This window comes from Helianthus annuus, chromosome 3 (assembly GCF_002127325.2).
Source record: "Helianthus annuus cultivar XRQ/B chromosome 3, HanXRQr2.0-SUNRISE, whole genome shotgun sequence".
In the NCBI taxonomy this organism is placed as follows: domain Eukaryota; kingdom Viridiplantae; phylum Streptophyta; class Magnoliopsida; order Asterales; family Asteraceae; genus Helianthus; species Helianthus annuus.
The window spans coordinates 12066634-12138722 of record NC_035435.2 but is presented as its reverse complement, the minus strand read 5'-3'; the positions used below and the strand labels follow the sequence as shown (position 1 = coordinate 12138722).

The 72089-nt window shown below is 38.8% G+C and overlaps 2 protein-coding genes, 2 long non-coding RNA genes and 1 other non-coding gene across 6 annotated transcripts; 3 read left to right on the top strand and 2 right to left on the bottom strand.

The window, feature by feature from the left end:
- Positions 1-6463: 6463 nt before the first annotated feature.
- Positions 6464-6569, bottom strand: LOC118490845. Its single transcript, XR_004890070.1, has one exon. It is a non-coding gene; the product is annotated as a small nucleolar RNA R71 (small nucleolar RNA).
- A 16816-nt stretch (positions 6570-23385) lies between these two features.
- Positions 23386-24723, bottom strand: LOC110931218. Its single transcript, XM_022174621.1, has one exon. The coding sequence runs from the start codon at positions 24721-24723 to the stop codon at positions 23386-23388; it is 1338 nt and encodes a 445-aa protein (XP_022030313.1).
- A 3279-nt stretch (positions 24724-28002) lies between these two features.
- On the top strand, positions 28003-29519 carry LOC110928643 (probable sugar phosphate/phosphate translocator At5g25400). Its single transcript, XM_022171667.2, has one exon. The coding sequence runs from the start codon at positions 28230-28232 to the stop codon at positions 29277-29279; it is 1050 nt and encodes a 349-aa protein (XP_022027359.1). The 5' UTR covers positions 28003-28229; the 3' UTR covers positions 29280-29519.
- A 5636-nt stretch (positions 29520-35155) lies between these two features.
- Positions 35156-37556, top strand: LOC110928644. 2 transcript variants are annotated; one of them, XR_002586525.2, is made up of 2 exons: positions 35156-35533; positions 36806-37556. It is a non-coding gene; the product is annotated as an uncharacterized LOC110928644 (long non-coding RNA). The 2 variants fall into 2 exon arrangements; XR_004888235.1 differs by having other exon boundaries at positions 36594-37556.
- Positions 37557-39148: 1592 nt separating this feature from the next.
- LOC110928645 lies at positions 39149-41463 on the top strand. Its single transcript, XR_002586526.2, has 3 exons — positions 39149-39293; positions 39824-39889; positions 41290-41463. It is a non-coding gene; the product is annotated as an uncharacterized LOC110928645 (long non-coding RNA).
- Positions 41464-72089: the final 30626 nt, after the last annotated feature.

The following is a 72089-nucleotide window of genomic DNA, read 5'->3' as shown; positions in this document are numbered from 1 at the left end:
AGAGTTAGAATATAATTAAATTGATAATAATGACAACAACGTAGAGAGTCTTGAGCATTTGAAATGTGATAGGATACATTGCTTTAATCACTTGTACACTAATGCGTCATCTCCTTGTACATTTTAATCCGCACAACAATACTGACCAAGACAACTATCGAAATGTCAACAAAAACGAGTAGGTCACCACAGTACCTTTGGATTTTTTAATATAGTTTATAAAATATGATAAGAATACGTAAAATAATTATATGTTTGTTTTGGAAAGGGATAAGTGTAACTAACTAGCCATAATTTTGTTAAAATAAAGGGATTCAAGTGTAATAATATAAGTGATTAAAATATAATAAATGTTTAAAAGACTAAGTTACCCTCATTTTAGGGGTGTTTTTATAAATAAAGAGGAAAAAAGTTCTTATTTTTTTAGTATCTTAAAATACCCATCTTTCATACATTATAATATAGTATAGATAATAATATATAAATATAAACTAGAATTACGACCCGCCGCAATGCGGCGGGGATTCTTTAGTTATAACTAAGTCGATTTAGGACGCGCACGTTATGTTGAACCTGTCAAACGTGAAAAAATAGACGATGTAAAAACGTTCACCCACACACGCACGTTGCGTCGTGTTAACTCGCAAAATTTAGAATGAAACGTAAAAACACTAAACCAAAGACGCACGTTACGATGTGTTAAGTCACAAAATTTTGAACGAAGCATAAAACGAAAAATTTGCGGAAAATGAAAACTATAAAGGACCAAAGTTGAAAGTAAAAAAATTGTGAAGATAGATTGCAAAAGATAAAAAGTTTTGTGTTAAAAGTAAAAAAAAACAAATAGTTTTGGGTTAAAAGTAATTTATGAAACACTTTTGGGTAAAAAGTAAAAAATCAATTTTTTTTTTGAAAAACCCTTAAAGCCAAGGTTACAACAACCATATGCATAATCGTTTTTTCTTTGAAAAACCCTCAAAGCCAAGATTACAACACATAAGTAAAAAAATCAAAGTGGTTAAATTGCAAAAGATGAAAACTTTTGAATTAGAAGTAAAAAATCAAATTAATCAAAGGGGTTAAATTGCCATATATTAAAACTTTAAACTTAAATTGTCAAATATTAAATCTTTAGGGTTAAAAAGGAAACAAAGATTAAAAATTTTAAACTTAAATTGTCAAAGAATAAAACTTTAGGGTAATTGTCAAAGATTAAAACTTTTGGGTTAAAAAAGAAACAATGATTAAAAGTTTATACTTAAATTGTCAAACATTAAAACTTTAGGGTTAAAAATGAAAATTTCCAATTTTTTTGAAAAAACTCCCATAGCTAGTATTACAACACATATATGCATAGTTATGTTGCTTTTTTATAGTGTATTAATTTCCTTATATGTGTTCATAAAATATGAATTAATTTATTTATGGATAATTTATAAAAATACACAATCTCCACAACTTATAAATAACTTATATATACTAGGTTAGAACCTCTTGTTTTACATGAGTTGAATAAATGCGATTTTATATTTTTTTAATGGCAAATGTTACCCTTACTATAAATCAATCACACGAATAAATCTACACCCGCCTAGGTTTGAACCTAAGGTCTCCATCTAAGAGACATAAGCCTCTACAAAGTATATATCTTAAAAAAACTTCGTTGATTACACGAATTGAAAATAATGTAACTTTATAAAAGAACCTTTATATAGTTGATTGATGTGGTTTATATAAATTACGTATGCGATCACGAATCCGCCGCAACACGCGGTTCCTAATGCTAGTATATATTTAAAATACAAATATATGTTTGTTGTATATATATAATTTTCTTAATTTAAGTAAGTTCTAATTTGAAATCAAATTAATTTATATTAAATCTTATGTTATTTATATGATTTGTATCCAGAATTATCCATATGCCGTTTCTTTTATATAATAGAGTAAACTGCTATTTTGGTTTCTGAGGTTTGGTCACTTTTGCAATTTTAGTTCAAAACTCAAATCTTTTGCATCTGGCTCCCTGTGGTTTCAGTTTTATTGCCATTTTGATCCAAAAGTGAAATCAGGTCATATTTATCTTATAAAATCCTGCTATTTTGTCCTTTTCCTCAGGGGCAAAATGATAACTTTTGCCTCTTGTGATTATAAAAAATATGTATATTGTATATGCATATTAGATATATAAAACTAATAAAAGTAATTTTCCACCTACCTACCATATTACCACAATTTCTCTCTCTACTCTCTCTCTCTAAAAACACTCACCACCACCCTCGTTTCTCTATCTACTCTATCTCTAAAAAACACCCACCACCACCTTTCACCACCATCACCATCTTAGACCACCATCACCATCTTAGACCACCATCACCACCCTCGTTTCTCTCTCTACTCCCTGAAGAAACAACGATTTGAAAGACCAGAATCAATCAGACCAGGGGTTTAGTCTCTGCATAAAAAGGTTAATCCTCTCACTTGATTCGGGGGTTTAACTGAGCTCCTTCTCCGGTAATCACTGCAAAACAGGAAGCCGTTAGACTCGCCACAGGGAGAATGGGGGTTCTCTCTGTGACCACCCTCCAGCGTGAGAATAAGTACAGTGATCTCGATGAAGAAGAAGAAGTAGTAAAAGTGAAGTGAGTTTAACTTATGAGATCATACCTGGAGTGACTTATTTATAGCTGGATTTGGGCGAGAAATTTGTTGACGGAGATAGTAACGGAAGGCATTTTCCGTAGGCGGTTATTCTCTTTTCCGTCGATCATTAACGTCACATTCAATCACACGGATCATGAGTGTGATCGACGGCTAGGGAGTTACCACGTGGAAAGTGGGTTTGGGTAGACCCTTCTCCAAGTTGATGCCATCATCGTGATTTAGATGAGTGTCCAGGATCAGGCCACGTCATCTTTCAGTTGTAACCGAATGCTTGTGCACGACGAGCATTAGAGAGTCTTCTAGAAGATCTACAGCTGTAAACCTTTATCTTTTTGCCACGTGTCTATTCCGTTGTAACAGAAAAGATGCTTGAACACAAGTCTTGATCTTAGGCGCGGAGAGTTGTTTAGGATTTTCTATCCTCCAGTAACTGTCCCTTGTGCAGGTTTGCGCAAGGGTGTTCAGTGGAGTGTTAATTTCTCCTTTCTTCCGGCGTGTGTTTATTGAATATCTTCTTTTATATCTTTTGGGAACATTGAGCAGCCACGCATGGTCTCGTTAAAGATGTTTTTAGAAGTGAGGCTTATGGAATGGTCCTATGTGCCTGCGCAAGGCTTTTTTGGATCCGTATTCCTTCATTGTTGAACTGTTCCTTCCCAAATCCTGCTATAGGACCGCTGCACGGCCGCGCAGGGTCTTGACGGGTGGTCCGTTGGACAACCTTTAAATGGTTTAAAAAGATTAAAATTCCATGCTTTACTTGGTTATTTGCTTGAACTTAGTAACTACGAGTGTTCGTGTGTTTTACAGGTAAATTGCTTAATTTGGTTAAATTGGAACCGTATGCTACGGTAGATATAAAAAGGCAGCAATCACATGTGAAGAAGCAGGCATCACATCATGTGGTTTTAGGGTTTTGACAACATAATCATCATCCTAAAATCAACATATCATCATCATCTCGTGAGTTGGGGTCTTGGAGTTGGTGAGAAAATACAAGACATCATGTGGGCTTGACTTTCATGAAAGATATATCAAATCATCAGCAATATCAATCATCATCATCAACATGGGCTGAACCTCTTGGACAAATAGTGGGGTTTTTAGAAGTCAACAAGCAACAACATTTTAACTGATCATCATTATAATTGAAGGCAGCAATTTTTGGATTGGGCCGCTAACAAGGAAGTGACAAACATCACAAAACATCACGTGATCTCTTGGCAGCCAACATCATCATCATTTACTTGAGGGTCTTGACTTTTGGATTGGAACACTACAACATTATCATCACACCGACATCAGCAGGTTGATAGACTCATCACGTGGACTTCTTATTTGGACAACTACACCCATTGGGCGGCAGATATCGAAGAACAAGAGTCAACAACTCAACATTATCATCACGGTACAACTTGGGCTGACACATTGGACTTTGGCAGCCATATCACGTGCAAAGCATAAAAATCAGGACGTTACCGTAAATTACGGCTCCACCGTAATTTACGGTGGACCTGAATTCCACCTGGAGACTGCCGTAAATCAGAAGACTTGCACCGTAAACAAAACAAGTCCACCGTAAATTACGGTAGGACCGTAATTTACGGTGGAGCCTGACGAGAAAAGTGTAACTGCCACTTAAATTAGTTTTGATGGGGTCTTTTCATTACTCCTCATCAGTGAACGGTTAGAGAACATCTTGGGGGCGAATTTTGGCTGTCTTGCTTGGTTTTGAACAATTGCTATCATTCGGTTTGTAATTTCGATTCGCATGAACATTGGATTTGCTACTATGATGATTCACCAAGCCATGTCCGGCTAAACTCTTCGGTGATCATCTTAGGTGAATGTTTCTATTAAACTTTGGTGTGTTTATTTCTGAATTTCTAGAATGATAACTTGCTTTGCTTGAATATCATGGTGTATGTTAATTGCTTGTAATTTGTCAATCGATATTGCAATTTCTAGTCTTAATCGTACGTTCTTGGTGCCGTTGGCAATCGAGATATCACGGGAAGGGTTAGGGTTGGTTATTGATTAATTGGTCATCGGGAAACAACCTCGCGTTATCTAATCCGAGTACTTTGTTCCCTTTTATCACAACAATTATCTATACACGAGTTATGTCTATGTAACTCTTTCTAGTTGGAATTACACACAATTGTTTAGAGAAACTGAATCCTAAGATGGTCATTGTTCTCTCCTAATTTGTTTTACAACCAACATTTGATTTGCAACTAGTTTTTAATTTAGTATTCTAAAACAACAATCCAAACTCTTGAATTTTAAATTCTGCAATTTTAGTTTAATAGTAGTTTAAGTACAAAGCTATACAACCGACATACCTTCCACATACTCCCTGAGTTCGATACCCTCTTACCACTATCTATAGTTGTTTTGGGGATTAAATTTGCGTGTACCACGACAAGCACGTCAAATTTTGGCGCCGTTGTCGGGGAGTAGTGCGCAACGTGTGTTAGTTTAATAGTTTTGTTTTGTTATTTTCGGGTTTACGCTGGTTGTGTTTTAGTGTGCAGGTACTTCAGGTGTATGCATACTAGGGGTTCTCACAGGTCATCACCGTTATCGTTTGATCCGGAAATTGAAAGAATGCTAAGACAAAACAGAGTTTTAGTACGAGAAAACAAGATCATTGGTTCACCCACTTCACCCATCACACCGAGAAACATCATGGCTGATTCTCAAATTCCACCTACAACGGGTCAAACGACCTCATCCTTTATACCTACTTCCACTCAACCATCACCAAACACCACATTACCCAATACCACCGCTGAATTCACACCATCCAATGTCACCCAACCAATTACCACTCAAGCTGAACCCGCCATCACCTACAACCCATCCACCACAATCCAACCATTATCCCACTTCTTTCCCCCAACTACGGGTCAATCATCATCCACTTTCACAATTGCACCAAATTCAACTATTGTGCATACTACTTCATCTTTTAGACCACAACAACAACAATCGGGTTTCCAGTATTCGACTCTTCCATTTGGGCAAACTTCGGGAATCCAAGGAGATGGTTATGATGAAGGGTTTGAAGAATTTGAGGGTTACGATGAGGATGGATATTTTTATGGAGGTTATGGTGATCAAGGGGAGTTTGGGTATGTTCAAAGTCAATCTCAAGGGATGGCAAGTGTTGGTGGAATGCCACAACAACAACTTATACCACAACACATTCGGCCGAGACCACAAGGGCCACCAATGCAACAACCTATTCCATTGCAACAAGTCCGGCCACAACATGTACAACAACAATTCCAAAGGCCACCTCAACGCCCACCGATGCGACAACAACAGTTTCAACAACCAATCGCACCACAAGGGCAAGTACCAAGGCCAAATGGTCCTATTATTCCAAGAGGTAGGTATGGTGTACCAAGGAGACACCTTAGAGAAAATGTGAGGGGCATCGAAGCACATTTTCGGCCGGTAATCACTCAAAACCCTTCACCGGTAGTCATTCCTCATAATGATCAAGGGCGAACATTTGAAGTAAGGACCAACTCTTTGCAAAGTTTACCAAAGTACAAGGGGTTGGCAACGGAGGAGCCTTACTTTCATTTAGAGGCTTATGACTCAATTTGCAACACTCTTGGGAGTCAAGGGTTTTCGGCCGATGATATCAAATTGGTATTATTCCAATTTTCTTTGGAAGATAAGGCGAAGAAGTGGTTTTACACGTTACCTTCGGCATCCATATATACATGGGGGGAGATGCAACAAACTTTCTTGGATGAGTTTTACACCGCCCAAAAGACCAACGATGCAAGAAAGGGGTTGAGAAGCTTCCAACAACAACATGGTGAGATGTTTCATGAGGCATTCGAGCGTTTCAATATGATGATTAAAAATTGCCCTCACCATGGAATTGAATTGTGGGAGTTGATGAATGCCTTTCACGAGGGGTTGAGTGCCGAAGATGCACGTGATTTGATGTCTATTACCGGTGGGACTTTTGGAACAAATTATGAGAACGATGATTGGGAGTTCTTGGAAAGCATGGCAACTACATCAAAGAGGAAAGCTCAAGCCTCAAGAAGAGCCCGACCGACCACTACCCGACCTCAAGTGCACGCCATAGATGATGGTAATGTTCAAACTACTAACCAAATTTATGATGTTTGTGCTTTGTGTAGTGAAATAGGTCATGCGGCTGAAAATTGCCAAGGGATGTTGGAAGGGCAATACGAAGATGTCCATACGGTTCAAGGCCAAGGTCAAGGAGGGGGTGGTAGAAATTACTACAATATGAATTCTAATACCTACCACCCCGGGTTGAGGAACCATCCAAATTTTCGGTATGGGAACCCTTCAAATCAAGCAAACCCGAATTTCCAAGGAAACCAAGGATTTCAAAGGCAATATCAAACGGGTCAAAGCTCTTCGGGTGGAAATGAGATGATGGTGATGTTGAAGGCGATGCAAATGGAGATGCAACGAATGAACCAACGTGATGAGGTTCGGATGCAAAAGGACAAGGTTCGTGACAAAGCATCCAATCGTTGACCACTCAAATGGGTCAACTTGCGAGTGACGTGGCGATTTTAAAGAAAGCAAAAGGCCAACTACCGAGTGATACAGTGCCAAATCCCAAGAACATAAAAGGCATTAACATCAATGTGGTAAGCACCGTTCCTAGTGCCGAATGTAATGAAAAATGTCTAACTTCTTCTTCGTGTCAAGTGAATGCAGGTTTGGAAAAAGATGCCGAAGTTGAGAATGATAAAGAGTGTGGAGCGCCAATCGTGCCTATCCGTGTGGGAAAATTAAAAATCCCTTACGCATTGTTGGACTACGGGGCAAGCATGAGTGTGCTACCGAGCGATTTATACGATATGTACGATTTTGGTCCGCTTGAAGATATAGACACCATGGTGAGCTTGGCGGATGGAAGTTGGAGGCGTCCACGGGGAATGGTTAGGAATGTTAAGATTCAGTTGGGAGAGTTTGAATACCCGGTGGATTTCTTAGTTTTGGACTATGCTTCTACCAATATGGCGTCACAGCAAAGGGTAATTTTAGGTCGACCGTTTCTATACACAGCAAATGCTCAAATTAATTGTAGAGACGAGATCATTACCATGACCGAAAAGAACTGTAGGTTGTATTTTGATGTTCAAACTAGAGGGATTAGTTATGAGTCCATTGAGAGAAAGGGTGGTGAGTCTAGTGACTGTATGAAAAATGTGCTACCACGAATGAGAAAAAAACACCCACCGGACCGTGAAGAAATATATATGGGTTGCGAGCAAGAGTGTATTTGATTACCCACCGAGTCAAAATGAGACGGATGCATTTTGCCCAATGACAAGCTACAGTGGGGGAGGTGATAGGAACCGATTCTTTGAGCCACCATAAATGGTGGTGGCACGGTCTGGCTGAAGACTCGAAACTTAGCGCTGCTCGGGAGGCAACCCGAGGTTTTTCACTGATCTTGTTATTTCTTTAGTTTTCTATGTTTCAGGGCCATGGCGACATTCAAGTGTGGGGAAGATGTACGGATATTTGAGTGAAGGTGGTGATAGGAAGTCGGATTATCTACAACATCTGTTGTGGCAAACTTCACCAGGTCAATGTACTCTTTCCTTAGTCTTGTTATGTTCTTTAGCTTTGAAATATTGTTAGTTTATTAGTTTGCTTTTGTTTATTAAAAAAAATATGAAAAAAAATATAAAATGAAAAGTACAAAAAGAAATTTGTGGTTTGAGTGGAGAAGTTTTTTTTGTTGATGTTGAATGAATCTTAGTGATCAAAGCCTTCTAAAACCATACATTGGGGTCAATGTATCCCAAGTGTGGGGATGGGGGGAATTTTTGGGAGTTTTAAAATTTTTGTAAATCCGAGCGAAAATTGTTAAAATTTGAAAGCTTGATATTGTACCATTTGACACACCGACACCCATTTCTAGTCTTTTCTTGGTGAGGATTTGAGCCACACATGATTGTTATTGATATTTCATTGTTTGAGTGGCGATGTGTGTTGTGTGTTAATAGAACTTGTGTGTGAATACTTGTTAAATCCTATAATTAGCATGCTTTTGAAAATGATAGGGGGACTTTTAGGAAGCCTCGTCTAGATGTGTGAGAGTGCGGGATTGGTGGGTTGGACCTCATACGTTACATATATGAGCTTGGTATTGTGAGGGGTGGGGGTTTAGTTCTTAGAAAGCCATGTTGAGCCTTAGACCATTCGATTGTGACCCGAGCCTACTTCCTACAAAAATTTTACCTTTTGAGATGACCCGGTTTAGGAGATTTACTATGTAGTATTGATGTTCTTGTATATATTGTTGAGTTTGATGTGTTATGAAAAAAAAAATTTGAAATAAAAAAAAAGAGAGAAAGAGAAAAAAATATTGTATTTAGTTGCAATAGTAGTTGAGAATGTTGAAGAAGTTGTGTATATATTTGATGGTTGCTTTGTTTAGTGATAGAAATAAAAACCGGGTCAAATCAATTAGCTCTTTCATATGTATTCCACAATTTTCCTATCTTTACACCTAGCCCCGTTGCAACCCGCAAGTCCCTTTGGTTTTTAAGCATGTTAGATATTTATTAGGAGGAAACTTGATTTGTATACAAGCTTATTGTCGCACACACACACACACGCATTGAGTGGTTTAGCATTATGCTAATAATTCTTGTAACCGAGAGATTTTGTGTGAGGGGTGTGTCTTGTGGTATGATTGAAAGTTAGTAAAAGGACGGCACATTTAGCTTGGTTTGCATGTTTGATCGCTTGTGGTTTTGAAATAGTTTTTGAATGGGTTGCTTGGGACAAGCAACGGGTAAGTGTGGGGATGTGACGGGTGGTCCGTTGGACAACCTTTAAATGGTTTAAAAAGATTAAAATTCCATGCTTTACTTGGTTATTTGCTTGAACTTAGTAACTACGAGTGTTCGTGTGTTTTACAGGTAAATCGCTTAATTCGGTTAAATTGGAACCGTATGCTACGGTAGATATAAAAAGGCAGCAAGCACATGTGAAGAAGCAGGCATCACATCATGTGGTTTTAGGGTTTTGACAACATAATCATCATCCTAAAATCAACATATCATCATCATCTCGTGAGTTGGGGTCTTGGAGTTGGTGAGAAAATACAAGACATCATGTGGGCTTGACTTTCATGAAAGATATATCAAATCATCAGCAATATCAATCATCATCATCAACATGGGCTGAACCTCTTGGACAAATAGTGGGGTTTTTAGAAGTCAACAAGCAACAACATTTTAACTGATCATCATCATAATTGAAGGCAGCAATTTTTGGATTGGGCCGCTAACAAGGAAGTGACAAACATCACAAAACATCACGTGATCTCTTGGCAGCCAACATCATCATCATTTACTTGAGGGTCTTGACTTTTGGATTGGAACACTACAACATTATCATCACACCGACATCAGCAGGTTGATAGACTCATCACGTGGACTTCTTATTTGGACAACTACACCCATTGGGCGGCAGATATCGAAGAACAAGAGTCAACAACTCAACATTATCATCACGGTACAACTTGGGCTGACACATTGGACTTTGGCAGCCATATCACGTGCAAAGCATAAAAATCAGGACGTTACCGTAAATTACGGCTCCACCGTAATTTACGGTGGACCTGAATTCCACCTGGAGACTGCCGTAAATCAGAAGACTTGCACCGTAAACAAAACAAGTCCACCGTAAATTACGGTAGGACCGTAATTTACGGTGGAGCCTGACGAGAAAAGTGTAACTGCCACTTAAATTAGTTTTGATGGGGTCTTTTCATTACTCCTCATCATTGAACGGTTAGAGAACATCTTGGGGGCGAATTTTGGCTGTCTTGCTTGGTTTTGAACAATTGCTATCATTCGGTTTGTAATTTCGATTCGCATGAACATTGGATTTGCTACTATGATGATTCACCAAGCCATGTCCGGCTAAACTCTTCGGTGATCATCTTAGGTGAATGTTTCTATTAAACTTTGGTGTGTTTATTTCTGAATTTCTAGAATGATAACTTGCTTTGCTTGAATATCATGGTGTATGTTAATTGCTTGTAATTTGTCAATCGATATTGCAATTTCTAGTCTTAATCGTACGTTCTTGGTGCCGTTGGCAATCGAGATATCACGGGAAGGGTTAGGGTTGGTTATTGATTAATTGGTCATCGGGAAACAACCTCGCGTTATCTAATCCGAGTACTTTGTTCCCTTTTATCACAACAATTATCTATACACGAGTTATGTCTATGTAACTCTTTCTAGTTGGAATTACACACAATTGTTTAGAGAAACTGAATCCTAAGATGGTCATTGTTCTCTCCTAATTTGTTTTACAACCAACATTTGATTTGCAACTAGTTTTTAATTTAGTATTCTAAAACAACAATCCAAACTCTTGAATTTTAAATTCTGCAATTTTAATTTAATAGTAGTTTAAGTACAAAGCTATACAACCGACATACCTTCCACATACTCCCTGAGTTCGATACCCTCTTACCACTATCTATAGTTGTTTTGGGGATTAAATTTGCGTGTACCACGACAAGCACGTCAGGTCTTTATTCAAGATGTTATGGGATAAGGTTGTGGTATGGTCCCATTCGCTTGCGCGAAGTTTTTGGGACCATACTCCTTTAAGTTCCCCCAATCCAGTGTTGCTTCTATGCAAGTAGGTGGAGCAGTAGACTATATAAAAATTAAACGTACGCTTTTTGCTTTAGGAAGTAGCAGTCTTGTTTGGCGCGAAGTATGGAAAATCTTGTGGAAGATATGTTCTATTTCTTCAAGTTGAGGTGCTCATGATTTCAAATTTTGAAAAATTTGACTTATGGCAGGTGAAAGGTACTGTGTTGCCTGTTGACGTGTGACGATTTTGGTGACAGGCTGTCACTTGTCAGTTATTCATTAAATGTGCGTCGTCAAACGTGGTCTGCACGCGCGCGTGAGGTTATTTTCTGTTCCCCACTCGCCCCTGATGCCTTGGTAACTGTGTTTTCCTGAAAAAGGGATGTTGCGGTTTTCGAGAGCATTAATGGCGATGGGTATATAAACCCCCTGAGTGCCTTCCTTTTCGTTACTTGCTCTTGAATTCCTTTCGTCTTCTCCAATTTTTATTTGAAAAAACATACAAATTTTTCCCTTTATGTCTACCAAAGAACATCTCGAAGACTCGTCTGAAGAAATGTCTGCCTCCCTACCACCGTTAAAGTGGTCCAAGGAGGTTTTTGACGGTCTCGTGAAGAACTTCAAATTTCCTGACAGTTGGGGTGTTCGATACCCAGATGACGGTCAAACGGCGGCCGATGCTCCGGCCACTTATATCACTTTATTCTGGGATTACTTTGCTGATGGCAACTTTTGTCTACCCGTTACAAGATTCTTGCTTGATGTTCTTGAGTATTACAAGTTTCATATTTCTCAACTACACCCCATCGGAATGGTCCAGATTCGACACTTCGAATTCCTTTGCCGGTCGATGCATATTGATCTGACCGTTAATCGTTTCCAGGTATTTTATCAATTCCACTGTTCACAAGGGTTTTATTCTTTTGCCCAACGATCGTCGGCAAAGAAGATCTTGCTGAACCCTCCAAAATCTTTTCACGAGTGGAAACCGAAATTTTTCTTTATTTAGCTGGGGTGATTCCCATGAAGATGACCTTTGGGGGTGCTGAAGACATTGTGGTTTGAATATGCAGACTCCAGAGTCGGAGATTTGGTACCAAGATTTGTAGGATATACCGTCCATTGAGCTTCCTCAGGGGGCTCTGGTTGCCGCTGGTATGAGTCTTCACTGGAAGATGAATCGTGAAGACAAGCCGGTGTATATGGAGGATGAAAGAAGTAAGATTTGGGATCTTCTTACCATTTTTTGTTTCTTTTTGTCACACCCCAACCGATGGTGGAAACATCAGGGCGCGGCACTGAGCGAAACAGATTGTCCAGGAGAATCCATGTCACACCCTGATATTTCCACATATTACCGGTGGGCGGCGTGGGCCCGGCGGGGAGTATCGTGACGTAGTTGATATCATCATTGTCAATACACACAATATAATAGCACAGCGGAAGGCTTGGTGAATAAACTATTACAAACCATAATGTCTGAGTGTCCGAATGAAAGAATATACAGACTTGGTTTTAATAAGATCCACAAGCGGATCATAAATAAAATACAAGAAAAACAAAAATAACAGACTTCGGGTATCTAGGGATTTGCAAGATCCTCTTATATGACACCTAGTAGCTCCAGCCTATTTACGAGAGGTACCTGTCAATCAGTCTTTAGAAAATATGTCAGTTTACACTGGTAAATACAATTAACTGACTCTTTTGAAAACTTTTATGAAAATTGATTTAAGTGCACAAGGCACAAATCATTTATAACTTGGTACAATTATTTAAAGATAATCTTGTATACAGATTTACATGTTTGTCATACAATTGGGGCCGGTTTGGAAGCCGGTCATGATTAACCGATTCACCACTTATAGAACCCACAAAGGAGTTATCCCCAACATGTGGGTTTATATTTTAGCATTTGCATCTGTCAGGTGTATGCCTACACCCCGTGCATAGGTCGTGGCCATTTTCAAATGAAATGAGCCGAGGATATCCAGGACACGGTCGTATTAACCCCCAATGTTTATATCATCAAACAAGACAGATTAAAACGGGTTATGTAAATTTATTAATCACAATCCAATTAAATGATTTCATACCCGACCAAGCGGTATTATTATAATACCGTATCCCAAGCCCGTATAAGGGAAAATAAGTTAAAAGTATTTACCTGAGCTAAATGTGAGAAGTAACTCAACCGTATATTCCTAAAGCTTTATGATAATACCTTCTACTGGATGCTAATTAATCTGTATAGAAGGTTTAATAACCTATTAGGATGCTAACGGGTCTTTAATTAAGTCAAAGACTTAGACCGACTAGCTAGAAAGAAAATTTACGGTTCTAAACGCTAGATTAAGCGGAGACCGGAATAGAATGTGGTTTAGACCCGACAAGCTTGGATACTTGTATAATATGGGTAAACTAAACACATTCTAGAATTTGAGGATTTAATGATAAGGTTAAACCCGTTTAGGCTATTTTGCGTAAACTAGTCACATAAACTGATCCGAACGCATAAACACGTAACGGGTAACCAAATGAATTATATACAGGTCTCAAATGTTATTATGCTTAAAATATGTTAATACATCAGTAGGATGTTAACATATATACTCAAAAAGTATTTAAAACCAATTTAAGTCCCGTAAGGGCATTTTGGTCATTTTAATAATTATAAAAGAGGTTTTTATAACAAACTGAGGTTCTGGTCTTTGGTAATTAGTAAAAATATTTATTTTATCTCATTACATCAATAAGATACTACATATATGTGTGGTTTACCATTTATGGCCAAACTATGCCCTGAAAGGGCATTTTGGTCATTTCACATATGCTTTTAAGGACATTTTTGGAAATCTGAGTTCATGACTTATACCTACTGTAATAATATTGAAATTTGTTTTAAAATTCAGTAGGTAACAAGTCTTAGGTGTTAAATATGGTTTTAAACCATACTATGCACCTAATTAGGGTAAAACTCGCTAAATGACGATAATCGAGATGTTTCTGTAAATCTGAGATTTTGATCAGTTTTAAATGCTCAAAATAATTTATTTAATGTATGAAATCAGTAGGAAAAGGTTTGGCATTCAAATCATTTGTTAATCTCATTTTATGCATGAAAAGGGTATTATCGTCATTTACCGAATTACACAAGAACTCTATGATTTAAACAGATTATAATCTGACCAAAAATCTTAAAAATCCTTAAAAATAATATCTTAACAGTAGGTAATGAGTTTTGGTTCAAAATCCAAGTTTAAACATGTCTTATGCAAGATATCGCAATTTAATTAATAAAAAGCTTCTAATTACGATATCGAGCATAACTTCTGTTTGAGACCAAGAACTGATGTCAAATTTTTGGGACAAGCTTATATATCAACAGCAAAGGTTTTTGTCATCTCACATTTCTAAAAATCTCATTTATATGTCAAAAGGGCATTTACGACATTTATAAGCATATTAACAAACAAGAGCATATAATTCAAACTACTAAGGACCAAGCAATATAACTCCAGAGGGTTATACTACTGAATAATATGATCCTAATGGAAGCTTAAAACATGGAAGAATTAAGCTTAAACGGGTCAGAACTAAAAGTCAAAGCAAAAGTCAAGCTTTTGCGACTTTCGGTTATAAACTGACCTTAGACTGATAATTGTCGGATTGGACCTGGTTAAACATTTTCTAATACTAATTCCCAAGTCATTAGAATGTTAAAATATAATTTACAACTTCTGTTTTATTAGTTTAAATCATTTTTAAAGTTTCTGTCCTGTTTGACTTTTTGACTTTATAGTTTGACTCGACAATTAACTAGTCAAACGAAATAATTAGGAGGTGCCCTTTTAAGGGTTAATCACCTACCTTAATATGGTTCCATAACCACTTTCATTTCGGTCAGTGGCTGGACCATTTATGATTAAACCGAAAGTCAAAGTCTAATTACGATATGTTTGACTTTTCGGTTTTTAAGCTAATAAAATGGACTAAGCAGTGACTAAAACACTTACATAAGGTCCTTGCTATCTTTTCTACACTTCTTAATCTTCTCCTAATGCTTGCTATCTCCAGAAATGAGTTTTGAAGTTGTTGCAACCAAATGAGCAAATGAACACTTAGACTTAGGAGCCTTTAAATAGCAAAATGGCATGCAAGGAGATCCAAGCAGGTGTTTTGGAGGCTTCTAGGATCACACCAGGTGTCCTAGTGGTATTCTAAAACCAACAAATAGCTCCTGGAATCGAAAAATTGGCTCCAAAGTCGGTGTAACAGGCTGCAACATGCAGCTGCCAGTTTTTTTGGATGCTGCCAGCTACCACGCGGCCTGCGTAAATGTTCACAATGGGCTACGCGGCCCATGTAAAGGGGTGGCACAAGTTTACAAACTTTCAACTATTGGCAGTTTCAGTCCCTGGACCTTTTAAAGCTTTATATCTTTCATTTTTGGCATATAAGGCCCTTGTAGTTAGTTTGTAGAGATTCAAGGGATTATAATCAAACTCCGTTAGGCCCGGTTTCGTTAATTGATTACCGAAAACATAAGTTTTGCCTCGTTGACACTTTAAACCCTAATTCTTGGGAATTTGCATAAACAATGTATAACGATCTCGAAACCTCGTGAAATTTATGTCACTTATTCTTGAGAGTATATTTGAATATTTCGAAGCATCGGGTTCGTTAAAAGGTCACTCAGAGATAAGAATTCACATGTTGGCACGTTTAACCCTTGTAGTTTATAATCTTTCGATTACTTTCATAAACGGCTTCTTATATCCAATTAATCTCTCGTTTAAGAATATATTCATCACGTATGGTCATTCAGAGGCTCAAGTTTGGCATGTTAACACTTTTAGTCCCTTTGCATACATATTTTCACTGTTTGTCGACTTTAGTCCTTTAAACTCAATCTTTCACATATTTAGAGTTTAGGACACGTGTCTATACATAATTGGACACGTTTTTACGTGGTGTTACAATCCATAACAACTAAAATTACCAGATATTTAACGTTACATCCCATACCATAACATATCAAATAAAAGCAGTTATTACAGACATATTGTTTCTCAAAGACAATAAACTGTTTCGACAACTCGGATTTTATTAAATTTGTTTCTAGACTCCCCTAGCTTGATTCCATAACATCCATCAAATAAAGCAAGCATCCTAAGCACCCGTCACATACGTTAAAATAAAGGTCAATACACTTAGTGTAAAGGTGAGCATACAAGTTTAATAGTATAATTGTAGCGAAAGCAATTTACGCATAACCAGCATGTAACACGTAGCAATGCGAAGCAAGTAGGTTATCGACAATGAAATATGCACAGACATGACTGCGAGTTGTAGAATGCGCAACAGATATCAGCATTGTGACACGTGAAGAAATACCCTTAACAACCCCTGTCCACGACAGGTGCTGAGTCCAAACTATAATACTATCGTTGCTAAGGTGTCAGGCAACAATCACTGTGTAAACATAACATACAAGCATTCATCGAATAACACGTATAATGATGTGTGTAAAATGCAACATATAAATCACATCAATTAAGGCATAAAACTAACCCTTTTTAAAGTACTAATGTTGGAAAAAGAGTGTTTTTGTCTTCCTTTTGTATTTTCAGGATGAAATGAGCTCAAATTCACAAAAGAAGCAAAAAGACAACTAATTCTAGCATAAATACAAGAAAAGGAATAAAAGTAGACTGCCCGAACCCTCAACGGTATCCTCCAAAGCAAAGAAGAGAAAACAGAAGCCTGAACACGCCCCGTGCTCAGCCAGCCGGGGCCGTGCCCTAGAAGCAGCAGAAAAGACAAACTTGTAGAAGCTTCCATTGCCCACCACGGGGCCGTGTCCAGTGAGCACGGGGGCGTGGTGAAAGTACAGCAGGCGCATTAATTGTAATTGCGAATTACAATTAATGAGGAGAGAGAGTGTCAGTCGGGCACGGGGGCGTGTCCAGCGGACAGGGGCCGTGCCCAGCCTTCTGTTCAGCCTATAAATAGGAGTGCTTGGTTTCATTCCATCTGATCCCTTGGCACACCACCTCTCTCACACTTCATCCACCACCCACCACCACCATAACACCATCATCCACCACCATCATCCATTGTCCATCGTAGAGTGTGTGAGTCGTCTCGGGATCCAAGATTGATAGTAAGAGTTCTTGACAATCAAGGCCATGTTTGCCTAAGTCTCTTACATCACTTGGTGAAGACAAGTGTTTAGTATAATACTTTTTATTTTTAATCTTTTGCACTTTTTATTTGGTTTTGTATTAATGACTTTAATAACTAGTTGCTTATGTTGAAGGTGATCTTTCCTTATCGTTTGTCCGTGGTGTCTTGGCATTATTTTACTGTCTATATAAAATAAAATATTTTCACCATTCATATCTCCACGGTCTATATGGAGGTATGTTGGCTACCTGGTCGGGGGTTAAGGGAACGGTTTGGTAAGGGTCTTGCCCTTGTTCAGCGTTTAGAGGTCCTGCTTGGGACCTGGGTCAAATTTAGTAGGATCTCCTTCAATGCCCATAGGTATTGGATGGCGGGGATCCAAACTCTTTGACCCCCTCATAAGTTAACTACTATTAATACTATAACCCGGCTATTTAGGACTGTATCCCTGCTGACTCAGACTACTTAGCCGAGGGTAACGTCACCGCCAAAAGCGGGGCCTACCATAATTTGCATTAATAACTTAATTCATTATCTTCCAATAATCCAACCCTTTAGGATTGTATCCTTGCTGACTCAAACTACTGGGTTGAGGGTAACGTCGCCTTCAAAAGAGGGGCCTACTACAATAACTAAGATAATCTCTTAAACAAGTGCAAAAGTGCGAAAATAATCAAAGGTTATACTAATACACGAGTCGGATCCAAGTGATTCATCTTGTCAATCTGTTTTTATTTTATTTTTATTTTTCAGCATTTAGTTAGTTTTTATTTTCTTAGTTAAAAAAAAACATTTTTCTCACTTTTTGATTTGATTAGACGTTGACGATAAACCGGTATTAAAAGCTCTTGTGTCCTTGGACGACCTCGGTATCTTACCAACAATATACTACGTCCACGATGGGTGCACTTGCCCATATGTGTGTTTAGTGTTAGTGAATATCGTGTTTTATAAATTTAAAACTTGGCTAAAGGTGTAAAAAGGGCTTAATTATACATGAAAAATATATTACACTACACACGCATCATATAACATGCGAAAGCGGTTAGCGTATAAAAAGTGTTTGCGTTGTGTGATCGATGTGAATTTATATAGGTAACGTATGTAACACCCAAAAGTGCGTTAAGCAAAAAGGGATCGAGTATAGTCACAGATCGTGTTTAGTAAATAAACACTTTCTTGGATTGAAGGGGGCACTGAGAGATTAGCCTGAACACAGTACGACAGTATAAGCGTTGAACGGTGCGTTAAACGACGTCGAGTGAAACAGATGACGGATAGTGATCCGATCGGATGACCGTCTAGACGGATGACCATTTGGTCGGAGGGTTGTCCGTTTGGGATGGATGTGTTTGTGTATTAACTTTGAAGTTTTCATTACAGCATTTTGTAAAATGAGAAGTGTTCCTACAATTCAGGTCATCCTGCCGGATGGTCTTCTGGACGAATGACCATTCGGTCTGATGGCCCTTCATTTGGAACTGATCTTCTTTGAAGTTTTGCAGAATGTTTAAGTGTTTAAAGTCACAAGTCACCTGGTCGGTTAGCACCGGATGGCTATTCGATTGGATGGCCATTCGACTGGGCGACTGTTTGAGTTGTAAAGTTTGTAAAATTAGCTAAGTTAAAAGATTTTATCGAGACGGTATGACAACGTGTTAAACAATAGAAAACCCCATCAGGCCCAACTCATCCGGTTGGACGGAACCACCCCGTTCGATCTGAACCAGCTGTTCATGACGATGTTCCATGCTCAACCCGTGAATCGGTTGTCTCTTTGATAGAAATCCATTCTCAGGCCGACACTTGAATAGAAGGCTTGACTGAGCTCGGATTCCATCGGTTTAGAGTGAAAATAATGAAGAAAGTTTGAAGAAAAGTTTGAATCACTTTGATTATGTTTAGTTTTAGGTGAAATCAGTGTTTAAACATTGTAGAAATCCTTTAGATCTGAGTTGTTCTTGATAGAATGAGGTCACCCTTCAATGTTCATAAGAACTCCATGATGACATCACCCTAGAACAGCCCGAATATGTAGATTTGATGGTGAAATGGTGAGATTTGATGGTGAAACTGATGAAGAAGTGTGTATTGATCAAGAACGTATAAAATTTGAGATGAAAACTTACAAAAATCGCGAGAAATCGAGAGGAAAGTGGCTGAGAAGGCGAAGGGTCGGAGGAGAGCTGTTACATCATGAACAGTGATGTGACAGGTGAGTATTTATATGGGAAGGATGGGAAAGGCGGTAGGAGTGATTCAATTGGAGGGCCTTCCGATCGGATGGCCATCCGATCGGATGGTCATCCGGACGGATGACCATTCGATTGGATGGTCCTTCGATCGGATGGCTTGAGTGAGTTGGTTTCCGACTTTTCATTTCGTGTATTGAGCGTTGCGTTGTGTTGCGAGTAAGCGATGCGATAGTATTAAACAATAGTTACACAAATAACATAACTCCTAATAATCACAAAAGTAAACTTTAAATTTCGAGTTCGCGATGAGATTATGTTGCAATAGGGTTGCAATTGCGTTTGCGAACAACCACCACAAAACAATTATAAACATGCACAAGTAACACATAATAGCACGCACACGTAAAACAATATCCAGAACCTGTAATTCGAATTGTGATGTGATAGCGTTAAATAGAATAGCGTCTAATTACGTTTATTGCATTGTTACTCCACATAATACAACTAAAGTAGCATAAACTAAAGTATCGATTAACGAGTCGAAGAGTACAATCAATAATTAAGCAAGGAATGACAGATCGAATTAGCAATCTTTTCTTCCTTTGAATTTGACTTTGACTTCAAAAAGTCGGGTTGTTACACTTTTTGTAAATCATGTTAATCTTGCCACTGTTTTTTGCAGTTGTTGCATAGAAAAGGGAAAAAAGAATGATGGCCACTATCCCGAAGGGTGCTGATGAGGAACTTTGGTATCATCAGATAGTCAAGAATTTTGCGCTTCCAAGAGACGAGGATTTAGCGGCGCAATCTTCTGGTGGTGCTGGTACGTCTTAGATTTTTAATCAATATTGCAATATTACTCTTTGCTGTTTTTGCGCGTTGGGTAATATTGCAATATTTCTTTTTAAACAGGTGAGTTGACTAACTTGGGCATAGGCCCGGAGAAGAAGAAGCATGTACCGACTACTGTTGCCACGCCGAAGAAGAGTGATGCGCCAAGGGCGCTAATTGCAAAGGCAAAGATTGTAAGGGAAGGGAAGAAAGGTACGCGTCTCTTCCTTAAACCCCGGAGCAATTACGTAGTGGTATCTGATACGTTAGAAGGTCTTGCGCCTGTAGTTATTAAGAAACCCAAGCCAAAGGCTCATGATATTGCTAATATCCCTGCTTCTAACCCAGATGAACCCATAGACCTGGATTCGAGTCCGGAACCACTTGTGAGGACTAAAGCAGTGAAGAGGAAACAAGCTGAAGTTGAAGCTGCGGCGCAGCCTGCTAAGAAGGTGCTGAGAAGGAAAATTGGCAAGAAGGGCAATCTGGATGCCTTTGTTACAAAACTCTCTCCAGGTGAGTATCTTCTTTAGCTGTTGTTTCTTCATACTATATGTTAATACGACCCTTATTTTTGCAGAAAAGTCGATTCCTTCTGTTCGCGCGGAGTCATCATCTGTGTTTATTGATGATCTTCCGCCTTCGTCTCCTCGCGCATCTATTAGGGAACAGGTGGAAGGGACGAAGGCTGTTGAAATGGAAGCATATAAGGTTGCTGAAGTGAAAAAACCTGAAGAAGTTGAGAAACTTGTTGAGGTTGAGCTGGAAGCGGAGAAGATTGCGGAGACGGAGGCTGTGGATGTTGGTGTTACCCAGCCTAAGTTTCCTGAAGTACTGGCGCGTGAGCTTAAGAAAGGGAAATCCATCCAGGAAGACCCAGTAATAACTATTCCTTTCTCTACCACTACTTCTACGCCTGTACATGTTGAAAAGAGCCCGGCTGGTGATCAGGGTTTTTTTACTCATGCTGAGGAAGACTCTCCTATCCGCCTAGAGGAAACTCTGGGGGATTATTATTATAGGTCTTATTCTGAGAAGAGAGCTTCTGATATTCATTCGACAGTATGGAAGCTTAAACAAGGCGATACTTTTTCAGACTGGCAGGTTTGCCGTGATTGGTTACAAGGTGTTTTCCTTTATTCGGAGGTTAAATTTCAAGAAGAGCGTTCTCACGATCAAACGTATCATGCTTATCTTGAAGAAACAGTCAGCTTAACTTCTACCACCCACCGCATAGTGCACGAATGGCTCAGTATGCATAAAGAATGGGTTGCTTTTGAAGCATCCAAGAAAGAAGTTTCTGAAGAGAAGGCATGAGTTGCCTGCTAAGGGCTAAGTTGGAGGCTGATCAAGCCACGTTTGAGAGCGAGCAGAAAACTAAAGAATAAGAGTGGTCTGCTGCGGGGTGGAAAAGAAAAGCGGAAGCTGAAGCCGCTCTTCTTTCAGAAGAGCGTAAACGTTGGAGAGACATTTGTGAGAAGGACAATAATGAAAAAATGGGTCTTCGTAATGGCATCAACAATCTCAAGGCAGAGATTGAGAAGCTGAAGAAGGAGAAGGCGGAAGCTGAAGCAGCCCGCGATGAGGCCTGTTCTCATCGAGAGAGGAGCGAGCAGAGAGAGGTACAAACTTGCGCCACTATTGCCCTTAAAAATAAGGAGATAGACGAACTCAGCTCTTTATTATCTGACTAGGAACAAAGTAAGGCGGAGCTCGAATCTGCCAAAAAAAGATTTGCAGCTTGAGCGAGTTGAGAAAGCTGAGACTTTCCGCCGCCTGACTGAAACTGAAGAGAAGTTAGAAAACTCTGAGACTGCTTGGGTGACGGCAGAGAGTCTGGTTGAACCGTTGAAAGATGACATGCTATGGATGAAGCATCGTGGGATTATAAGTGTAAGTGTGTCAGTTCCCTGCAATATTTTGATATGTTTGTATGTCTTCTTATTTGTTGTATTGCGCAAGTTGCAAATTCTGTCCTCAACTCCACTGATTTGGATCAAACGGTTGTTCATCTGTTGGTTACGGCGCGCAATGACGGATACGCCTAAGGGTATACAGAATGCACCCAGCATGTTAACAATGCATTAAGGGTTAATTGGGATACCAGCAGATCTGCCACACATGGAGTTGATACCGGAGCTGCTCATGCAGCTGCCAAGACTGAATACAACAACTTACGCCTTCCTATGATGGACCTGGTTACCGCTGCGCTTCAGGCTGATGATTTAGTGGTGCAATTGAAGGAGGTGTTTCCCGATGAAGGGGATGATGATGAAGGCCTAGAGTAGGTTCTTTGTACTTTTTCTAGTGATTGAAAATTTGTAGTTTAAATAGGCTTGGGATGTGGATCCCTTTTAATTGTTTGTTGATGCGCTGTTGCGCAGGTAACTTTGTTGATGCACTGTTGTGCATGTAAATTTGTGTTAATGCGCTTGCTGCGCAATTAACTTTTGAATATATAGTATGTTTGAATTACAATGTTTTGCATTAGTACAATTACTTTGTTTTAGGTAAGGCGAATAAATATGGTATAAAGCTCATGTTGTGAACGTAGGGCTAGACCTTGCGCGGTACCTGTGACCGCGGACCGTTCATGAGTTTGTATTATGTTACCATAATGTTTTTGCGCTTACTAAAAGGAGTTGCATGCATTTGCAATAAACATAATGTAACAAACTTTGTATTGATTTGGATAGGGCGTAGAGGCCATGAGTTACAAAGTTGTTTTAGGATAAATAATGAGACTTAATTTACTGCGCATGCAAATAGTCCTTGTGTCATATGTTGGTAAGTTGAAGAACTTTGCCAAATATGAAGGAAAACTATGGTTGCATGCGCGCTGATCTGTCTTGGGCTTCTTAAGCTTGTTTAGCTTTTTTGTTACTCGGCCCTTCGTCCCCGCGCGTGATCTGCTTGATCTCCTTGTGCACATTTTGAACTAGATGGGTAAGTTCTCCACTCTTCAGTGCTTTTTCTATTTCCATGCGGAGACTAATGCAGTTGTTTTTGGTGTGGCCATTGTCTTTATGGTACTCGCAGTAAAGGTTTGGGTCTTGTCCTCTTTTGTTTTTCATCAGCAGGGGTGTTTTGAATTGGTAATCTTCAGTGCTAAGCACTTTCGCCGGCGTCTTGGTAAGAGGCGTCCACTGCCTTTCGCGGTTCTCCTGTTTAGCCTCTTTTTGTGCTGTTATCTTGTTAATTGTCGTTCGAGCGTCATCTGAGGAGTATGTGCCTAAAGCTGAGTCCTTCCAGTTTTTCTTGAATTTTTTACCACTGTTCCCACTCATGTCCTGCAGGCGGTTTTGTGGTAGTGGTGGCCTGTTGGAGCTTAGGTTGCGCTCTGTTTGAGCATAGACTTTGGCAGCGGCGATCAATTTTTCCCAACTTTTTGGCAGATCTTCAGTCTCTGACAAGACTTTTATCATATCATCACACCTTACCGCGTATTTGAATTGCGCGCGGATTAGGTGCTCATGTACATCGCCGATGTCCAATACTTCTTTTTTGTACCTTGTTATGAAATCTTCCAAGCTTTTATCGTCCCTTATCCAGATGTTCATGACATCTGCTGAGTCTCTAATGGATCTGCGTTGTTGACTGAAATGGACCAGAAACTTCTCCCTCAAGTCTACCCAGGATGTTAACTTTTCCACGGGTAGATTGTTAAACCATAGGCGTGCTGCGCCTGTCAAAGTTTGGACAAACAAATGGCACCACATGGGTAGTGTCAATCCTCCGACTAATCCTGCGCTAGTGAACACACGCAGGTGATCATCAGGATCTGATAATCCGTTAAACTTCCCAACATTTGAAGGTAGTTTTGCCCGCTCAAGGGGAGCTAGTGCGATTTCTTTGACAAACTTTGAGTTTTCAGCAGCTTCTGCTGGTCGGTAAATCAGATTGTAATCGTACTCCGCTTCTGGGTTGTAAACTACGCAGATTTTTGGCTTGTAATTTGCATGATCTCTCTTTAATCGACTGAAAACGCTCGTGTTGTCGTCTTCATGATACATCCTGTCATACTCATCGGTTTGGGTGTCCCGCTTCTGGTACGAACGCAGGCCCAACCGTGAATGAACTGACTGACGTTTGTGAGAATACTGTTCATCACGGTGATCGCGTCTCCTGGATTCAGAGTGAGTGGATTTATACTTGGTGGTAGATCTGGAATAAACTTCCGTATCATCTACTGACATGTGTGACGGTGCATCGTAGTGCAACACTCGAGGTGCCGAGGGGGCTCGCACCTAAGGTGAAGACCTACGTGATTGTGTTGCAGGTTGAGTGACTTGTGCACAAAGCTGTGCGTGAACTGCATTTATTGCACCTTGAGATTTCAGGTACCATGAGATCGGAGTTTCACCAAGAGGTAAATTTGAGCTTATCGGGATTTCAGGTTGTGCTCCTGGTGTAATAGGATTATTCGGATGATTAACATTGTGCTGGACATCGTTATCATCGGATGCTTCTTCCATAATCCCCTCGACACGAAGATCATGGGCAAAATTCTCCGGCCGAGGGCCTGATGGATGATTCACGGAGCTTCTGTCATAGAAAACAGAAGAGGAAAGAAGAATCAAACGAGAAGATGAAATAGAAATTGAAAAATCGGTGGGCGCCAATGAAGAAACAATGGTTTGAAAGACCGGAATCAATCAGACCGGGGGTTTAGTCTCTGCATAAAAAGGTTAATCCTCTCGCTTGATTCGAGGGTTTAACTGAGCTCCTTCTCTGGTGATCACTTCAAAACAGGAAGCCGTCAGACTCGCCACGTGGAGAATGGGGGTTCTCTCCGTGACCACCCTCCGGCGTGAGAATAAGTACAGTGATCTCGATAAAGAAGAAGAAGTAGTAAAAGTGAAGTGAGTGTAACTTATGAGATCATACCTGGAATGACTTATTTATAGCTGGATTTGGGCGGGAAATTTGTTGACGGAGATAGTAACGGAAGGCATTTTCCTTAGGCGGTTATTCTCTTTTCCATCGATCATTAACGTCACATTCAATCACATGGATCATGAGTGTGATCGACGGCTAGGGAGCCACGTGGAAAGTGGGTTTGGGTAGACCCTTCTCCAAGTTGATGCCATCATAGTGATTTAGATGAGTGTCATGGATCAGGCCACGTCATCTTTCAGTTGTAAACGAATGGTTGTGCACGACGAGCATTAGAGAGTCTTCTAGAAGATCTACAACTGTAAACCTTTATCTTTTTGCCATGTGTCTATTCCGTTGTAACAGAAAAGATGCTTGAACACAAGTCTTGATCTTAGGCGCGCGGAGTTGTTTAGGATTTTCTATCCTCCAGTAACTGTCCCTTGTGCAGGGCTGCGCAAGGGTGTTCAATGGAGTGTTAATTTCTCCTTTCTTCCGGCGTGTGTTTATTGAATATCTTCTTTTATAACTTTTGGGAACATTGCGCAGCCGCGCATGGTCTCGTTAAAGATGTTTTTAGAAGTGAGGCTTATGGAATGGTCCTATGTGCCTGCGCAAGGCTTTCTTGGATCCGTATTCCTTCATTGTTGAACTGTTCCTTCCCAAATCCTGCTTTAGGACCGCTGCGCGGCCGCGCAGGGTCTTTATTCAAGATGTTATGGGATAAGGTTGTGGTATGGTCCCATGTGCTTGCGCGAAGTTTTTGGGACCATACCCCTTCACTCTCCCTCTAAAAACACTCGTCACTACCTCGGAGGTGTGGCTGGAGCTCGGAGTTGTGGCTGTATATGGACCAAGCCACTTTCTACACACTTTGTACCCCCTCCCATTCCGTTCACATGTGTACTCGCCGAAGTTGTAGTGGTGGATGTTGACGGAGACGAAGACATGGTGCTCGCCGGAGTTGGCCGGAGAACTCTCCACTTCCGGCGACCATCTCTTACCTCCAAACACTCTTCTTCAAATTTCCTGCAACTTTTCTTCTCAATCAAAAATGGCCGCCAACAATGGAGGTTTAATCGTAAGCTTCGGCGAGATGCTAATCAACTTCGTCCCCATCGTCTCCACTTCCGACGACCAACTCTCACCTCCAAACCCTAGCGCCGATATGTTGTTGACGCCGGAGGAATTGAACCTTGAGATTATACGACCTGTATGTATTTCTTATAGTTGGGTTTTGAACTTTGAGGAAGAGTGAATGGTGGAGTTGGGTCCTACTGGTTATAAAAATAGTAACTAGTTTATAATAATAACAGTAAAAGAAAGTTTAAAAAAATGGAAAACAAAAAGTATATATAAAATGCAGAGCCGACCCTGAAGTAGGGCGGGGAGGACAACCGAACATGGCCCGTGATTTCATAGGGCACGTAATTTTTAAAAAAATATGATATTATATATGTAATTTTTTTTAATAGGGTATAACCAAAAAAATATTAACTTAGGCCCACTTAAAAAAAATCCTATTGTTTAAGCTATTTAGCCCATTAGGTTAGTAAGCCCAATACCCAAATATTTTCTAAAAACTAATAAAAAAAATTCTGGGCGGCAACTTTCATCCGGGGCTGGGTAATTGAAACGTCAAACGTCACACAGGAACATGCCTTCGATTTCGAATCTTCGAGACTTCGATCATCATCGTTCTATAATTTGTAGGTGTTGTTCTGCAGGCCTTCGATCATCATCATTCATTCATTCTGCAATCGAGATCATAGACAGAGACAAAGCACTGCAGTCTGCAACCCTTCGATCATCAGCAGGCCTTCGACTCGATTTCACAGGTAAACAACTAAAAATCAATTGTCGAATTCAGTTTATTTATGATTTAGGATTGATTTACGATTTCAGTTATTATGTCGAATTCAGTTAACTTATGTCGAAATCACTTAACTTATGATTTAGGATTGATTTTTGATTTCAGTTATTATGTCGAATTCATTTATTCAGTTAACTTATGTCGATTTCAGTTCATTTATGTTGTCGAACATTATTTAGGCGTTTTTTCGAGCTCGAACAGAGTACGTTTAAATTTTTTATTTAGTTAAGACCTAAGGGCACGTTTTTTCAAGCTCGAACAGGGTACATGAATTCTCAGGGCCGACCCTGATAAAATGACCATTTTGCCCCTGAGGAAAACGACAAAATAACATAATTTTATAAGATAAATAAGACCTGATTTTACTTTTTGACCAAAATGACAATAAAACTAAAACCACAGAGGACCAGATGCAAAAGATTTATTTTTAGACTAAACTGACAAAAGTGACCAAACTTATGAACCAAAATTGCAGTTTACTCATATAAATAACAAACTTTTCTATATAAAAGTGTTTAATTTAATCAATTTTCAATTTAATTTATATAATTGATACGATTTCTTGTATTATCACAACAATAAACTTTCAGAATATTTAAGACCCCATCGATATTAATAAAATTTAAAATACGTTACATTACACTATAATTAAATTATAACTTTTATATTTATTATTTATCTATATGTATATATCTATTCAATATTCAAAGTCATAACTTCTTTTCGTATTTAACACTCTCCCCTACTATCACACTTCCATATGGACTTCTTCTTCCATCTCAATAACAACACGCATTCAAAATCCCCAATTCTTCACTCATCCTCCAAACCCTAACCCTAATTCCCCAAATCTTCAAATCCTCAATCTCTACTACAAATCTCACAAATCCCAATCTAACCCACCAAATTCCCCCAAAACCCACCTCAGATCCGCCCCCAATTTCTCCAACAACAATGGGCAAAGGAGGCGCATTGAGCGAAGGTGTTCTCAAGAAAATCATATTATCCTACACATACGTCGCGATCTGGATCTTCTTAAGCTTTACAGTGATCGTGTACAACAAGTATATTCTAGATCGGAAGATGTACAACTGGCCGTACCCGATCTCTCTCACAATGATCCACATGGGGTTTTGTTCTTCACTTGCTTACGTCATCGTCAACGTGTTGAAGATGGTGGAACCTGTGCAGATGACCCGTGATGTGTATCTCAAATCGGTTGTTCCGATCGGTTTGCTTTACTCTTTAAGTTTATGGCTTTCGAATTCGGCTTATATTTATTTATCTGTTTCGTTTATTCAAATGCTTAAAGCTTTAATGCCTGTTGCGGTTTATTCGATTGGTGTTTTGTTTAAGAAAGAGGGGTTTAAGACACAGACGATGAGTAATATGCTGTCGATTTCGTTTGGGGTGGCGATTGCGGCCTACGGTGAGGCGCAGTTTAATACATTCGGTGTCGTGTTGCAATTGGGTGCGGTTTGTTTCGAAGCGACTAGATTGGTGTTGATTCAGATCTTGTTGACCTCTAAAGGGATTACGTTTAATCCGATCACGTCGCTTTACTATGTTGCGCCTTGTTGTTTGGCTTTCTTGTCGGTTCCGTGGATGATCGTGGAGTTTCCGAAGTTGAGGGAGACGTCAAGTTTCCATTTTGATTACTTTATATTCGGGACGAATTCGATTTGTGCGTTTGCGTTGAATCTTGCGGTGTTTTTGCTTGTGGGGAAGACGTCGGCTTTGACTATGAATGTGGCTGGGGTGGTTAAAGATTGGTTGTTGATTGCGTTTTCGTGGTCGGTGATTAAGGATACGGTCACACCTATAAATCTATTCGGGTATGTGATTGCTTTCTTGGGGGTCGGTTATTACAACCACGCAAAGTTGCAGGCGCTTAAGGCGAAAGAAGCGGAGAAGAAGGCTGCACAGGTTGATGATGAGTCCGGGAAGCTGTTGGAGGAACGAGAAGGTGAGAAATCGAGCCGGAAAAACGAGTCTGATAATTGATAAGATTATAAGAATCATGAGATATCTACTTAGGTATTAATTTATGTCGTTTCGTATGTTTTAGTGTCTTTACTTATATTTTCATGTTTATCATTTATCATATGGTGTTTATTGGGCTTTTGAGACTGTGAGACCGAGGATCTTGTCTACGTGACTATAAGGAAGAGTTATATTTTGATATATGCTACATTCGTGTTATTCGATCGTTTGTTCTTGTTAATGGTATTTAATAGTTTGGTATATTGTGTTTCTGTTTGATGGGCATCTAATTCTTGAAAATATCTGTTTGCAACTTATGCATTTAAGGGGGGGGGGGGGGGGGGGGTTTGGGATTATTTGTGAGTGAAATAATCTCTTTTTAACGATACAAACGCGTAAAAATTTATATATCTTGTCTTTTTAAGGTTTGGTTTGATACTGATTTTTATAATCTGTTTCTGTCTGATTCCAGTTTGTTTTTATATGAATCTCTTGGTGTTTATATTGTTGTTTTGGAAGAACCAAATTGATTATTTTGGTTCTAGTGATATTTTAATGAATGATACTTATCGCGGAGAATAAACATTACCTTGTGCGAAAACACGTGTTGCTCTGGCTGCGGCACCTTTGTAGTTTATAATTTTAGGTATCGCGTAGAGATGCCGAAATGCTGAATGAATATTGTTTACATCAATCTTTTCGATGAACATGGTACCTTGGTTTATAAAAGTGCGCCTTAAGCGCAAAGCGCATCTAGGCGCAAACCCCATCGCCTTGTGTGACATAAGGCGCACAATGTACAAGAAGCGCAGCTGAGGCGCGCCTTTTAGGGTGAAAATCGACCTAAGGCGCAGTTGAGGTGCACGCTTTTTGTACATGGGGTGTTTCTATGCTTCTGAGTGTCGTACAACAGGCTTTTTATGCTGAACATTTATGTTTTTTTTTTCATTTTAAAAAATATATATATAAAGCTTAATTATAGCTAAATCATAGGTATTGGATGCTAAACACTTATGGGATATTATATAAAATAAATTATATAATCACTTTGCGCTTTGCGCACGAAAAGCTCACCGCTTTTACGCTTCGCTTTTTAAAAATCAGTTTTAGATCTCATCGCTTTTGTGCGTTTCCCGCTTTTTTAAACCAAACATGGTACAAACAAGAACTCGTAATTTGCATTAGGGATTTAGAAGGTAAAAATAATAAAAAAGGTAGATAACTAACATAACCTGGAAATATTGTTTTTTTTTACAACCCGGGTCAGTTTTTTTGATCATTACGATGGGACATGGTCGGGCCCGGGCTCTGACACGCACTAGTTTTTTTGCGCAAGCTGGTTCAGAACCCGGGTCAGTCCTTTTGATCGTCAGGACTGGGACATGGTCCGGGCCAAGCTATGACCCGAGCTTAGTCTTTTTGCCCGAGCTCGGTTCAGGACCCGGGCCAGTCTTTCTGATCATTAAGACATGGCACGGGCTAGACTCTTAGACTATCCACTATGGTGACCAAATTGCACAAACGGTTGCCACATGGCAAATAAGACAAAATTGTAGGAAATTATTTTAATTAAATAATTGAAATTTATGAACAACTAGGTTGGTATGGCAACCATTGGTTGCAACCAACAACCAACATAATATTAATTCTTTATTCATTTTTCTATTATTTAATTCTATTTCTTTATAATATTTAATTCTTTTTTCTTTTTTTATTATTTAACTTCTATTTGTTTATATAATAAAATATTAGTTTAGGTTGGGTTGTGATAGTAAGTGAAAAATTGGATTGGGTTGGGTTATGTAGGTGTAAGAGAGAGAAATTAATATTGTAATATAAGATTGGGTTGGGTTGGGTTGTGATTAGAGATGGGCATAATCGGGTATTCATAAAACCCGGAACCGGTTCCAACCCGGAACCGGGTATGGATACAAGTGAGTGGAACCGGGTTCTCTGTTGAACCGGTTCCGGGTACAACCCGGGTACACGTCAATATATTTAGAACCGGCGTAACCGGTTTCGGGTACAATGGAACCGGGTACGGGTCCTGATGGAACCGGTTCCGGGTACAACCCGGGTACACTTCAATCATTCCGTTTGAAAGATATTCATTTCGTTTGAATATTAATCATTTCGTTTGAATAAAAAACGGCTGCATGTGATCATAAATGAAATACAATTAATCAGATCCACTAACATTGGAGGTCCAATTAGAGTAATTTGAGTCTTCGGCCCTTTTAAACAATACATGTGCATGTTCAACAATTGCATGTGAAATAATTAGGATTGTCAGTCTTTGAACGGCCCAATCATATTCCATTAGGAGTTGTAATAGTTGTCGGATTTTTTTGTAATACCCGGAACCGGTTCCGGGTAGGAACCGGGTTCCGGGTATGCACCGGGTACGGGTAGGAACCGGGTACGAACCGATTTTATTTATAAAATGTGGAACCGGGTCGGAACCTACGGGTTTTTTGAACCCGGAACCGGTTCTACTATTAGCCGGGTAGGAACCGGAACCGGGTACGGGTCGGGTCCACTGGAATCGGGTAGGAACCGGTTTTTATGCCCATCTCTAGTTGTGATAGTGGATAGTCTTATATGGACTAGTTTTTTTGTCAAGCTGGTTCAGGGCCCGCCCGTCTCAGTCTTTTTGATCATTAAGACTGGGACATGACTCGGGCTGGGCTTATGAACTTGTTTGTTTGCGTGAGTTGGATTCAGGACGGCTCTGATAAGCCGGGGCAGAGTCATTTGAGCTAGACTGAAGTATTGAATTGGGTTGGTACTTGGTAGTTATATATATACAAGGGGTTTGGTATTTTTGAGAGTTTTTAAGAGGAAATAATAATAAATAATAAGTGATGTATTCAGTATTCACATGATGTTGATGGTGATTTAGGAGTGGGCTCAGGTACTGTGTGCATTAAATAACCAAACATTAAACATACATAGTGACAGTATTCATCGTAAATCTGGGCCCAAATACGAATCCAACATCAATTAATATTTAACAGGACCAAAAGGTTTAATATTTACTTGGGCCCCATGACCCATCCACTGGACCACCACACAATACTATCAAAAAATGTTTGATTGGCAAACCAGGTGCAACTCAATTTAATTGAAACTAGTAAGGGGTGTTTGGTTTGTATAATGTTTTTTTTTTTCTTTGAAGAATTGGAATACATTCCATCAAGCTTTTATGAAAGGAACTGGAACTTTTAAAACATTAAAATGGCAAAACTTCTTGGTCTCTACCAAGAGTGTCCTTGGTGGCAGTTAGGTTCCTTGACCATAATTAGGGCTGTTTACGAGCCGATCCGAACCGAGCGGACCTTTGCTCGTGTTTGGCTCGTTTAAAACCGAGCGAAATCCGAATGAGCATATTCGAGCGTGTAGTTTTCTGAGCGAGAAGCGAGCAACGAGTAATTTGAAGGATGACACTAAGATTGAGGTCGGATCGTCTGAGGATGGGGCTCTGGTTGAGGCAGGTGAGGCAATGAATATACAACAAAGAACAATTGTCGCATTGTGGCATATGGTGAGAGTGAGAGACGATTGATGACTGACGATCGATGAGAGAAATATGTCAAATATTGTCGCTTCACGACTTAGAGTTTTAGTTTTAAATTTGGTGTTAAAATTTTATTGGTTTGATTAGGCTAGTACGGATAAATATAATTGTATATTTGAGTATAGTGGTCCAAATTTAATAGAGCGGTATGTATAAAATATGAATATACATGTAATTTGTGTGTGCATATATAATTATATATGTAATAAATTAATAAAAATTAATTCGAGCCGAGCGGACCTTTGCTCATGCTTGGCTCGTTCGCAATCCGACCCACACCGAGCGAGCATATTCCGAGCGTTTTCCGAACGATCGGCGAGCGAGCGATAAGCGACGAGCGATTTGAACATATATTTTGGGCCATTTTATCAACGAAACTCTACTAGACATATCAAGCCATTAAAGCTTTTAAATCCGAGTTATTTCATCAAGCTTAGTTATGATTACAATTTTCAAGCTATTGTCGAGCTCACATTAGGGGTTTACTCCCACTAGCATCACTTTGAAGGACATTGGTGGTGGCAATGAAGTTTAGAACTAGGCCTCTTTGGAGATCGTCAGTTCGAAACCGAGCCGAACCGGGTTTTACCGCAGTGGGCCTTCGGGCGGCGGGTTTTCTCCGGAACTGGTAGCTTGGTGGCTCGGGTATGCATCCAACTCTGACCGTTATGGAGGAGGGGATGCATTTGCTCGATTGAGGGCATCTCAGGATGCTTATCCGGTGATTTAGTTGGCCGTTAAAAAAAAAAAAAAAAAAAAAAACCTAGAACACTTATCTATACCACTACTCAAAGTCCTGGTTTCATCACACAAGGAGGACTCAATCATTTCATGATCATAAAGTGAGACAAAAATCATGCTTCTGATTTTGATTTGACATGATTAGCAATGAACAAGATTATTTTGATTAACACGAATTAGCAATTATCATATAAATTTTCATGGTTGCAAAAGTCGCTAGGCGCTCCCTAGTCGGTCGATCAGGGAGTTGATAGTACTCGATCTAGGCGGAGACTACTCGGAGAGTACTCGGACATGTTAAATTATAAAGAAATTACTTTTTGAATATTAAATATATGTCAAATAACATAAATTTACTAATATTTATAACAAAATACGTGAAAATGATATTCATTCTTTAATATATAGGCATAGAAATTAATTTTTATTATTATTTAAGTCAAACTAGGGCCGAGTTGATCTACGAGATCCGATTTTAGTCGAGGTTGACCGCGTTTGACCGACTCCGAGTAATTAGGCGGAGTCGAAGAAAGTCGCCTCGGCAGCCTACCTTGTAGCGACTACTCGGAAAGTACTCGGCCTTGGAAACCTTGTTTTACAACCATGTAAATTTTAGAGAATAAATTGATTCATATTTCTGTTGTTGATTTGACATGATTAGCAATCAACAAGATTATTTTGATTAACACAAATACGCAATTAACATGACAGTTCAACAACTAACAAAGTTAAAAGATTAACATATTAATAATTAGCAAAATTCTCATATCAGAGCAAATCTATACCTAACCAAATAGTAACTGGCTATGTCATAGTTTAAAAATGTTAATTAAAAAAAGCAATAGTAATTAAACATAACATATGGCTCTTATCGTACAATATGTACATGATCATCCCAGCTGTTCGATCTGGTGCGAATTCACTTTTGAACATACGATTTGTGCTAAAAAACTAACATGCGAAATTGCTTTATATACCAACATGCGAAATTGCTAAAAAAAACATGCGATTTCATCAAAAATACCAACATGCTTTTTTATAACATACATGCTTTTTTATAACATACGATTTCACAATATCCTACGAGCGTATGATAAGCCCTAATTATACATTACCCTTACACTATATATATATATAATTATTAGTTAGTAAGTTATCTAAGATAATCATTGGAACCCAACCATAATTGAGCAATGGAGACGATGGTGTGGAATGGAGGTCGGCGACGGGGACCTTGACGGTGGGTGGGGTTGCGTTTGGGTGGTTTGAAGAAAGTTACATGAATAGTCCTTTGGGTTAATAGTTCTTTAAAATAAAAGAGTAAAGTACAATTTTCGTCCCTGTGGTTTACTCTCAATCTCACGTTCAACCTCTATTTGCCAAAATCGATCATTCCGGTCCCTGTGGTTGTTAATTTGAATCAATAACGTCCCGCCTAACGGAAGGGGTTTGACCGGGGCAAACTTGTCTTTTAAGTAAGGTTTGAAGGGTATTCTTGTCTTTTCACTGTTATTATTTTTTACTATTATTATAAAACATGAAAACAACCCAACATTGTAGATCTCCCAAATCATATCATCTTCACCTTTAGAAACCCTAGTTCATATGAAAGTCCATCCGTTAACTCACTTTCTTTCTTCTCTCTTTCGTTTCAAACAACAGTGTTCCTTTTTCTACTCTTTTGTTTTTCTTGTATGAAAACCAAGACTGGTTGTGAGAATGTCGTGGTGGCGAGCGAGGGAGGTGTAGATCAGAGGTGATGGTGGTTGGTAACAGTTGGTTTGACCAAGATGTTAAAAGGCGATGGTTAGTGGTGGTTAATTACAGGTGTGTGTTGGTTGTTGAGAGGGTGGTTATGGCGTTTGAGTGTAAGTAGGTTGGTGAACGGAGGTCTGTTGTGCTTCGATGGAGTTGAAAACCATTTCAGTTACAGAAAAAATGTTGAAGAACCCTAAAGGTCTAGCTTTGATCTCACTCAATACCCACCACTAGGGGTGCAAACGAGCCGAGATACTCGCGAGCTACTCGAGCTCGGCTCGAAAAAAAGCTCGAACGAGCCGAGCCTAAAAACAAGCTCGTTTACTAAACGAGCCCGAGCCCGAGCTTCGCTTATCGAGCTCGAGCCGGCTCGCGAGCTTAATCGAGCTTTCTGTTTATATATTTTTTATTAATATATAAACATATATTTATATAATAATAATTGCCATTTATATAAGTATAAATAAATAACTAAACTATATGTATAACAATAATTATAATTAATATAAATTAATTAATAAATTCTAAATGAGTCGAGCCCGAGCCGAGCTCGAGCTTCAAAAATTACCTTTGAGCCGAGCTCGAGCTTCAGAAATAAAGCTCGAATCGAGCCAAACTCGAGCTCAAGCTTTCATATGTTAAACGAGCTCGAGTTCGAGCCTGGTCGAGCTCAAGCTTAGCTCGGCTCGTTTGCACCCCTACCCACCACATAAACACACAAACAAAACAAACAATATACTCATATGGTATCTAGGTGCTTGTATATGCAAATCTTGTTATTCGGTTAAAGAAACCCATTGTTCTTTTAAGAGCATTAACAATTGATTCTTTTTTCCATCTTTATAATTACACTAAAAAACACTACTCTTTCTCTCTTCGTCTCAATTAAATAATATTTTTTATACTTTTATCATTACCCTTTCTCTCTCCTCCACTTACAACTACTTTCAAAAAAATATTAAAAAATTATAGAGGTGAACAATATCTCTTCCAAATTTACTGGTGAACAGTAACTTTTTTTTTCTCTCACCTCCACTCACAACCATTTACAACCACTCTAAAAAAATATATAGGTTACACTCAGAGTAATATAGAGGATCCATTGTGAATGCTCTAATGACTTCAAATCATAAATCTTGGTGAAACAGATATGGGTTTTCTTCAAAACTTGTCTTTATGCAAGTTTCAACTTTTAAGATTATATAAGTTTGCAAGAGTCGGGCTTTTTATGGGTCTGAGATCTGAACTACTTCTTGTAGCTAAATGAGTTTGTATCCAAAACAAGAAATCCAAATTGTCGTTAGATGAAGCTGGTTGTGCGTACTTTTTGATTGGAGGGGGGGGGGGGGGGTTAGGAAGATCAAAATCAAATGAAACCCGAGTGTTAACGTGCGTATTTTGTATGAATTATTGTAGTTTAAGTGATAATGTGCTTGGAATATGTTAACTACGTGCGTTTGTAATGTTACAGATTAATTGCTTAAATCGGTAAAGTTAGATGTTTGGCGATGAAGCGGAACACCCGTGGATGATAATCAAGGTATATTACATTATTCGGTATTGATTTCGGGTTAGAAGATAGCTTGGAAGTGCTAGAAATGCAAAAGAATGAAGTCCAGGGGTGTATGTGTCATTCTATGAAAGTTGTGATTTTGAAGAATGTTGAGTTGGGAGTTGCGACGTAAGCTATGGATGATCTGTAGCCTACAGTTCTATCATAACGAAACATATCGGCAGCTACGTGTTGTAGGCTACGGCTGATCTGTAGCCTATGGTTTAGCCAGACATAAAGAAACAGCCAGCACGATCTGTAGCCTACGGATCAGACGTAGGCTACGACGGACTTGAAAAGGGCAGCGCGAAATTGACGTTTTTAAGGGTATTAAAAGGGTTCTCCAACCCTAACTCGTAGAGGAGAGCTTTTGGACGAATTTTTGGGGATACAAGACACCCTTGGGCATTAATATTCACCATCAATCACCATACTTTCCATCAAAACTAAGATCAAGATGATGAAATCAACCGTTTATCAATCCATCGAGATGAGCGGCTAATTCTCTATGGTTTCCTCCAGGTGGAGGATTCTTGTAAGTGAACTAGGCTATGTGTTTGAAACTTTGTTAAATCCGGTAATCTAAGTATTCGATGCTTGTTACCGGTTGATTTGATTAAGTTGAATTGTAAACAATTGATTTTGCTTTAAACCTAGTTTTGATTCTTTCAATTCCCGAGAGTTCTAGTAAGTGGGATATATTAGATAGGGATTGGGTTTGGTAATCTTCAATTGATAATCGTGTGATAACCTCTCGTTGTTAATTAATCAGAGTACTTAGTCCTCTTTTATCACAATTAGTTAAATCAGATTATACAATTATGTTTATGTAATGTAAACAATACAACACAAACCGAATTTACTTTGAATCTGAAATCCGGAGGAACCATTGTTGTCTCCCATTGTTTACAACTTCGTATTTTTCTTAGTAATTTGCTAGGTAATCAAATCTCAACCAAACATGATTTACCTTTTCTTCAATAGTTAATCAACACTGACATAACGATATTTTCCACAATCCTCCTCTGGTTCGATATCCGACTTATCCTATCTACGTAGTTTAGTTGGTTTTTGCTGTTCTTAACGACAGACATCAAAGGGGCCGGGAAGGGGGGGGGATGGTTAGGAAGATCAAGATCAAATGAAGTGGAAATCGTTTTTGTTTTGTAGTACCATCAGTTTTGTTGAATATCTTGTAGCTTTTTTTGTGTGGATTGTTGAAAAGAAGCAGGAATCATTAAACTTGAAGGGAAAAGTGGTCCCTTTTCATAAGGAATTTTGTTGTGGTTCGTGATTGTTTTTAACACTTTTGTTGTTTTAAGATCTGAAAATGAAGTTATATGCTGTTGGATTTTGTGGTAGGTAATAAGAAGAGGAAAAGTTTGGGGTTTGATGTTCAATGATGCGAGCTTTTTTTAATTAAGGTTGAAGATTTGTGAATAAAGTTTTTTTTTTAATTTTTTAAGGTAACATACAATAATTGAGGGTATTTTGGACATTTCACAGGTCAACTAATGGTTGATCAACGAATTATGTTAGGAGAGACGTTATTGATTCAAATTGACAACCATAGGGACATGAATGGTCGTTTTTGGCAAACAAGGACTAAACATGCGATTGGGAGTAAACTACAGGGACGGAAATTGTACTTTACTCAAAAGAAAATTACATAAATAGTGCTTTAAATTAAAGGAAAATTGGATTTAAATAATTCTAACTTTCTCAATTTGGCCGATAATAATCCCAACTCAGTTATTGACCGATAATAATCCGAGCCGGTTCACTTTTGGCCGATAATTACAAACTGATGTTTTATGGATTTTGATTAGAACGAGGATACGAGTCGATTTATATAAAACTTACCTCGAAATTATAACACCCCAAAAATGGGATTTGTATCAAACCACTTTAATATTAATGACGGGTAAAATACCGTTAGTGGGGAAAATTTACCCGGTAAATATTAGGATTTAAATAAATAAACCTAATATTAATTGAAAGGATGATAAATACCTTGAGAAAAACAAAGTATATAAAAGGGCCCGAGTTAACGGGACTTAAAATAAAACCGGTTATAACCCCCGGAACCCACTAAGTTAACTAGGAATAATTAACCTAGTTAGTTGTATGTTTAAAAATAGTAACGAAACATGATTAAATACACTTTTTTTTGTATAACTTGTGAATTAGAGGGACTAAAAGGGGCTATTATGAAAGTGATTTAATTAAAATAAAAATTAAAACAAAAACACACACATTTGTGTGTGTTTGGTCGACATATGCAGAGCAAAAAGGGGAAGCTCTCAAAAACCCTAAAACTCACAAATCACCAAGAATCAAAGAAGGATTTCAACAATAATCAGTGTTGAAGCTAATTTCGTGATCAATCACGTTAAGAGATCCCAAGGTATGTCGAAATTTAATGTTTGGTGATGTTGTAAGTTTATGGCAAACATTCATAACTTGATGTCTAGTATGCATGTTAGATATAATGGTAAAATTGAAACGAATACTAGTCTAGTAATGAACCCTAGATGTGAAATTGGTGATTTAGAGCCATAAACTTGTAATTGAAGGATTTAGCTTGTATGGGTATAAGTGGGTTTTGATGAAAAAGTTTGAGTTCATGAAATTTAAAGAATTAAATGAGCATTTGAACTCATAACAAACTGAAATGTGATGTTAAAATGCCCATGATGAACATACCTACTTGTTGAATTGAGAATTCGTGGTTAGGAATTTACTAAGATTTGATGTAACATAATAGGTTATAAATCATACCCACAAGGTGTTCGATTAATTGCCTAAGTGAGAACATAAAACTATAGAAGTATGATGAAACTTGAAAAGAATCATATGTAATGATTTTTGACAAAATTGGATGATAGCGATTCTTTAAAATGGCAATTTAACAATTAGCAGGGTTGTTCACTATAGGCGACTCGAGCGAGAAGGCGGGTGATAAAGTCGGGAGCGATACGCGGCTTAAAGGAAAGATCTAAGGTACGCGACTTGACGTCCCGTTACGTTTATGTAGACAAGCTTAGTTAAAATATGTTTAAGGGTGATATAGCGAAAATGGTTGAGTTCGTATGTCATTGAGGTGATGGAATTCACTCGACAACCAAACGGGTCAAAATAGATAGTTGAAATGTATGTAATATTGATATAGAGAAAATGGTTGTGTTGGTATGTCATTGAGGAGATGGAATTCACTCGACAACCAAATCTGTCAAATTAATAGTTAAAATAATAGTGATCAAAATAAAGACACCATTTGGTAAAAGTTAAAACGGGTCGAACAATTTAAGAAAATGTCTTTTAAGTAGTAAGAACTCACGACGCGAACCGGAATAGGTTCGAGGGGCATGATGGTATTAATATACCATCATACGTTAATAAATGGTCATGTCGACTAAACGGGTCAAATGGTGTGTTAATACCATTTGACAATAATAACTGACGACTACTTGTTGAGTTTTGTTGTTCACAGGAAATAACATATGCTTGCGTTGTTTTAGCTAGAAAATTTAAAGCAAAAAATATGTAAACGGGTCAGTGCTATGACCCGAGATAGGTACGCATATTTAGATTTATAGTTAATAGTGATATTTTGGTCAATTATTAGTGAAAGTCCTTCGTCGTAAATGAGGGACTAAAATTAACCAAAAAGCCCTTGATGGGTAAATTGGGCAAACGACCCATATGGGTTATTTAGGAATTTGCATGATGATTATGGAATATAGGTAGATATTTTAGATATGGAATTACGAAGTGTGAAAAGAAAAGAGCTAGTTGTAGACTAAATTGCTTAAATCCCCTAAACGGGTCAAAACGGATCTATGCGCATAGCTTGCGTACTAGTTGCATAATTCATAAGAATTATGAACCCGAGGTAAAGATTTTGTGTTAAATGAATTGGAGTATGTATTTTGATTAGTTAGAAACAAGTTAGTGGTTTTAAACTTAAACGGGTCAAAAGTCTTAGTAAATCAATTTCAAGCCGAGGGCTTGAAATCCTATATATTGAGAAGTTAGATATCAGGTTTTAACTCCATAAGATGGAGAATTAAGTTACAATCGTGTAGGAAAAAGAATCACGCGAATCAGATGAGTAGAACAAAAGTTATGAAGTTTTAAAGTTAGGATTTTGGTTTAAGTTTGAGCTGGTCAAGTGCAGTATCAATTTGAGAAACATTCTGTCGATTTGGGGTTCTCGCGTCACGCGACAGGTGGGGGTCACCACCATCGCGGCACGCGACCGAACATCAAAATCCCGTCGCGCGACGCGACGGGTATAAAACCTGCAAAATTTTGTTGTTTTGTTTATTTAGTTGAAAGGGACTTGATAAAACTTGTTATATTAATATCAAAACTAAAGTTTTTGTTGGCTTTGATTAAAGGTAAACTTTAGTAAGCTTACGGATGAAGATCAAGCTCGTTAAAGAACCGAACACAATCAAGATGCAACCTTCCGCACGTTGTATCGTTATCAGTTTTAAACGACGAACTCACCTACATTATGTTGTAATTATTTTTAAATTGTAAAAGTTTTAAATAAACCCGTATTTTCATAAGTATGTGTAATTGTTCATACACATTTTTAGTTTAAATTTACACGAAAACCGTTAATTATTGGTAAGGGTCTTACAGAAACGATGCTTCAAACAGCTTGATTTTCGTCGTTTGGGGCAGTATTTCGAGGTAAATTTTACATCACTAAAATCGTATCCTCGTTCTAATCAAAAGCCCTAAAACATCAGTTTGTAACTCGGAAAAAAACTTAACCCCATTAAGCTATATTTAACGTAGACTATTATTGGCCAAAAGGGAACTAGTTCGGATTATTATCGGCCAATAACTGAGTTGGGATTATTATCGGCCAAATTGAGAAAGTTAGGATTATTTAAATCTAATTTGCTTAAATTAAAATGACCAAATTGCCTTTACATGAAAGTCACATGGCTGAGTTAGCACTAAAAGCTAACTACCGTTAGTCTAAATGAAAAAAAACATGACAAAATCTATTACAAAAAGGAAACATAAAGGATGTTAGTATTTTTCGACATAAAGGCCGAAACCTACAAGTTCGTATTAACGTAATCGACGTTTTTTTTAATAATTTTGCCCTACTTTAAAGACTTCATTTACGGCAAAACCGACTACCTTCAAGACTTCATTTGGGGCATTTCAAGACTTCAATTAGTGCAGAAAACAATAATCTTCATGACTTCAACCAAGTGATCTTAAGATTTCATCAAGTGGTCTATAAACTAGGGCATAAACGGTTACCATAAAAATATATTGAAGGGGTAACTTTGTAGAAATGTAACTAAGTTTGCAAATTGTTCTAATTAAGTCACTCAAACATTCTTTTGTCTTTCTAAAGTTACTGAAGTTTCATTTACTGTAGGTTACCAGGTTACCATTAATGACGTGTAGGTTTTAAACACACTTAACAACTATTAGCTTACTTATTTACTGAAGAAACACTGACCTTATGGGTAAGCTCCGGCGAGGACTTCAACTCTTGGGCGATCCGAACAGGTGACTGCAAAACAGAACACTGTTAGGACTCGTTACAGGAATGGGGTTATTCCTGTAACCACCCTCCGGCGTGAGAATAAGTCTCGGTTTGGGAGAAAGTATGAATGTAAAGAGAGAGAGAGAGAGAGAGAGAGAGAGAGAGAGAGAGAGAGAGAGAGTAAACGAGAGCAAGATGATCATACCTTAGATGTCTACCTCTATTTATAGTTTATCATTAGGGTTTTCCTTAACTTAGGATGGGCTCTGATGAGTTAGAGATTTGCATGATCTTCCCAAAAGATTGGGGATTTGGTTACGTGGTTTATCCATGCAGAATAGAACATTCTAGAATAAACGTTTGTAACTAAATATTTGTAATAAAATAATAGGTGATGACCGGGTCAGGTTAGCCGATCCGGGTTATACCTCGTCATTTACATTTGTGACACAACACACAATTTTAGTTCCACCACTAGTCTTTTAGTATGGACTTCTGACCCCTGTACACATAAACCTGCATTCCCAGTTCTCACAGACACACACACCCAACAATACAAATTCATTAAGCTAACATATTTCAAGATTCAAAGATACTCTATTCTAATTTTATCCCTTAGGGCATACTAAAATCATGACTTTTCTACAAAAGATCACTAAACTGGGCATTTTCCCAACCTATGTAAAAAAAAAAAACCAAAACTATCGACTAATTAACATCAATAATACGATCTTTGCAATTTTGCAGTTTCATTATGCCTAAGTTTGTGAAGTCAATAGTGATAATGGTTAGATTGAATTAGTAACTCTGGAATAAAAAGAATACATTTGAATTAGTTATTAGATAGTAGCCCACAGGCCCATTAGGTTGTTAGGTGATGTGTGCAAAATGCAACATATAAATTACATCAAATGTGGCATAAAACTAACCCTTTTTTAGTACTAATGTTGGAAAAAGTGTGTTTTTGTCTTCTTTTTGTATTTTCAGGATTAAATGAGCTCAAATGAACAAAAGAAGCAAAAATGCAGCCAAATCTAACAAAAATACAAGAAAAGGAACAAGCGTGGCATGGCCGACCCCCTGACAGCATCTCCCCAAGCAAGAACAAGAGAACAGAAGGCTGAACACGCCCCGTGCTCAATGAGCACGGGCGCGTGCCCAAGTGTCTGCAGAAAAGACAAAGTTGTAGAAGGTTCTATCACCCAACACGGGGGCGTGTCCAGCGGACACGAGGCCGTGGTCAACTCTAAGATTCGCAAAATCTAGGAAAATCTTGATAGTACAGATACGCTTCTGCACACGGGGGTCGTGCCCAGCGGACACGGGGGCGTCGTCAACTAATGCAGACAAACTGCATTTAATGAAGAAAGAGAAGATGGATGGACACGGGGCCGTGTCCGGGCTTCTGTGCAGGCTATAAATAAGGGTGCTTGGCTCATTTGCAAACCATCCCTTGGCAAACCACCCCTCTCACACTTCACCCACCCACCACCACCATCACAACCCACATCCACCACCATCATCCATCATCCATCATAGAGTGTGTGTAGTAGTCTCGGGATCCAAGATTGATCGTAAGAGTTCTTGACAAACAAAGGCCATGTTTGCCTAAGTCTCTTATATCACTTGGTGAAGACAAGCATTTAGTGTAATACTTTTTATTTTTAATCTTTTCGCACTTTTTATTTGGTTATGTATTAATGACTTTAATAACTAGTTTCTTATGTTGAAGGTGAGTCTTCCTTATCATTTGTCTGTGGTGTCTTGGCATTATTTTACTGTCTATATAAAATAAAAGATTTACACCATTCATATCTCCACAGTCTATATGGAGGTATGTTGGCTACCTGGTCGGGGGTTAAGGGAATGGTTTGGTAAGAGTCTTGCCTTGTTCAGTGTATAGATCCTGCAAGAACCTGGGTCAAGCTTAGTAGACCCTCCTTCAATACCCACTGGTATTGGATGTTGGGGGTTCGAATTTCTTGATCCCCTCATATGTAAACGACTATTAAAACATTAACCCGGCTACTTAGAATTATAACCCTGCTGACTCAAACTACTTAGCCGAGGGTAACGTCACCTTCAAAAGAGGGGCCTACCATATTACGCATTAATAACTTAATTAGTTATCTTTCAATAATCCAACCCTTTAGGATTGTATCCTTGCTGACTCAAACTACTGGGTTGAGGGTAACGTCACCTTCAAAAGAGGGGCCTACTACTATAACTAAGATAATCTCTTAAAAATTGCAAAAGTGAGGAAATAATCAAAGGTTACACTAAAGGCGAGTCGGATCCAAGTGATTCATCTTGTCTATCTGTTTTTATTTTTATTTTTATTTTCAGCATTTTTAGTTTTTATTTTCTAGTTTAAAACCTTTTTCTAACTTTTGATTTGATTAGACGTTGAGGATAAACCGGTATTAAAAGCTCTTATGTCCTTGGATGAACTCGGTATCTTACCAACACTATACTACGCTCACGATGGGTGCACTTGCCCATATGTGTATTTGGTGTTAGTAAAATATCGTGTTTTATAAACTTAAAACTTGACTAAAGTGTAAAAAGGGCTAAAAATATACTTAAAAATCTATAACACCGCACGCACATCAAGTTTTTAGCGCCGTTGCCGGGGACACTAGGATTTTAAGAAAGTTAGGAATCAACGGCCTAATCGTTTTTTTTCTTATTTTTCTGTTTTTTTAGGATTTTTCTTAAATTTTCAGCTTTGCAGAACTCAGCACGGGCCGTGCCTGCTGAACACGCCCCGTGCCCAATCTTTGGTACTGGCAATCCTGTTTTAAGTCAGACAGTAGCTGAACACAGGGCCGTGCCCAATCAACACGCCCCGTGCCTAAGTATCAGTTACTGAAAACAGAACCGTAAGATCCCGACGGTTGGTAATTTCTGACACAAACATGAGTGATACTGATTTTTTTTACTATCGGCCCTCTTATGGTACGTGGTGTCATATATGTGGTGGCCCTCATAAAGAATTAGAATGTTATTTTTTGAATTATAAGCCCCATTATATAGACCCACTGTTTTCCTGTAGCCTTAAGAGGGGCGAAAGTAAAAATAATCCTTATCTCTCCCTCGAATGCTCTCAATCGAACCATCTAGGAGAAATGCTTCTTGATGAACTATTTCAGTTAGAAGATCTAATTCTTAATTGGATAAAAGAACTTGAGGTGGATTTCGGTAATTCATCTCAAGACGATACCCAAGAAGAATTGTTGGGATCGCATTCGAATAAACACAACTTCGTTGTTCCCGATATCACCTCTAACTCTAGCGAAGACTTGAGCGATAGTCGTCCCTGTGTCGATTGTGCCGTGAAGGACTCCCCATCGACTTCGTTTGGTGCATACATAGACCTGAGCGATTCGACATACACCTTCTTTAACGAGAGCCCGGGAAAGGGTTGGACTTGTCCACCTACATTTAGCATAGGAATCACCCTTACCGATAACCTCTTGCGTTCTCGTCTAAATCTAGAGCAATTAAGGTATCTCAGGAACTTCGCTGTTGTCCCGTCCAATAAGGAACCACCCAATCCGGATAAATTCCTTAAAAATAGACGAATCTCCATCGACAGCCTATAGACACGGGGCCGTGTCCAGGTCAGCACGCCCCCGTCCACCAAAAGATTCCCGTCTGATTTTCTGTTAGAATATGGACAAAATGTGTCAGGATCCTGTGTGCACACGGGGCCGTGTCCAGCCAACACGGGGCCGTGTGCAGCGTGCTGTCATTTTCTATAAAGGCAGCAAGATTTCTGCACATTTGGACCACTCCAAAGACAAAGATTTGATGGGATCTTCACACATACCATCCTAGGTATATTCTAAAGAAGGTTCTCAACAACCATCTTGTCTTTTCCACTTTTATCTATTGCCTTCTTCTTCAATTTTTCCTTCATACCTCCATTAGAGCTTGAAATCACCATGATTCCAAGCTTTATTGTGATGTTTGTTAGATTTTTATTCAAGAAATCTTGTTAAAAATAAGTTCTACAACAGTGTTTTAAGTTATTTCTGCTCAAAAATGTTTTAAAAATCATGAAAATAATTTGAAACTCCAAGATTCCTTGTTCCAAAAATCTGCAGACATATGAACACGGGGCCGTGCTCAATGAGCACGGGGCCGTGTCCGAGGTACTGTTCCAATGAAATTGAACTCTTTTCGGTCTGTTTTCTCAGAATGGCGAGCAGAACTAGCGGAATATCTTCATCGCACTCCAGGAACAGCCGACAAGGGAGAAGGTCATCAACGGTTGAAGACTCTCTTGTAAACTACGTTTACGCTTTAAGAGATGCCATTGATGAGATGACGGGAGTGGAAGAAGCATTGGTCGACCGTATCAATCATTTGATGGTAGGGCTAGAGGGATGTATTCGAGAGGTCAACCTTTTGCACCAAAGGTTGAACATTCTCGCTTCTCCTCCTTTGGTACCGATTATCACCCAAAGGGCATGGAATGTGGTACCGGAAGTCATCATACCGGCCGAATGGTACACCATACACTCGGAGCCCCCCCCGAGACATATTACAAGGAGTTCCGGTTGGTGTCACTCCCCCTCCGCAAGATGTTGAGGAAAACAAGCCCGCCTTCTTCCCCCCAAGTGAAATAGAAGAATGGCTTTAACAACATCTAGGGAATACCTCTCGATCCGGAGTTCTACAAAGCCTTTAAATACCGGAAAGCTATTTCCAGAATTTTGATTCCTATTGTAAAAGTAGAACTCCCTAGGATGATTTTATGTATCACTTGACCTATCTATCTTAGGGCTTTTAGTTTTTATTTTTTTCTGCTTTGTTTTTATTTTCTAGGACCCTATGTAATGTGTTAGTTTTAATGGAATGATGGTTTTAATTAAATTGGTGTTTGGATGATGTTGTCATGGGTAAAACACACTCGGGATGGTGAAGGATACTAAGGGAAACTTAAACCAGCACCCCATGCACAAAAACAGAGCCTCCCGATAGTTTTTCTTCGTTACAGCAAGTTCAGCACGGGCCGTGCCCACCCAACACGGCCCCGTGCTGAACAGTCTGCAGAAAATGCCCAGTTCAGGTAACTGGACCTGGGGCGTGCTCACTGAACACGCCCCCGTGCCCAGGCTTCTGTTTCTTTTAAATATTTTCTGTTACTGGCGACCTGAACACGGGGCCGTGCCCGGACACCACGGGCCCGTGTCCAGACGCCCAGTAACATTAAAATTTGTTTTTAACACACCTATTACACGTTTAATCAACCTAAAAACTTATTTTTGAGACAAATTGAGGACAATGTGTAATTTAAGTGTGGGGGGTGGGGGGATGCTAAAACCTTGAATTTTGCAAGTCCTAATTACAAGCCTTACACAAAACTCTATTGTAACCGCTAATCACCTCAAATTTTTTCAAAAATTTTCATTTTTTACTTGTCTTGGTTTAATTTGGGAATTACAAGTTTTAAAAAGGTTATTGTTTTTACACATTTACAACCGATATCGTCGTGATAAAAAGAATCAACATAAGAAAATTATGAAACGACATGACAAACCTAGTTAAAATTTGATTATATATACTTGATCACATAAAAACCCATTCCCACAAAAGTGAGTTTTGAGCCTTTATTGAGCATACAAATACACATCTTTAAATTAAATGCTCATTTTTCGTTTCTTGTGTGAATAGCCGCTTGGTTTCTTACAACTCTAGAACTTGCCACGACGATTCATTCCCGATCCTTACCAACTTAAACCAGAGTAAGTAAATGATGGAGGCATTAGGACTAACCCTTGTTATTTCTACACCATTATTTTTTTTACCACCTACCTAAAATCTCCCTAGTTAACCCCTTTGAGCGTAAACCTTTTCATTTCTTAACCCACAAAACAAACACCCTTTTACCCACCAAAACCCTTTTTCATTTTAAACCCTTTATTTTAGTAAAAAGCTCGGATTTTCATATGACTTTCCTTATCGAAAAAAAAAAATGATGATGAAGCCAAAAGAAATAAACAAACACGTTTATCAAAAAGAACTTTGTTTGAAGAATTGCTTCATCAAAATAAAAAGTCACAAAAATAAAAAGTCTTACGAAAACCGACGCTTTTTACGCCTTTCGCCCTTTTCTACTAACCACTAACCCAACCACCTACCTTTAACCCAAGCCTAACCCTTACCCAAACTCCTCTTGATATTTACAAAGGTGTATAGTTAAAAAGGATGATGATTGATTGCTTGCCAAGCATATGGTAGAAGTAAGTTCCATGCCGCTCTCAAGTTTTTCACAAAAAATACATCTTCGGCCGAGTGTTGAGTGATCTCCCGTGAGGTATGTGAACTTGTATATAAATGGAATTTTAAAGAGGCATGTTATGACCAAATAAATGATTTCTCTTATGTAACGTTTTAAATAAATCATGAACGAATAAGATTGTAAATAACATAAAAATAAAACCTAATAAAAATCTTGGAATCCCGACACTCTATGACAAGCCCAAAAACCTTCTCTTCTTCCCATTCCATTTGGGAGTGTAAGCCACATTATAAAGAGTTTTGCTTGAGGACAAGCAAAGATTCAAGTGTGGGGGTATTTGATGTGTGCAAAATGCAACATATAAATTACATCAAATGTGGCATAAAACTAACCCTTTTTTAGTACTAATGTTAGAAATGTGTGTTTTTGTCTTCCTTTTGTATTTTTAGGATTAAATGAGCTTAAATGAACAAAAGAATAAAAAATGCAGCCAAATCTAACAAAAATACAAGAAAAGGAACAAGCGTGGCATGCTCGACCTCCCGACAACATCTCCCCAAGCAAGAACAAGAGAACAGAAGGCTGAACACGCCCCGTGCTCAATGAGCACGGGGGTGTGCCCAAGTGTCTGCAGAAAAGACAAAGTTGTAGAAGCTTTCATCACCCACCACGGGGGCGTGTCCAGCGGACACGGGGCTGTGGTCAACTCTAAGATTCGCAGAATCTAGGAAAATCTTGATAGTACAGATACGCTTCTGCACACGGGGTCGTGCCCAGCGGACACGGGGGCGTGGTCAACTAATGCAGACAAACTGTATTTAATGAAGAAAGAGAAGATGGATGGACACGGGGCCGTGTCCGGGCTTCTGTGCAGGCTATAAATATGGGTGCTTGGCTCATTTGCAAACCATCCCTTGGCAAACCACCTCTCTCACACTTCACCCACCCACCACCACCATCACAACCCATAACCCACATCCACCACCATCATCCATCATCCATCATAGAGTGTGTGTAGTAGTCTCGGGATCCAAGATTGATCGTAAGAGTTCTTGACAATCAAAGGCCATGTTTGCCTAAGTCTCTTACATCACTTGGTGAAGACAATCATTTAGTGCAATACTTCTTATTTTTAATTTTTTCACACTTTTTATTTGGTTATGTATTAATGACTTTAATAACTAGTTTCTTATGTTGAAGGTGAGTCTTCCTTATCATTTGTCCGTGGTGTCTTGACATTATTTTACTGTCTATATAAAATAAAAGATTTACACCATTCATATCTCCACGTTCTATATGGAGGTATGTTGGCTACCTGGTCGGGGGTTAAGGGAATGGTTTGGTAAGAGTCTTGCCTTGTTCAGTGTATAGATCCTGCAAGGACCTGGGTCAAGCTTAGTAGAACCTCCTTCAATACCCACTGGTATTGGATGGCGGGGGTTCGAATTTCTTGATCCCCTCATATGTAAACTACTATTAAAACATTAACCCAGCTACTTAGGATTGTATCCCTGCTGACTCAAACTACTTAGCCGGGGGTAACATCACCTTCAAAAGAGGGGCCTACCACATTACGCATTAATAACTTAATTAATTATCTTTCAATAATCCAACCCTTTAGGATTTTATCCTTGCTGACTCAAATTACTGGGTTGAGGGTAACGTCACCTTCAAAAGAGGGGCCTACTACTATAACTAAGATAATCTCTTAAAAAGTGCAAAAGTGCGGAAATAATCAAAGGTTACACTAAAGGCGAGTCGGATCCAAGTGATTCATCTTGTCTATCTGTTTTTATTTTTAGCATTTTTAGTTTTTATTTTCTAGTTTAAAACCTTTTTCTAACTTTTGATTTGATTAGACGTTGAGGATAAACCGGTATTAAAAGCTCTTTTGTCCTTGGACGACCTCGGTATCTTACCAACACTATACTATGCTCACGATGGGTGCACTTGCCCATATGTGTGTTTGGTGTTAGTAAAATATCGTGTTTTATAAATTTAAAACTTGACTAAAGTGTAATAAGGGCTAAACATATACTTAAAAATCTATAACACCGCACGCACATCATTAGGGTTTTGTTATAATGTCTATATTTTGTAACTCAACCATTCAATAAAATTCATTCAGTATTTTACCACTTGACATGGTATCAGAGCTTTAGGTTTTTTTTACCTTTATGTCTCCTCTGCGCCACCACAAAAAAATACAAATCCTATCCGTCGCCACCGAGTGCAAACTCTAGATAGGGCGGCGTGCCGCCACTGCCGCCGCCCTGTCGCACCTTCGTTTTTCAGCTTCGTTTTTTATTTCCAGTTTCCGTTGAATAAAGCTTCATTATCGGTTGAAAACTCAAGCCACTTATTCGTTTCGCCAACCACCCAAAGCCGAAGTACCAGACACAAAACAACATATTCCTTTTTTTTCCTTGTGAAGTAGCTGTCGTGATTATTCAATAACAAAAGATTGGTAATTGTGTTTTTGACTATTATTTGTTGACGGCCAATAGCATTGAACGAGGAAAAAAATAAGAATATTTATTGGTTGTTGCTTGTTTGTTGACTGCCATCCACACACAAGAAGGAATTGATCTTGATTGTGTGATAACCATGTCATGTGGTGTGGTGTGGCGGAAACGGTATAGAGCCTAGGCTGGCTCTGATACCATGTAAGATTATAAAATACTGAATGATTTTATTGAATGGTTGAGTTACAATATATAGACATTATAACAAAACCCTAACAACCTAATGGGCCCGTGGGCTACTATCTAATATTAGTAACTCTGGAATAAAAAGAATGCGATGCTGATTGAGAGATATCGACAAGACGAGATGACGAGAGCGGGAAACCATTTTACGACGAATGTCAGGACCAGCAGGAGCACATAGGACATACCTTATTCCGGTCGGTGCTCTAAAGATATAAAATCTCTTCCATGAAAGAATAATAAATTCTAATTGAAGGTCGTTCATCTTGCACATGTTGAAAGGTTTAGGATTTTATCGACGATTGAAAGTGGAACAGAAACATCGATAATTGAAGGTTTGAAAGGGGTTTTATTGATGATAGATGATTAGGTATAAAATATGTTTTTGATTTTACAAAATACACATAATATAGATAAAAAAAGTTCACATAAGCATGAAAAGAAAATGAAAAATAAGAGGAAAAAACTTAATGATCTGGTAATTACACATTATTAAAACACTAAATTAAAGTTTAATTACTTAAAAGAGACAAAAAAAGTTTGAGTGACTTAATTGAAACATTTAACAAAGTTAGTTAAATTTCTGTGGCATTTTCCCTATATTGAAATATATTTATATGAACAAGAATTAGTTGAGCCAAAATATTCCAAGAATTTAGAAACAATAATAATCCAACCAAAAATATCTAAAAGAATTGTGATTTAAATTATAAATCTATACAAATGATATAAACACTTAACAATGACTAATTACCATAAACATCATCTTGAAAAATAAGTCTCACAATTAGAAATATATGATTGTGAAGGAACAAATTAGAGAAAAGAATTAGTTGTGTGGAACTCCTTAATCATGATTGTGAAGGAACAAATTATGAGGAAATAATTAGTTGTGTGGAACTCATTAATCTTTCATAAACATATTATGTCATGTTATAAATAATAGCATGATGGCACATGATAGTAACCATTTACTCTTTCATTATTCTTCATCAATTTATCTTTGACTACTAATTAGTATGTGGGTTTCAACTCAAATATAATCGTATATATTGTGAACATTAGCGGCTAATGTTCATGTTCACAATATATATGATTATATTTGAGTTGAAACCCACATACTAATGAGTAGTCAAAGATAAATTGATGGAGAATAATGAGGGAGTAAATGGCTAATGATTAGCCCCATAACATCCTTTTAGTGGAGAGAAATAATGCGTTTTGTCTAAGAAAGGTCATCCAACTTTATTTTAAGCTCAAACAAGTCCCTCAAGAGTCGATTGTTTACAAACAACATCCTTCAATTTTTATAACCAACAACTTTATCCTGAAACTTAAAACAATTCAAATTAGATTTATTTAATTCCAATTCTTACTGGCTGTGTTGATATTTCTTACACTTACCTTCAACGGTTGACGATTGTGAAGTATAGTAGGAGAAACGATTTCTACAATTCTTTAAGGTTATATGGTCTGGTCTATTAGTAGAGGGCCATCACCATCCTCTATCTCAGCGTCACGTTAGCATTTCTTTTCACCATCCTCCTCCTCCTCCACTATCCAAACGTCTGGTTCACTATCCCCCTTTTTTAATTCAATTCACTTAATTTTTAAACAAAAAATAAAATTAAACTTTTCACTAATATTAAAAAAATTGCATAATTTATAGAAAAAAATAACATAAATGAAAAAAGTTCAAAACCTACATAAATAAAATAAAAACTACATAATTTGAAAAAAAAGCTAAAACTAATTATCATCGGAATCAACATCGGGACCCGACGTGAGCGGAGTTCCAAATATGCTTAGGACTGTAAACGAACCAAATGAACACGAACAAGGCTATGTTCATGTTCGTTTGTTAAGGAGTTCTAGTTGTTTGTTAACTCTTCGCTAGCACATGACGAACAAAAGTTAATGTTCGTGTTCGTTTGTTAAGGAGTTTCAGTTGTTCACGAACAGTTTGTGAACACTAATCACGAACACAAATGGACATAAATGAGCACAAACAAACACAAACGGATGCAAACGAACACAAACTAACATTAAATTTGAAAATTAAGAAAAATAACACTATTATTCTTAAACACTGGACACAACAAAAGTAGTCAAGTACAACCATTAAATGATAATAAAAAATTGAAGACACAAGAAATCTACTACAAGAACCATATGATAAATTAAGTTTAACTTAAAACATAATTATCCAAAGGCCAATTGGATTTTAACACCTCAAACTTTGAAGAATTGGCCGATAACACCCGCAACTAACACTTTGATCTGTGACACCCCAAACTTTTAATTTTGTTTGTTATTTCACCACTCAGTTAAAAAATGAGTAACTGAGTTAGTCTTCCATCCTAGCTGGCATCCTACGTGGACTATTTTTGCAGATGTGGCACATTCATGGTATAAAACCCATGTTCTTCTTCGATTAACCCTGCACAAACAATTGGGAAACCCTAATTTGCTCATACGCATGAATCGATCCAAATCCAAACCCTAATTTGCTCATCACGAGATCAGAGCAAACCTTCAACTTATTGGCTGATCGACATGTCTACTTCTTCCAACTCTTCATCTAATACGAACCGAATCCCTAAAATATTCAAGGTGGACATGGATGGGAAGTTGTATTGTCATCACGAGATCAGAGCTGTTATTCGCGTAGCGGGAAGGAGAAGTGTTCGATGTGGTGCTGAATTTTACGGTTGCTCACAATGGCCGGTAAGTCCTGTGTATCCATGTGTGTTGAATTTAACTTGTTTTTGAACTGACGACATGATGTTGGTTTGTAGCGAGACGACTTCAAGTTCTTTATGTGGAAAAAAGATTTCGACAAATTATTCGAAGTTCATTCAACTTGTAGCTCAAGTGCAGTTACAAGAAGTGATGCTATGACCGGGAATGAATATAATTTGCAATTGCGGAACAACTTGCTATCTCAAGAGAATAATATGTTGAAACGGCAAATTTGTGCGAAAGAATTCATGTTGAAGCAACAATTTGTGTTTAGTTTGTTTGTTATCATTGGCATGTTGTTTTACGCTGTGTATCGAATTTAACTTGTTTTTGATTGTACGTTCTTTGAACACATGAATGAATGTAGTGAAGTTGGGCTTGGATGTCTTTATTTGAACACATGAATGAATGTACCATATGTGCAGACCATTAGACCATTTGCAGACCAAAACCCCTGTGACCACAAGAGACTTTGACTTTGAAAACTCTATGTGACTATTTGAAACAAGTAAACAACTACCAAAACAAGTAAATAACTACCATTGTGCAGACCATTTGAAACCACATGTGCAGACCAAAACAATACAGCACAGTTTGAAACAACATGTGCAGACCATTTGACCATTTGAAACCACATGTGCATACCAAAACAAGTGTGTAGAATATGCAGAATGACCATTCTACCCCTGTGACCATATATGCAGACCAAAACAATTGTGCAGAGTATGCAGAATGACCATTCTACCCCTGTGACCATATATGCAGACCAAAACAAGTGTGTAGAATATGCAGAATGACCATTCTACCCCTGTGACCATACATGTGCAAACACAAGTTAACTGCAGAATGAGTTTAACCAGTTTAACCATTCAAAAGATTTAGCACAGCAGTCATAAGTTTACATAGTCATTACACAACCAACAAAAGATTAACCATTCATAACAGATTAACTAACTGCAGCCTTCTCCGTTGGTCTTCCCCTTTTAGTTGGCCTTCCCCTATTACTTGCTTTTTTCCTTCCGATTTCTGCCGCATTTTGAGAATCTGTTAACAGTAAACAAATTTAGGAAACAATAATATAATCCATAAACTAACTGAATCTATTGAGTTCACCTTTAACTGTGCATTTTCTCTTGTTGTGACCTCTTTCTCCACAAATCCCACATGTCATTACGACCCCATGGTTAGTCAGTTTGCCTGGTTTCTTGGGATCCTCATGAGGGTCCCTCTTTCTGTTTTTCTTAGGCCTACCAGGTGCCTTTTTGATTGGAGGTGGATCCATTGGATAATCAACCTTGGGCCAAAACTTTTCACTAGGCAATGGTGGGATTGAGTACTCATAAGTTCTCATGTATGTTTCTTTGTGGTAACATGGGTCAACATAATCCTCAGCATTTTTATGCAAAAATCCAGCCACAGCACACACATGCTTACAAGGATACCCCCTTAATTGCCACTTTCTACATGTGCAGGTCTTATTTTCCAAGTCAACTGTAACATCATCAACATCTCTAACTTGAAAAACCTGATAAGATGAGGGGTATACCTCATACCTAAAGGCTGCATCTTTTGAGAAATCAAGTTTCTCCTGGATATTGGGGCAAATGAGCACATCTTTAGCTTCCATTTCAGTTCTTTTGAGGACTAACCTACTCATGATTTGAACCCTAATGTCCTCTAGCATGTATATAATATGCTTTGACCTTGCAGTTATGATATAACAATTAAATGTTTCTGCCATGTTGTTTACTATGACATCACATTTAGTGTGAGTTTTCAAGTAGCACCTGTTAAATGCTTTGGGATCCTGCTTTAAGATTGCCTCTACTGCATCAGGGTTTATGGCCCTCATTTCATCAATAGCTTGGAGGTAATCAGGTTCACAGTATGCTCTTGCAGCTTTCCAATACAACTCCTTGAGCTCCTCATCCTTAAAATTCTTGTGCCAATTTGCATAGATGTGCCTTGCACAGTTTCTATGCTCTGCTCTTGGCCAAATAAGTGCCACAACATTTAACAGACCCTGTAGATAAATGATTATTAACCTTAGACATTACAGCAGAAGATAATTGTTCATTGTAAAAATTGATAATGGCTACTACCTTTTGTTGATCTGAGATGAATGCCTATGCCTCACCACCATCACTTACACCCAAACACTTCCTAAGCTCTTCCATAAACCATTCCCAACTATCGTTATTTTCACCATCTACAACTGCCCATGCCAATGGATACATCTGATCATTAGCATCTCTGCCAACTGCAGTTAACAACATCCCTCCTAGGAAGGTCTTTAGAAAACAACCATCTAGACACAAGACCTTCCTACATCCAGCTAGAAATCCTCTTTTCACACCATCAAAACACACAAAGAGTCTGAAAAAAGTTTCACATGTGGCTGTGGGATCTAAGTTAATGAAACCTGGTGGTGCAGTAACAAGCACAAATGTTGATGTTGGGTTTACTTTTTTTAAAATCTCCATGTATGCACCAATTTTGCTATAATGATCCCTCATTGATCCATGAAGTTTCTTATGGGCACATGCTTTAGCCTTGTAGGCCAGCCACTTGGTGATTATTACTTTATACTTATGTTTCACAGCCAATATGATTTCCTTAGCCGACCAGTTGGGCTAGGATTTAAACACTTGCAGGAACTCATTAGCTATGAACATTGCAGTTAGCTGTCTATTCTTTACCATGTTCCTTTGGCAGGTATGTGTATTCTTCACTCTCTTTACCAAGTAACACTCTTTCCCTTTATGAAGTGAACAATGTATAAAGAATGAACGACCTTTAACACAATTGACAACAATATGACCACATGAAGTCTTTTCACTCTTTGCAAGGTACAAGTTCCTACCATTATCTACTGAGTACTGCCTCACTGCCTCTTTAAAGGCCTCCCTTGATGCAAACCTTATTCCCACCTTCCAAATAAATTTCTTCCAATTTGTATGTTCACCTACAGATGGGTCTGCTTCCTTGTACTTCTTGCCCCTGATATCATCATCCTCACTATCACCAGGTGTTAAAATGTCCCCGTCAGATTCCTCATAACTACTGTTTCCATATACCCTTGCATCTTCAGTTTCATGCAAATTACCCTCTGTTTCATGCAAATTACCCTCTGTTTGTCTTTCATGTACTACCTCATCAAGCACTTTTTTTTGGCTTCCAAATGTATCTTGGTTGCCTCTCTAACTGCATGTTGTGACTGTATCCACTCAACATCCTCTCTGTCTGACTCTAACCAAGTACATCATCCGTAGCTTCCTCTTCATCACTGGTCTCAACTAGTTCATCATAATCTTCATCATCAGAATTTGACTCTTCATCTTCCACACTGAACTCACTATCTTCACTGTCCTCGTCTGCTTGCTTACCTATTGAGTTAGAGCTGCATCCAGGGGAAACCCTAGAAGATTGGGCTTTTAGTTTACTGGATTGGCTTCAGGTTTACTGGGCTGGGTAACAGGGTTACTGGTCTGGGTATCAGGTTTAATTGGCCTAGAACTGGAGTGGGCTTCAGATGCACTCAATTGACGTTCTTGAACAAATATTTCCATAAATGTTTCACTCCAATTAAAAACCTTCTTAACCAACTCCAACACATCTCTATCATCACGAAAATGCCTAATTTCACCATCATCCGCATCCAACCCATACATATGAAAGTTCCTTGATTTATAGCATTTCGTTTCCAATGCATAATCTGCTAGCTCAAAGTATGAAATGTGGTCTACATCAACTTTAATTAACCTAGATTCACCCCCAACATACTGTGGTAGACCAAAACCTAACTCAATGTAACCACCATACCAAAGCATAACATCAATCGTTTCCCCCATTGCATAATCTACTAGTTCATGTGAAATCGTACCTTGATCGGTGTTTAAACTTGATGGATTGTTGATTTTGAGAAGCTAGGTCACGTCACCCTTGATCGTTCCCTCCAAAACGAACAGAACAACAATGCCAGCTACCCTCAGGATTTTGTGTCACACCCCGACCACGTGGGACAACCAAACGTGGCGGAAACGTCGGGGAGTGTTGTAACAGAATTAATTGTTTCACAACCATGGCATACAAAGTTACGCTTTATTTATCAACAAGAGTGTGACATTGTCTTAAACATGAAAACCAAAAGTACATAACATAGTTAATCTAAGTCTATCTTCATTTTTATGTCTCTAAGACACAGGTCCGCCCTAGTGTCGTGATCATCATCCTAAGCGATAGCTCCTGAAAAACACATGTGAAAATAGGTACGTCAGCATAAAAATGCCTGTGAGATACATAGGTTTTGCGAAAATAGGATTCATGACTTGAGTTTAAAGAAAACGTTTAATAACAGTCAGTCATGAACCTTGTAAATTGTTTTGTTTTGTAAATCATTTGAAAAACGATAAGATCAGATGATATGTATACGTAAAAAAGTAATACATGGTTAAATAAATAACCAAGTAAAATGAGTTGGGTAAAAGAAATTGTTTGTAAAGCAATGTCTTGTGGAAGATATGTTATTTGTATAAAATGTTATTTGTCTAAATTGAAATGATTCAAATAACGCTACGATATGTAATACCATACAAACACTTATATATAGGAAGTATCAGCGGCGTATCCACCATGCTTGTATCGTATTACACGTCTCGTTACTTAAATCATTTAAACAAATCACCATTGTATAAAATCCATGTTTAAACCAATTGTCAAAAAGTCCTCGTATAAACCAAGTCAAATGTTAAGAAGTCCAAATGTAGTCAAGTAATGTGTAACAAATGTTATGTATTGTAAGTAAAGTATTATCACATAATACAAATGTAGAAATGTACAAAACCAAGTATTTTGAATAAATCAAAAAGTTATGTTTTGCAAAGTAATTGCATGTTACATTGATATAAACATTTATGTGGTAAGTTAACGCATACATTCAAGCCTTGAGACAGTCAGATAACCCTAAGTCAAGGTTATCAAAAGAAATGTTTTCGGATTCAGTCATTCCTTACATCCAAACAAACCCGGGATGTCAGGAATGAGATTTGTCAAGTCCTATGGTACCACTACTTACTACCGAGCGGCGTAGCTAATGTTAATGAACGTATATAAGTCCCGCTTGTGCAAACCAAATGTCATAGCAAATGTAAAACATGTTACATGAAAACAATGTACTAAGTATGCTAAGTTAACATACAAAGCAGAAAAGTCGTGTAAATCAATGTGCTAGCATGCTATCAGTCAACATACATAGCAGAAAAGTAAAGTAAAACATTGTACTAAGTATGCACACAATGGACATACATAGCATAGAATGTAATGAAATCATGTACTATAATGTACTAATGAACATAACAAGCATATGATATGAAAGCATGAAAAGCATGAAAGTAGCAAGTAGGCACATGTGTTTCACCCCAAAACAGTTTGGAAAACAGTAAAAGAGGGGTATATGTACTCACTTGAGATTGCTTTGAAGTCCTTGTATAACAACCAAATAATGCTAGAGATCACGGATATCAAACGGCACCTAATATAGGTAACTATGTTAATATACCGGACCTAAATCGGAGGATTGGATAGGATGAGGGTTCGTAAACCAAACGAGTATGGAGACTCGTGTAATATGGTTTAACAAAGCCCACATACTAAAATGAAACCTAACCTAAGTGCTTACGACCCATTACGACCCATTTAGGTAGCTTATGCTATCTTAACGCGTCGTTTGCGTAAAACGCGTTTGGAACGCCTAACGTCGTGACCTTAAGGTGTAACCTCGGAAGGTTATTCCCTATACAACTATGGTCACCTACTGTGTTTGGTCGGATCCTAATGATCGACCAAATGGGTCGGGTTCGAAAGTATAAGCGATTGTTTAGATCGCTTACCTTACGACCCTATATAAGCACTATACTAAAAGTGACGAGCTAAGCATGTTAGAACATGCTTAACTAAGTTTGGAAATCAGTAGGTGTAGTCACTATGGACTATAACCATCGTGATCACGCTCATGTTATGAAGTTCAAACGAACTTCGTGTTGACTATAAACTGGTCAACGCAGAAAGTCAAACAAAGCTTGACTTTCGGACTCGAAAAGCGAATAAAAGAACAAAAGAACACTTACGAAGGGTCCCCGAAAGCTAATCTTGATCCAGGAGCTCAGGTATGAAGCAATGGCATCAACTTAGAGCTCTTTGATCAGATTTGTGGGTTTTTGCAAGAAAGGGGGGGGGGGTATTTATAGGATATGCAAGACCGTTAGGATCGTTTCTTGAATATCGTGCCTTGATCTTACCCATACACTTGTCGCAATGTTGTGGTAGCTTATTTTGCCCCCACCACAAGAATTTGACAAGTGGCATTGCCCTTTGGGTGATTGAAAGGCTGTTACAAGTTGTTTAAAACATTGAATCTGGTCTGGAAGGCTGACGCGGGCCGCGTAAAAGATCACCCTGGGCTTACGCGGGCCGCCTGGGAGTTCTGATCTGCAACCAACTTTCAGAAATGACAGTTTAGGTCCCTGTTGTGGTTTGGGGCCATTTCCGACATGTTTAAGGCCTGTTAAGCCATCTTTAAGGCCCTAAAATGATGCTTACACATTGAGGACATGAAAGATGCTAAAAAATATGCCGGATGTTGGTTCGTTTGGCCGTACGATCGCGATGTTCGCTTAATTACGACGGAATGCGCATAAGCGCGAAAAACGACCCAAATGACACGACGAATGGATTTTTCTCATGCCAAACACTAAGGCATAATATTATGATGCTTACATAAATTTTTGGATGTCCGGATGTATTCAGAATGTAAGTTATGCGCGAAAGTGCAAACTTATGCACTTTTTGACACTTTAAGTCCTTGAATGATCCAAAAGTTTATTTTAGCACACCAAACACCTCAAAGCCTATTTCTAAGCTATGTAAAGGATATTTAAGGTGTGTTTAACTTATGGTCATGTTCCGGAATGTCTGTTACAGTTCAAATTGGCATACTTTCGCAGTTTGTTAAATTTAGTCCCTGTAAGCGAATTAACTTGTTTTTGCCGTACCAAAGCCTTCAAAACTTATTTCTAAGTTACGTAAAGGTTATTTAAGGTATGTTAAGTATATGTTGATGTTTCGGAGTATTTGTCGCATTAAACTGAGTACGTTTACGCACCAGTTTACGTATAATTATCCAGAAAGCGATGTAGAGTTTAAAATTGAACAAGAGTCAAAACATGAAAAATGTAAAACATAACCAAACAAACATTGGGATCAAATAACATTGTTTTATTGATAACTGAACTGTTCACGGTGATTTCAAGCACAAACGTTACATTTTGCTTCTTATAACATGTGTTTGCCACGTCATGGGTGCCATGTAGGATTAATGATGCCAGGTAGGATGGAAGACTAACTCAGTTACTCATTTTTTAACTGAGTAGTGAAATGACAAACAAAATTAAAAGTTTGGGGTGCCACAGATCAAAGTGTTAGTTGTGGGTGTTATCGGCCAATTCTTCAAAGTTTGAGGTGTTAAAATCCAATTGGCCTTATCCAAAATACATATCCCAAAAAATGTCTTCAGTTCTTAATATGAATTTCAAAACAAATGTATTAATTCTTATTATCCAACTTTCAATATTAGATAAGCCCATAAGAGTTTACTTTCTACTATCTAATGGGAACCAGGGGGTAACGTTAAAGGGGGGGGGTGTTTAAAAAATAAACATAGACAAACGAACACGAACGAACGTAAACGAATGGACATGAACGAACGTAAATGAACATAACGAACGGGACATTTGTTCGTGTTCGTTCATTTAATTAATCGAGCGAATTTTTTTGTTCGTGTTCGTTCGTTAACTAAATGAATGAGCATAAACGAACTTCCCACCGAATGGTTCACGAGTGTTCATTGACCGTTTGGTTTGTTTACAGCCCTAAATATGCTCGATCGAATCGGTACGGAGGTTGAGGTGCACATGCTTGTTGTGTAATGCCCACAAGTTGCGCTGCATTAATCGGTTCAACATCCTCCTGAATTTCATTCAGATCATATTCGCATATTGCGTTACCTTCATCTTCGATAATTATGTTATGCAATAAGATACAAGCATATATAACGTATCCCATTTTTTTGGGGTGAATGCACATACTAGGTGTCACAATGTGCCATCGTTGCTTTAAAACACCAAATAACCGTTCAACATGGTATAGTTTTAACAATTATTGCATACTCGGGGTATATACTGTTAGCAAGATAACACCCATGTTTGTAAACAAAGAATCAGGTCATGTACCCTGTATGATGTTGTTGAACACCTTGGACTAATGAAGAACGTTTAAGTCGTTTTTTAAACCAGCAACACCAGAGAAAGCATGCCAAGCCCGTAGATCTTGTGAACACACAACTTCTAGCGTTATTGAGGGATGTCTTGTATTACCGTGTGTGAATTGACCTCGCCATGCATTAGAAAATTACGCCACGACCGCTGCATACAATCAATACTGCCTATCATTCCAGGGAATCCATGTCTTTCTTCATGAGCTGCATAGAGCTTTTCGATGTCCTTTCGTGTTGCTTTACACAAATACTTCTTGCTATATAACTTGACCACCCATTTTCTAAATTTATATAAACTTTCACGGGATGTTCTTTCAGACATCTTCAACTACTCATTCCATGCATCACCAGAAGTGTCATATACATTTGCCGAATCGCTGATGTGCACTTTTGTAAGGTAGCAAAATTCCTTTTACCTCTGACATCACATTGTAATGTAAAAAATTGGCCCGTATTTGCCAAATGGACAATACGTAGGAATAGACGAAGACTCATTCGAAACTGACGCCTAAACCGTTCATCTGTGTAGATAGGGTTATCAACAAAGTAGTTGTTGGCCACCAATCGTTCGTGAGCACCTATGGTAATGATTTAAAATATAATGATTTTTTTATAAAGAGTAAATTACGTTTTTGGCCCCTGTGGTTATATCACTTTTACTATATTAGCCCAAAATAAGATTTTTTAACATATGTGCCCCCATGGTCTCTATAACTAACTATTTTGGCCCCTGAGTATAACTCAACCTCAAACTCTGGTTAATTATTTGTCACATGCCAGGTACATGATGGGTATAATTGTAATTTCTCATCCCCTTTTACTCTATATCAAATCTTACATGCTGTACATCCTCTTCGATTAACAAAGATTAACATATATCAAACCTGACGTGATTTCCACAGGTTAAAATTGATTGGATCGTGAAAAGTTGAATTCTGAAAACAAATGCACCAAACTATTCAATCAACAAGAAAATTGTTAGATCTTATATGCTATGAACATGTTCATCAAAACTATTAAACTGATTTAATCCATCCATAATACGACAAACCAAATTACAACAATATTACTAAGAACTTTCCTGCCTTGATTTGATATTTATTAATGCTTTGATTTGTTCCGGGCTTGCTTCAATGCCCCTCTGGGTTACCATGTATCCTAAGAACTTTCCTGCCTTAACACCAAAATGGCATTTTGAAGGATTAAGTTTCATGTTGTAACTATCAAGGATATCGAATGCTTCTTCCAAGTCCCTTAGGTGATCCTCAGCTTTCTTTGACTTGACCACCATATCATCTATGTACACCTCCATAGTTTTTCCAATTTGATCTTTGAACATCATATTTACCAGCCTTTGATATGTTGCACCTGCATTTCTTAGTCCAAAAGGCATGGCAATATAACAATATAAACCGGTTGGGGTCATAAAGGCTGTATCCTCTTGGTCAGATGGTTCCATCTGGATTTGTTGGAATCCAGATGATGCATCCATAAAAGTTAACAGTTCATGCCCCGCTGTTGCATCCACCATGGAGTCAATGTGGGGTAATGGGAAAGGATCCTTGGGACATGCCTTATTCAAATCAGTGAAATCGACACATACCCTCCACTTTCCGTTTTTCTTTTGGACAACAACCACATTGGCTAACCATTTTGGATACTTTACCTCTCTGATCATACCTGCTCGAAGTAGTCTCTCTACTTCTTCTTGGATAATGGCATTCCTTTCCGGTGCAAACTTCCTCCTTTTTTGATGGATTGGCTTGATAGACCTGTCAATGCCAAGTTTGTGAGTAATAATATCCTTAGATATACCTGTCACACCCCGATTTCCACGTGTCTCACCGGTGGGCCCGGTGGGGGATTACCGTGACGATGTTGGCAACAATATAGTCAAACCACACAATTATATAATGCACAGCGGAAGCATAATTTAAATATATAATTTCAACCTCTGATTGTAATATCAAAATGTATTACAGAAGTTGAATATCCACAGTGGATCGTAAATACAGATAAAGTATTGTTCCATTAGATACTGCAATCAAGCTTGCGAGGCTTATCCCGACGCTAGGGAGCTAATACCAGCCAATTACGTTTAGGTACCTGCACTTAATCTTTTTAGGGAAAATACGTCAGTTTACACTGGTAAATACATTCAACTGACACATTTGAAAATGTTTATTAAAATTGATTTGAATGCACAAGGCACAAACTCTTTTATAACTTGGGAAAATTCATAATGATCTTGTGAACGTTTTACATGTTCTTTTATGCGTTCAGTAGCCCAGGTCGTGCCGGGTTAAAGATTTATAGACACACCACGTTTGCGTAAAACCGTAGTACAGAAACCAACGGCTACGTCTTTTAGTTTTAATGTCGACACTTTATACCGGGTGTACGCCTACACCGGGATGTCGATGGTCGTGGCCATTTCGTAAAATGATGCCGAGGATATCCGGGACAACGGTCATTAAACCCCCAAAGGCTTATAAGCAACAAAACTGTTTAAATGAGCCGATTATATTTAATCAATTACCCACCTAAGCGATGGAATTATATAATGCTCAATCAAGCGGTATTAATATACCGTAACCCAAGCCCATATAGGGGAAATAAGTCAAAAGTATTTACCTTTGCAAGTATTAATCCTTAATTTAGATCAAGTCACCGATAGCTTTTACTGGGGCTCCTAATCTGGAACGAAGGTTTTAATTAACCTCTTAGAATCCTAACGGTCCTTGTATTAGCCGTAGCTTAAACCGGTTGATTCCGATATATAGATATGGTTAATTCGCACGGAAATGCGAAAACCGAGAATGGAGTATGATTTGGACCCGACAAGTTCAGTGACTTGTTTTATATGGGTTTGTAGTTCATACTCTGGATTTTGGGGTTCAAATAATATAATTTGACCCATATCGGCTATTGCACGAAAACTAGTTCCGTGGGCCGTACCGTGTGCGCAAATAGGCGAAACGGTTAACCATAAGAGTCGTACGCTTATTTCCTAAGTCAATATGCCTTAAAAGTATTTTGGTATCAGTAGGATACCTTCCGTAATGCCCGTAACGAGTTTAAGTTTATATTATGCCCCGTAGGGGCTTTTCGGTCATTTTAAAGACTTTAAAAGGGATTTTCGAGTTCTACAGGAAATCTGAGTTTCCCGAACAGCTTATAAAGCTTAAAATACTTTATTTATTATTTAAAACCAGTGGCAATTGGAATCGGGTCAAAAGACCTTGTAGAACTCTCGTTTTGGCCAAAAAGGGCATATTCGGTATTTACCGAACCGTAGCCATAACCGCAGGTTATGAGCAAGGTAAAAATTATTAAAAATCTTTATAATTCCCAAAATATTATTTTACCACAGTGGGTAAAAGTTTTGGTGACGAAAACTTGGGTTAGATGGGCGTTATGCTAATTGCGCCGTTAATTACAAAACTTTCGTAAAAGTGCGCCTTTTAGCATAACTCTCATTCTAGACCTCGGATTGATGTGAAACTTTAGGGACATGCTTATAATTTAACAAGCAAGGTTTTGGTCCATTCACGTGTCCGAAATACTTGTTTTAAATTTTAAAAGGCCGTTACGGTCAACTTTTAGGCGAATGACGGAAATGCGCTAAAGACTCGGATAACTCATGAACCGACCACAGAGGCTTATACCAACATGTGACCTGGTCCTAAGAGAGTCCTAAGGTATATTTATACCTCACTAAAACGGGTCAGAACTGAAGTCAAAGCAAAAGTCAAACTTTTGCGACTTTCGGCTCCGAACCGGTTCTATATAGTAAATGATCGATTCAAACGAGCGCAAACATGTTTATATACATATTATCATGTTTTATGATTGTCAAAACAGGTTCCATAACATATACATTACAGATTATGCATAAATTGCTAAAATAGCTTTCTGTTGACTTTTTAACCGCACGTTTGACTCGACATTTGACATAGTTAGAGTGGTGATCAGGGGGAACCATTTTAGAGGTTTAATACCCACATAAATACCAACTCATAACCACTTTTGATTCGTCATAAGACTGAACCATTTGCAAGATATTGCAATGACAACCGTTAGTTACGACGGTTGCGTTTATGAGCTATAACTATGGAAAAGTGAAACCAAAATGGTTTTCAACGACTTACAGAAGTTGCTTCTTGATTATAGAGCAGAAGAGAAGGCTTGGGAGCACTTAGAATGATCAGTAGTTGTGTTTTTTGATTGTGTGAATGGTTATGCACACAAAGGTGCTATTTATAGCCAAAAACAAGCTCCTATGATCATTACAACTACCACAACAGGTCAGGGGTGATGGGTAGATGTCCCCTAAGTGTTATGGGTCAAATGTAGGGTGCCCATGCTCCATTAAGTGGTGTTTGATCGTCCAAAGGTTCCAAAAGCCAAGTAGTTACAAAGTTTCTGCATCTGGGCACTTTACGCGGCCCGCATGGGAGTTCCCATGCTTTTTAATGCGGGTCGCCTAAAGGTTAAGAAATCAGGCGAGTTAGTGAGGAGGCTCGCGGCCCGCCTCGACTTATGTCTAAACCTTACGCGGGTCGCGTGAGGTTATATTTTCTGAATTTTTCAAATCTTTTATAATGATTACAGAAGCTGGCCATTAATAACGAAATCTTTCGTAATGATTCACCTGGCCTTTCGGTTTTGAAGGGGTAACTTTGCGGTTTGGCCCTCGGTTATTTACCGATAGGGGCCTCGTGTTAATTACCCGCATTATTAAGTCCCCGGTTTATTTATTAATTATATTGGAAAGCCTTAACTTTCACTGTTGACGCTTTTAACCCTTCTTCTACGAATTCGATCGTAACTTTCTCGTTTCATATCGAAACTTCGCGAAATTCATATATATTATTTTAGTGAGGGTATAATACCGTTACAAAGTCTTTGGGACGTTAAAGGGTCACTCAGAGGTATTATTAAACATGTTGACACAGTTAACCCCTGTAGTTTGTAATCTCTCACTTTCTTCCGCGTTTTGTTTTTGTACGATCTATAATTTATTCGTTTGAAGGTTTAAGCATTATTTAGGGATACTATACAGTATATTTACCCTTGTTGACATTTATAACCCTCGAATTTATATACTTTCAAGGTTTGTCAAAATTAGTCCTTTATTTATTATAGATGCCACGTGTAAAATAAACGACACGTGTTAACACATCATTGGACACAAAATTTCGAGGTGTTACATCCTCACCCCCTTAAAATAAATCTCGACCCGAGATTTACTCAAATAAATAGGGGTATTTTTCTTTCATTGTAGCTTCGACTTCCCACGTATATTCAGGACCTCTACGAGCATCCCATTTGACTTTTACAATCGGTACGTGCTTTCTGCGAAGCTTCTTCACCTGTCGATCTTCAATCGACAAAGGTTTTTCTATGAACTTTAAACTCTCATCTATATGCACATCTGTGTGTGGAATCACCAACGACTCGTCGGCGAAGCACTTTTTGAGATTGCAGATGTGGAACACATTGTGAATTCCATTGAGCTCTTCAGGCAAGTTTAGTTTATAGGCAACTGATCCGACTCGTTCAATGACCTCAAAAGGCCCTATGTATCTCGGACTCAGCTTGCCCTTCTTGCCGAAACGCATCACCCCCTTCCAGGGTGACACCTTAAGTAATACCTTTTCACCCACTTCGAAGTGAAAATCCTTACGCTTTGGATCAGCGTAGCTCTTCTGCCTATCGCGGGCAGCCTTGAGACGTTCCCAGATCTGGACAATCTTGTCCGTCGTCTGGAAAACAATCTCTGGTCCCGATAATTGGACCTCTCCTACTTCCGCCCAACAAACAGGCGATCTACATTTCCTACCATATAATGCCTCAAAAGGCGCAGCCTTTATGCTGGTGTGGTAGCTATTATTGTAGGAGAATTCGATCAGGGGTAGGTTTTTATCCCAGTTACCACCTAAATCGATCGCACATGCACGAAGCATGTCTTCTAGCGTTTGGATAGTACGCTCACTTTGACCGTCCGTCTGCGGATGGTAAGCCGTACTAAAGTTTAAACGCGTGCCCAAAGATTGCTGGAAACTCTTCCAGAAGTGAGATGTGTATCTAGTATCCCTGTCGGAGATAATAGACACAGGTATGCCGTGTAAGGCTACAATCTTATCAACATAAAGTTGGGCTAATATATCGGAGCTATACGTCTCCTTGATGGGTAGAAAATGAGCTGATTTAGTCAGCCTATCGACTATGACCCATATTGTATCGTTTCCTTTCCTGGTCTTGGGTAACTTGGTTATGAAGTCCATAGTTACACATTCCCACTTCCACTCGGGAAGTTCAGGCTGTTGTAGCAAGCCAGACGGCTTTTGGTGCTCGGCTTTGACTTGAGCACAAGTCAAGCACTTTGCTACATGGGCGGCTACAGACTTTTTCAAGCCTATCCACCAATAATTTGCCTTTAAGTCTTGGTACATTTTATCAGCACCAGGATGGACTGAGTATTTGGAACTATGGGCTTCCTGGAGAACAACATCTCGTAGTCCCCCATAAATCGGAACCCATATACGTCCATTCAGCCTAAGAATTCCATCCTTGCTAAGAGTCAACTGCTCCTCAGTTACTCCCAGCTTTTCATTTGGATAATTAGCTTCCAACACAGCCTCACGCTGCGCAGCTAATATTCTTTCCATCAAATTATTTTTAACTTCAATGCTCTTGGCATTGATTCGAATGGGTTTTACCCTTTCTTTCCTGCTCAATGCATCGGCGACCACATTCGCCTTGCCGGGATGGTACCTGATTTCGCAGTCATAATCATTCAGGGTTTCCATCCAACGGCGCTGTCTCATGTTCAACTCCTTCTGGTTGAACAGGTGCTGGAGGCTTTTGTGATCAGAGTAAATCACAAATTTAATACCATAAAGGTAGTGCCTCCACAACTTCAGTGCAAATACAACGGCACCCAACTCCAAATCATGGGTGGTGTAATTCTTTTCATGCACCTTTAATTGTCTTGAAGCATAGGCAATCACCTTGCCCTTCTGCATAAGCACACACCCCATGCCCGTGTGTGATGCATCGCAGTAAACTACGAATTCATCGGTACCTTCCGGTAATGTCAACACAGGTGCGTTGCTTAGCTTTTGCTTCAGTATTTCGAAGGACTCTTGCTGCTTTGGGCCCCAAATGTACTTTTCTTTCTTCTTGGTCAAGGAAGTTAAAGGCGCAGCAATCCTTGAAAAATTTTCAATAAATCTTCGGTAGTATCCTGCTAAACCCAGGAAGCTACGGATTTCGGTAGGCGTCTTTGGCTCTTGCCAGTTCGTGACTGCCTCCACCTTAGCGGGATCCACTTGGATACCACGCTCACTCACAACGTGTCCTAAAAATTGAACTTCTCGTAGCCAGAATTCACATTTCGAGAATTTGGCGTAGAGTTTCTCATGTTGTAGTAATTTGAGAATGCAACGGAGATGCTTCTCGTGGTCAGCTTGATTCTTGGAATATATAAGGATATCGTCAATGAAGACTATTACGAATTTGTCCAAGTATGGCTTGCAAACGCGATTCATGAGATCCATGAACGCGGCCGGTGCATTTGTGAGCCCAAAAGGCATCACCAAGAACTCGTAATGACCATAGCGAGTCCTAAACGCAGTCTTGTGTACATCTTCATCTCTGACCCTTAGTTGATGATAACCCGACCTTAAGTCGATCTTTGAGAAGTAGCTTGCTCCTTGCAGCTGATCGAACAGATCATCGATCCTTGGTAAAGGATATCTGTTCTTTATGGTAACTTTATTCAGCTCTCTATAGTCGATGCACAACCGCATCGATCCGTCCTTCTTCTTTACAAATAGGACAGGAGCTCCCCAGGGAGATGAACTAGGTCTGATAAAACCTTTCGCCAGCAGTTCATCCAACTGGGTCCTCAGTTCTTTCATTTCCGTCGGAGCTAATCTGTAATGTGCTCTGGCTATCGGAGCTGCTCCAGGAATGATGTCAATTCTGAACTCCACTTGTCTATCTGGGGGCAAACCAGGTAGTTCTTCGGGAAAAACCTCGGGGTATTCAGAAATGACAGGAAGATCCTCGATCTTCGGCTTTGGTTCTTCAATTATCACCTGAGCCATGTAAATTACACAGCCTCTGTTCAAACACCTTGAAGCTTTCAGCATAGATACGTCTTCGGGCAATCCGTAATGCGTATCCCCTCGAATGGTAAGAGATTCACCACTCGGAGTCTTTAAAACTATTTGCCGCTTGCCGCAAATGATTTGGGCCTGGTTATGGGATAACCAGTCCATGCCTAGCACGATATCAAAACCCGCCAATTTGAAGGGAAGTAGAGATAAAGGAAAAGAATGGTTCCTAATGGACATTTCACATCCTTCTAGAACGGTAGAGACGGTTTCTATCGTGCCGTCTGCCAACTCTACTTCGTATTTTACGTCTAGGGTTTTGATTGGCATATTTAGTAATTGGCAAAATTTCTGGTCTACAAAGGACTTGTCAGCGCCAGAATCGAACAGTACTCTTGCAAATATATTATTTACGAGAAAAGTACCTGTAAGCACATTGTCGTCCTTGACCGCTTCCTTTGCATCCAAGCGAAAAACTCTCGCATTTGTCTTCTTAGTTTCTTCCGCCTTCTTGGCATGCTTCGGGCAATTACTCTTTATGTGCCCCTTTTCATTACAATTAAAGCAGGTTGCATCCTTTATCTTTTTGCACTCCACTGTCTTATGATCCTTGGACTTGCATAGCCCACAGGGTGGAGTCTTTTGTTGCGACTGTGAACCAGACGCAAACCTACACTTCCCGGAGTGAGGTTTCTTGCAGACCTTGCAGTGAGGTCTTCCATCAGCTTGCCCCTCCTTCTTTGCCTCCGACCCTCTCTTGCCTTCACCGTTTCCACGGTGCTTTTTCCCAGACTTTCGTGAGGTATCATCCTCACGTTTTCGCTTTTCAGCCTCCTTGCTCCTTTGTGCCCTCAGACGGACAGCATCAAGTGTAAGAGACAAGGAGAGGTCAGTAACTGACCTGAAGGTCGTTGGCCTAGAGGCCTTTACGCTGGCCTTGATCGCCGGCTCCAAGCCCCCAATGAATCGGGCAATCCTTCTAGGTTCTGGTGTCACAAGATATGGCACCAGGCGTGACATAGTGTTAAAACTTGTCAGATATGCTTGACAATCCAGGTTTGTCATCACTAGTGAGACAAAATCAGCCTCAATTTTCTCAACCTCGTGCTGAGGGCAGTAGTTTTCTTTTATGAGGGTAATAAACTCCCCCCATGACATTTTGTACAAGGCAGACTTACCTGAAGCCTGCACCAGAGCTCTCCACCACGCCAGGGCCTCGCCCTTGAATGACTGGGACACAAACTTAACCACGTCCCTCTCAGCGCACCCGCTGATGTCCACAATCGTGTCCATCTCGTCCAGCCAGGTGATACAATCAACCGCACCTTTTTCCCCTGTAAATTCACGGGGCTTACATGATACAAAGTATTTGTAGGTGCAACCCTTAGCACTGGACGCATCAGTATATTCTCTATCGCGATGAACGCTGTGCTCAGTAGACGAATGTTTGTCGTCATCTTTCTTGGGTTCAGAGGGTGGTTTGGAGTGTGTCTTTGGTTTAGAGGGTGGTTTTGACACAGTTCT

Bases quoted from the DNA above. Each gene is read 5' to 3' on its own strand.
- LOC110931218 (XM_022174621.1), bottom strand. From the start codon at position 24,723: ATGTCAGTAGATGATACGGAAGTTTATTCCAGATCTACCACCAAGTAT.
- LOC110928643 (XM_022171667.2), top strand. From the start codon at position 28,230: ATGGGCAAAGGAGGCGCATTGAGCGAAGGTGTTCTCAAGAAAATCATA.